Source organism: Furipterus horrens, unplaced genomic scaffold (genome assembly GCF_987537825.1).
Source record: "Furipterus horrens unplaced genomic scaffold, mFurHor1.1.pri manual_scaffold_11, whole genome shotgun sequence".
NCBI classification, from domain to species: Eukaryota; Metazoa; Chordata; class Mammalia; order Chiroptera; family Furipteridae; genus Furipterus; species Furipterus horrens.
The window spans coordinates 87,469,768-87,541,856 of NW_028327181.1; the positions used below are offsets into that span (position 1 = coordinate 87,469,768).

The window sequence follows — 72,089 nt, forward strand, 5'->3', positions numbered from 1 at the left end:
AGGATTTCAGGATAGCACAATTAATATCCTCAGAGAGCTGTAAGCAGTCAGCACATCCACTGAAAAGAATGAACTCAGCCTTATACAAATGGAGTGTTGTCATTCATAAAAACAATGCTCAGTATATGCGCAGCAGAAATGACAGTTGAATAAATTAGAAAACTGAGCGATCTGGCCAGAATTCTCCATAATGAAAGAGGAAGGGAACGGGAACGATCCACAGACAAGCCTGACACCTGGTCTGCCCAAGGAATGTGAAGGCCTTTGCTTTATCTAGTCTCTCAGTACCGACGAGGGACATGCTTGGGGTTAGGGGTGGGAGTGAGGGGAGTTTCACTCATTTCCTACATGTGAGGAGCAGAAAGGCACAGGGCCAGTGCCTCCAAGAACGGAGCGAGGGAGTGGTAGAGAGCCAGTTTGGAAGCAGCTCTGCCGAACGTCAACGTGGGTGTCTCTTGCAGGAGACTCCGCGCTCCTTGCACATGACATTAGGTGGTGCCCTCTTCAGGAGCCTTGGAGACTGGAGAACATGCTGTGTCGCCTTGTGAAGCTATTTCCATCAAGTTCAGCGTTTGAAACATTCTGCTTTCCCTCAGTGTCTGTTGGCTACATATTTTTATAACCGCATCTTGTAGCATCATTCTACCCCAAAGCTTAATTCTTTACTCATAGCATATGGCAAAATATTATGGCCCAGAAACTCAACAACTAAGATCAGGGACTGTTCTCAGTTATAAGGTAGTTCAGATGACACAGATATAGTTACATTTTTAAAAAAAACATGAAAATAAAAACACAAAGACTTTAATTCCAACAAACAAGTCTTGGAGTCCTAAAAAGGCATCAAAGACCTTGGCCTCAACTTGAAATTCACCACATTATAAGGAACAGCAGTGATGGTCAGAATGTGTATGCAGGGGGAATGGTCAGGGGTGGTGCTCTGATTCACTGTTTTCTCACCTCCCTTAGGTAACGCTTTCATATTTCCATAGAAATGGTCCAAAAAGAAAAAGCAAAAAAGCTGCCATGTCCAACAATGTTTATAGTAAACCTTTTCATAAATATAAAACATTGGAAAAAATGGTACCTCCCTAAATCACTTAAAACTGTATGCGTATTTTCAAATCACACATTTGTTGCAGATGTCATTCACATCACTACTTAGAAACTATAACCAGTTATTAGATCTACCACTATAGCTCGTTTCTTAGTATGTTAAGAGAAGCAGATCTATGACTATATCGATAGCTTTAAAAAATATTTGAAAACTTTTTTCAGTAATAGTTTTCCTTTATTTTCTTATATATTTTTTAAATTTATTTTTTATTGTTTTTCTATTTCATTTAAAAACATAGTCCCCAAGAACAGAGGCTTCTGCCAATCACCAAAGAGACTAAAGGAAAAAACAAGAAGGCAAAGAAATCCTGCTCTGGGGGGTCTATTGACCCTAAGTTAGAGACCTCTCCCTCATAAGGTAGAGATCTCAAGCTGACTTAGAAATCTTCAACACTTCCCAGATTCATGCTATTGTCTATCAGATCCCAAACACATGTTATTTAAAAAAACGAATGTTTAATTTTTAACTTAAAAAATGTGCAATGTATATTTCTTATGGCTCAAAATTCCATACATAGGTATATAGTTACACAATCCAAAGTTTTTTCTCCTACACCATCTTTCAGACTACTCCGTTCTCTCTACTCCTTAAAGAAAACTAATCTTATTTATTTCTTGTGCTAAATGACTTTCATTTTTCTTACAAGTTTGGGAAATAAAATTTCCAATTCAGACTCTATCATGGAAAATATAAACTATATATAATTTCAAAGAAATTCGTAAGTTAAAAAAAAGAAAAACACCTGCTTGGTTCTAGCATTTTTCGTTACCAATAAGATATCTTAGAGGGTGATCGTAAACCCTGTTTTTAGATTACTATGGCTATTTGGTCTCTTATTATTAACTCAGAGGTTGTTTATGACATCTGTTCGAGTTGACCTAATAATATGACACACAAACTTGTCATAAAAAATGCCAGTTAATTACTTTGAATGTAAATATTTTTTCCCAAACTACCTGTGTAGCCAAACTGACTTTTCTACAAATTGATTTAAAAAAGATAAAAGAGAAATAGGCAAAAAAGGACAGGGCAAAGTCAGAGAAGAAATATAAATGTTCAATATTTAAAGATTTCTTAAAATTGTTGTTCTCTTACAATTGTCCCCATTTTTCCCCTCATTGCTCTCCCCTGCCCTGCCCACCCCCAGCCCTCTCCCACAGACAACCCCCTCCCTCTTGTCCATGTCCATGGGTCATTTACACTAGTTTCGTCACTAGACCCTTCCCCTTCTTTCCCCCCTTTTCCCCTCTCCCCTCTCCTCTGGTCACTGTCAGCCTGTTCCTTGTTTCCATGTCTCTGGTCCTACTTTGCTCATTGGTTTGTTTTCTCATTAGATTCCTGTATGAAGTGAGATAATATGGTATTCTTCTTTCACCACCTGGTTTATTTCACAAAGCATGATACTCTCCAGTTAAATTTACAAGTAACCAGAAAAATTCAAATTCAGATGGGACCCCTTTTATTCACTCATTACATCAGCCAAAAAATGGAGACTATCAGTGCTGGAAATGAATGTTGTCGTGGCCTACTACTGCCTGGAGCATAAGTTGGCACAACTTCTTTGAGGGCAGTCAAAATGTTATATCAGTATACTCTTCGCCCCAACAACTCCATTCCTAAATGTCTATTCTGCAGAAAGCCTGTCCATGTTCACAAAGATGCATGTACAAGAATGTTCGTTGCAGCAATACATGCAACAGGAAAACTAGACATAATCTAAACATCCACCAATAGGGGGATTTTTAACTGTAACACACCCATCCTGTAGAATATTATGCAGGAGTTTAAATGAATTGGTTAACCAGGAAGGAAACAAATCTAAGACATAGCAAGAGGTGGAAGGACCGAGTTGTTACCATTTATGTAAAAAAAAAAAAAAAAGAAAAAGAAAATCACACAACATGCCTATTGTGCTATCAGTATGTAGGCAAAGGCCCGGGGAAAGGTCTGCAAGGGCACACAGTAAACAGCTCAGAACAGCCTCACCTTAAGGGTGGGGGACGAGGGCAGAAGCGAAGGTTTCACTATGCCTGTATTTCATTTTTATATACTGAGAATATAAACATGTATTACTTGTTACAGTGAAGAATAAGGTTAAATTGACTCATTTTAAAGAGAGCCTGCCAATTTAATTTTTTAAATAAACACAGACTTGGAATCAATAGAGGTTGATTTATGATATGGAGGTGAATACCTTTTCTCAGAGCTAATGACCTCAAAATTGGGGACCAAGAAGGACCTTACAATGCAGTCAGGTTTGCTTGTTTGTTTGTTTGTTTGTTTGTATACATTTTTGGAGAGAATATACTCACAGTTTCTCAGTTACATGGAAGAACCTCCATGAGTCCTTATCAAGGTGAGAAATAGAGTTGCCTTTTAAATCGCTGCAAAGAAACACAGTTAGTATCTTTAAATAGGCAGGAAAAGAACAAACAGAGTAATTAAAACAGTCATGGCAACCTTGTGGGGATTAATCAAATGAAGAAAATACCAGCTTTCTAATTTCCACAGCTATCAGCTTTCCCAGTCTGCACAAATTAATAAAGACATAATGTGGGGCCCCTGGCACAAACCATGAGGCATCTCCTCAGAACCTCAATTTCTTATTTGGCTAGGTGTTGCCAGTTGATTACTTTGAATGCATTTTCTCCAAAACCACCTGTGTCTAAAATGACTCCTTGTACAAACGAATACAAAAATAATAATTCCACAGAAAAATACCAAAAATGTATCATTATCAGCAAATTAACACAAAGAAACCTTGCGTCAGCCAGGCCACAGCAAAACTTTGGGTCAGTGCCCTCTGTGGGAATCTTTCCAGGTGTTAGAAAGATAAGGGCAATTAGAAATGAGAAGGACTGATATGGAAAGATCTGACAGACATATGTGACAAGGGAAAGCACAAATCACTGAGCAAGGAGTAAAGTATTACCTCTTTAGGGGGGAAACTGCAAAAGAAAAGGAAAAGAAGAAAAAGAGAGAGAGATTGCAAGAACAGACACATGCCAAAGTGGTAACAGGAGTGGCGGGAAGTGCTGCGTGGGATTTTCACATTTATCCTGTGTGTTTCTGTGACTTTAACACCAACACCAACAACACAGGGAGGCTGTTCCCATGAATTACAAGCGTTTAAAAGAATCTGTGAAATTCCCGAGGTTCAGTCTCAATCACTAACTCAGTGGGTAACTTTGAATCTTCACCTTTAGCTTTGTCCTCATCCCTCAGCGACAACTTACCTGTCCAGTTTATATGCGCGTTTCCCAGGAAGGTGAGAAAAGTCAAACAGGTCCCTGTCTGTCCCTCTGCACAGTGGACACTTCCACCCAACCAGAATCCTTTGGTTGCTTTCGGCTCCCCAATAAAAACTGCCCAGTCTGAACTCATCGCCTTCAATCTGGCTTCTCCTCTCCAAATGCTCTTTGTCCACCTCGTACACCACTGTGGTTCTCCTCATCACCCAGGACAGAAACTTTACAGGGTCGTATTTGATTTTTATCTTTCCTGTACACCCCATTCCCCAACTCCAGCCAGTTACTACAGCCTGTCAGTTTTTCTTTACACTGTTCCCAGGATGTTCTTTCTCCTCCTATCACAACCACTCTTCTTGCTTTACTGCTAGATTTTGCTCAAGTATTCTACTGGTCTCCCTGAATCAAGCTTTCCTCTTGAGATCACTCTACATATGGAATTTAAAATAACCCTCTTATTTTAACCACCTGTCTCTCTCACTTGAAAACATTCAGGGGCTCTCCCAGTCTCAGTGCAACTTCCAAACTCCTAGAGCCAAAGTTTTTCATAATCATATTTTTCACCGCTTCCTAAACCAATTCTTGACAGCAAGACTAGCCTAATAAGTCCTGGTCGTTCCTGCAGCCATGCTGTTGCCAAGACTGTACGCATTATTTTTCCTCTATGTAACAAACCACAGGCACCTTTTAGTCCCAGTTAAAGTTATAGCTTAACCATGCAGTCTTCCGACTTCCATAGGCCAGTGACTACCGATTCTGCTGAATTATACCACCTCTGGTCTGTATCTTTTTTAGTACTTAACTATATATCATCTCCCTTTTTAGTCATATTCCCTTTCTTCCCACCTGTCATTGTCATGTTTCATAGACAATGTCATACTTCTGTGGCTCCCATAGTACTTAGCCCTGGCTGGACACAGAATGGGTGATATATTTAGAAAGCCAGGTGGCAAATGTGAGTTCTGGGTATAACTGGATATATGATAGGCACTGACATAGGTGAACTCATCTAAATCTCACAACAATCCTAAGAGATGGTAACTATCATAATCTTGACTTTACAGATGATGAAATTGAACCCAAACACTAATATATGGCATAACTACATTCAAACTCGGGCACTCTGGCTCTAGAGTCTCTTCTCTTAACCAATTTGTTGTATCACCACCAATGAGATTCGGAGAGGGCCATGAAGCTGTAAAGAGGATGACATAGAAGTGGGAGGAGAGTAGAGGGTTAAGGAATGAAGTGATGGGGCTAAAGAAAAACCAGTAAGGAAACATGCGGAGGAGGAAACAATGGTGAGAAGGAGAATGAAGATAAGGACTAGATGACAAACAAAATATAAAAGCAGGAAGTAGTCAGTGTGGGTTTGAGAAGCTGAGGAAGGCCCAGGGAGACCAGGAGGAGAAGGCTGGCAGGTCAGGCAGGTTGCGGAGAACAAAGGAAGAAAGGCAGTTCTTACAAGGTGGTGAAGATGTCCTTGTACGTGTCGGAGTCTGGCACAGGCACTCTGTGGAGCGCCTGCGTTGGGCCGAGACCAGAACAAGACAGCGTCTCATTTCGGCAGGAACAGATCTCACATATATGGATGACGGCCTTCTGTTCAGGCATTGGAGGACCGACCTCAGATGACACTGCTTGATGGGCCCTGAGAAACTGCTCAGACCAGGGTGGCTGCTGGGGCTGAACAGTCTCTGGACCTGGAAGAATCGCCTCAGGGTGTTTCGGAGGAGCGGTGGTCTGCTGCAGCGGTGTCGGTGTCGGACGTTCAGCCTCCACAGTAGCCTCTGGCTGCACAGTTAGCTCCAGGTCCAAAGGCCGACCTGTCACTCTAAAATAGGTATTTGGCTTGGGAGGCTGAGATGGAGACTTCTGCAGGCCTGTGGAAGGTTCTGCATTGTCTCCTGGGTAAAGAGGCCATTGGAGCAGAGCTGAGCTCTCTTGCTCCACCTCAGGAGGGTCTCTCGTCTCAGGGGCTTCTGGCTCCTGAGCTCGGATCTCCGTTGGCGATGGTTCGGCCAGCAGCCACAATAGCTGCCAAAAAATCAATGGGGCCCAGAGGTGCAGCCCGGACATGCTAACAGAGGTCCGGGAGACACAATGAGCAACCCAGGAAAGCTGGGGCACAAGGAGTGACCCGGAGGGGCTGGGGCACAGTGAGTGACCTGGGGGCCCAGGGCACAGTGAGCGATCTGGAGTGGGGGTCAGGGGGTCTGGGGCAACGCAATGAGACCCAGACAAATGAGGTGCAGGCACACGCACTGAGCAGGAGCCTACAATTTGCAGCCGTGTCACAATTGGCAGCGGTGTCACAGTTGGCAGCTGTGTCACAGTTGGCAGCCATATCATGCACGTGCCCCTTAGCACAAAGCACCCCTCCCCCGCCTCAGGTTCCAACCTTCACTTAGGCAGTTATATTAGTCTGGGGTGAGAGTACTACAGGAGAGCGAGCCTTTTTCTCCAGAATCAGGGTCCTTTTCCCTGCAGAGGGGACAGCTCCCTCCTGACGGACCTCCCCTTGCCCCTCACAGTGAGGCGGGATTGGGCTGCACACCTGGGTGGCCACGGACGCCAGCAGCCAGGGGTGGTGGGACGCGGGCGGTAAAGAGGGTGGGAAGTTGCGGGGCAGGCGTGCGTGCTGCATGCAGAGCTTCCCAAGGAAGCCACAGGGCCTGGCACCCCAGGAAATGCCCAGGTGCCGGTCAAGCTCCTGCAACCTGAACTCCCCCTTAAAGCTGAAATCTGAGTGACATTCGTCCTCCCTTTGGCTACACTGCTCTCAGAAAAGTAGCTGGCCTACAGAATAAACACCAGTGTGGGTGGCTGGGAAGGGGACACACTTTATAGCTCTAAAATGTTGTCACTTCCTGGAAATTCTCAGAATCCACGTCTGGTTCTTCACTTGCCACTCTGTTAGGTGGGGGCTACCACTGAGTCAGGGATGACTCCAAAATTTCTGCAGATGGGGTTTGACAGTGAGCAATGCACTCTGGGAAACAGGGTCTGAAACCCAGTAAACAATGCTTTACAATGGTTGGGGAAAGGTGCCCCTCCCACTTGGCTCAACACAGCCATTGATCTAGCAAAGTAAGGACGGCCTTTTCAGAGGTCTGCCCTGTGCGCACACGTGGAGAAGACACTCCGGTGTGAAAGCCGGCACGTTAAGTCATTTTCTTCAGACACTGTAACTAGCACCCAGTTTGCTTCCCTCACAGCCCTTTTATATTCTATTTTACTTCACTCCTTGTTTACTGCCTGGCACAACCTCTGGCACATAAATTCAAGAGAGAAGGAGCAGCATCTTATTCCCAGTGTCTAGCACATAGTACTGGTTTCAAAGTGGAACTGATTCCAGGATTGCCCTCATATAGCAATGGCTCTCATGCTAGAATCAGGTTTCTGAAAATTTAGCATCAGTATGGAATCCCTTCCTCACATAATTCAAAGGAAGACAGGCTTCTTCAAGCCCAGGACAGGACGACAACAGAGCTTTTGTTTCTGTAGCCATCAGAGGTTCCAAATTCAAAATTCCACATAAGTATTCCCATCAGGCTCACACAAGGTAAATGCAAGAACTATTCTATTTCAACTACAAGTTAATTTTTCTTTAATTAGCAAATGCTTGATTTCAAGGTGCTGACAGTACTTTACTAAATACCTATTCTAAATAGGTTTTCTAGACCAGCCTTCTCAAGATATTGGCAAAGTATATCATAAAACCTATAGGCTGAAATAACTTTGAATTTTAACAAGAAAAATAAATAAAAGCCTTATTCAGCCAAGTACCTCTAGCTTAAGCAAGGCTAGATGATTTTGATTTTGTATTAACAAGTTGGCAGCCCTGCAAAATCAGTGAACTTTTGTGCAGTCATTTTAATACTAAAGATAGAAAATACACAACATTTTGAGCACATATGCTTTATTACTGCAAAATAGGTAAAAAAATGCAACTGAAATATTTTTTAAATTGCGTAGTGTGTGGAGAAGGGGCTGTGACTGATCGAACATGTCAAAAGTGGTTTGCAAAGTTTCTTGGTACTGTTGACATTTGAGCCAAAGAATTCTTGGCTGTGGGGTTATCTTATGCATTGAAAGAAGTTTAGCAGCACCCCTGGCCTCTACCCTATAGAAGTCAATAGCAGGAGGTAGTTCACATACTCAAATATCCAAGTCAACAAAATTACTGGTGAAAGTTAAAAATGTGTCTTTTATTTTATGGAAAAATCTAAATAGACTTTTTGACCAACCCAATAGTACTGAACAATGACATGGTTGAATCTTAAAAAATAAATGTTGATTGAAAGAAGACAGAAGAATATATAATGTATGGTTTTATTAATGTAGAGTTCAGAAGCAAACAAAACAAACCATAGCATTTAGGGATGCATTCTTAGAGGGCAAAAGCAAGAACTATGTATTGTAACAAGTATATCAATAATTAGTTTAGAGGAAAGGTTATAATAGGGGAGGGAGACAGGGCTTCTAAAGACATTTATAATGCCTCTTTCTTGATGGTTAAATGGGTGTTTGCTTTATGCTTCATTAATTTATATATTTGTATTATATACCTTTCTGGATGTGCTATAGTTGTAGTGAAAACATTAAAAAAGAAAAAAAATCAAGGGTTTTTTATTATTGCTCTTTATCTAAAAACATAACCAGATACACCTTGGTAGTTTATGTTCTCTGGTTGTCATTTAGTCTCAGGATAAACAATGGGAGCATATGATCAGCAACAGTTTAATGAAGCCATAGCATTTACAGGATTCTCAAATAGGTACAATATAAAATATGTCATAAAAATTATTAAGTGATCCAAGGTAGAATACATTTTAATACTGGCACAATGGCAATAGCAGCTTTACAAATATTTATCTACAGTATTTCTATAACATTTTTAATGAACCTTTATTCCACAAGAATGACCAAATCATTTAAATTAAATTGATATAATACACAGTGGTTTACTAACATTAGAAACACTATGAATGCCTCATAAAATAGTTTGTACAAATATTCAACTGCTTTATTCTCGGTAATCATTCTTTTTACTCACATGTAATATAAATGCAGCTAGCAGGTTTTAAAAAACTTACTGGAAGCACATGTTTCTTAACTTTATTATCTGTTGAATTTTTATCTATAAGTGTGTTGTAGACATAAATGTGGGTGTCATAAAAACAAAAGTGTCCCCAGGTCTGCTTCCCAGTCTGGTAACTTTTATAACACTATTTGGCACCTCAAAGCAACATTCATCTGGGAAATTGCTAAAATAACTTTTTAGCCTCAGCTAACCAGAGATATTTCATGGATATCATGTATGTAGCTGCTTCCTCGCAGGCTAAAAAGTGCAGTGAATATGTGAAATCCCTTGGTGACTATCCATGAAAAACTGTTGGCCTTATTCCCGGAACTGCAGTGGGGGTTACAGCATTAAAGCTGGTCCGGCCCATCCAGGCACATTCACGCTAACGAGCGCTCCCCTCCCTCCAAGGCACTGAGAGCATCGGTGCTGGGCCTGGTTGAAGCTACAATGACGCCCACTGCTAAGCAGGTGAGTCTGACACGCTGAGGGCTCCCAGAAATACTTGGCAACTTTGCAGGGGACTGACCGACAGGGTCGCCAAATAAAATGTAGAATTTCCAGTCAAATTTGAATTTCAGGAAACAATACATTTTGTTACATGTCCCATGTAATATTTGGGACACAATTATACAAAAAAAGAGGTTTGTTCATTGTTTAATGGAACATATTATATTCAAAATTCATTGTTATTTATCTAAATTTCATATTTGATTGGGTGTTACATTTTTGTGTTTACTAAATCTGGCAACCCTGGACTGGCAGGAAAGAAAACAAATACAGTTAGGTATGCATTACTACTGTTATTGTAACAACAGGGTATTGAGGACAGGGTATCAGGCCTTATAGTGAACCTTCTATAGGACTTGAAGAATCCTTCACGGGGTACTGTGGAAAATACAAGGTTCGTGTTGAGTCATCATGAAATTTATATTTAGCTGTATGAATGTGGACAGCAGACATCAAAATAACAAATATCTCAGAATTCAGTGAGTCAGATATTACTACCTATCTAATATACTAAAAGTTACACATTCTAGTCAAAAAAATGGGGCGACAGAGAAACAACCTCCCATCAAAAGGAAAGGTAGAATCCCCAGAAAGAGTGCTAAATGAAATAGAGGGGAGCGAACTATCAGATATGGAATTCAAAACATGGATTATGGAGAAGTTGAATGAGCTCAGCGGAAACTTCAAAGAACTCCAGAAAAACTACAAGGAACTCACAGAAAATTACGTGACCATGAAAAAGGACATAGAAGCTATCAATAAGAGCCAGGAGGAAATGAAAAATACGATCTCTGAATTGAAGAACACAGTAGAAGGAATTAAAAGCAGGCTAGAGGAAGCAGAAGATCGGATCAGCGAGCTGGAGGACAACCTACACAAAAACTCCCAGACAATGCAACAAAATGAAAAAAGACTGAACAAGACTGAAGAGGTTCTAAGACAGCTGCAGGACAACATGAAACGTAATAATATCCGTATCATAGGAATTCCAGAAGGAGAAGAAGAAGAGCAAGGGATAGAAAACCTCTTTGAAAAACTAATGACAGAAAACTTTCCTAACATGACGAGAGAAAGAGTCACGCAAGTCCAGGAAGCACAGAGGGTCCCAATGAAGATGAACCCCAACAGGCCCACCTCAAGACACATCATAATTAAAATGGCAACATTCAAAGACAAAGAGAGGATCCTAAAAGCAGCAAGAGAAAAACAACTAATAACATACAAGGGTACTCCAATAAGGCTATCATCAGATTTCTCAGCAGAAACACTACAAGCCAGAAGGGAATGGCAAAAAGTATTCCAAGCAATGAAAAACAAAGGCCTACAACCTAGAATACTATACCCAGCAAAGCTCTCATTCAAAATGGAGGGTGAAATAAGGAGCTTCCAAGACAAAAGAAGGCTAAAAGAATACATCTCCACCAAACCAGCAATGCAAGAGATGCTAAAAGGTCTGCTCTAAGAAGATAAAGAAACAGAGAGAGACAGAGAAGAACACGAGTACAAAGGGGAAAAATGACAATGAATAAGTACTTATCGGTAATAACCTTAAATGTAAATGGATTAAATGCTCCAATTAAAAGACATAGGGTAGCTGAATGGATTAGAAAGAATGACCCACATATATGCTGTCTACAAGAGACCCACCTTAGAACAAAAGATCTACACAGACTGAAAGTAAAGGGATGGAAAAATGTATTCCAAGCAAATGGACATGAAAAAAAAGCCGGGGTAGCAATACTTATATCAGACAAAACAGATTTCACAGCAAAGTCCATAAAAAGAGACAAAGAAGGGCATTTCATAATACTTAAGGGAAAAATCCATCAAGAAGATATAACCCTTATAAATATATATGCACCAAACTTAGGAGCACCCAAATATGTAAGGAAATTTTTGAAAGACTCCAAGAAAGATATAGACAACAACACACTCATAGTAGGGGACTTTAACACCCCATTGTCAACAATGGACAGATCTTCGAAGCAAAGAAACACCAAAGATATGGAGGCACTGAACAACACTCTAGATCAAATGGACTTAGTCGATATATATAGAAGTTTTCACCCCAAAGAAGCAAAATATACATACTTCTCAAGTGCACATGGAACATTTTCAAAGATAGACCACATGGTAGGACACAAAACAAGCCTTAACAAATTCAAGAAAATTGAAATTATATCAAGCATCTTCTCAGATCACAATGGCTTAAAATTGGAAATCAACCTCAAGGAAAAAACTCAAAAACATTCAAACTCATGGAGAATGAATAACATGCTATTAAATAATGAATGGGTTAACAATGACATCAAGGAAGAAATCAAAAAGTTTCTGGAAACTAATGATAATGAACACACAACAACCCAAAACCTATGGGATACAGCGAAAGCAGTCCTAAGAGGAAAGTTCATAGCAATACAGGCCTACCTAAAAAAGCTAGAGGAATATCTAATAAAAAATTTAACTCTACAGCTACAAGATCTAGAGGAAGAACAACAAGCAAAGCCCAGATCAAGTAGAAGGAAGGAAATCATCAAGATCAGAGCAGAATTAAATGACATAGAGTCTAAACTAACAATTCAAAAGATCAACAAAAGTAGGAGCTGGTTCTTTGAAAAAATAAACAAAATTGACAAGCCTTTAAGCAGGCTCATCAAGAAAAAAAGAGAGAGGACCCAAATAAATAAAATCAGAAATGAAAGAGGAGAAATCACAACTGATACCACAGAAATACAAAGGATTATAAGAAATTATTATGAACAACTGTATGGCAAGAAATTTGACAACCTAGAGGAAATGGACAGATTCCTGGAAACCTATAGTCTTCCCAAACTGATTCAAGAAGAAGCAGAAAGTCTGAATAGACCAATAACAGCTAGTGAAATTGAAGCAGTAATCAAAAAACTCCCAGCACACAAAAGCCCTGGACCGGATGGCTTCACAAGTGAATTCTACAAAACATTTAGGAAAGAACTAACTCCTATCCTTCTCAGACTATTCCAAAAGATACAAGAAGAGGGAAGACTGCCAAACTCATTCTATGAAGCCAGTATAACCCTAATTCCAAAACCAGGTCAAGACACAACAAAGAAAGAAAACTACAGGCCAATATCGCTGATGAACATAGATGCTAAAATCCTCAACAAAATATTGGCAAACCGGATCCAGCAACACATTAGAAAGATCATACACCATGACCAAGTAGGATTCATCCCAGGGATGCAAGGATGGTTTAACATTCGTAAATCAATAAACGTAATACACCACATAAACAAAATGAAAGACAAAAACCACATGATAATATCAATAGATGCAGAAAAAGCATTTGATAAAGTACAACACCCATTTATGATAAAAACTCTCAGCAAAATGGGAATAGAGGGAGCATACCTCAACATAATAAAGGCCATATATGAGAAACCTGAAGCCAACATCATACTCAATGGGCAAAAACTGAGAGCATTCCCCCTGAGATCAGGAACAAGACAAGGATGTCCGCTCTCCCCACTCCTATTCAACATAGTCTTGGAAGTTCTAGCCACCGCAATCAGACAAGAAAGAGAAATAAAAGGCATCCAAATTGGAAAAGAGGAAGTAAAACTGTCATTATTTGCAGATGACATGATAGTGTACATAGAAAACCCTATAGACTCCACAAAAAAACTACTCGACCTAATAAGTGAATTCGGCAAAATAGCAGGATACAAAGTCAATATTAAGAAATCAAAGGCATTTTTATACACCAACAATAAAAACTCAGAGATAGAAACTGAAAGAAAAATTCAATTTACCATAGCAACAAGAAAAATAAAATACCTAGGAATAAACTTAACCAAGGAGGTAAAAGACCTGTACTCAGAAAACTACATAACATTGAAGAAAGAAATTAAAGAAGATACAAATAAATGGAAGCATATACCATGCTCATGGATGGGAAGAATCAACATCATTAAAATGTCCATACTACCCAAAGCAATTTATAGATTCAATGCAATCCCTATTAAAATACCAGCAACATATTTCACAGACCTAGAACAAATACTTCAAAAATTTATATGGAACCAAAAAAGAGCCCGAATAGCCACAGCAATTTTGAGGAAGAAGAACACAGTAGGAGGAATCACAATACCTGATATCAAACTATACTACAAGGCCACGGTAATCAAAACAGTCTGGTACTGGCATAAAAACAGACATATAGATCAATGGAACAGAATAGAGAGCCCAGAAATAAACCCAGGTTCATATGGTCAACTAATATTTGACAAAGGGGGAAAGAACATCAAATGGAGTGAAAAGAGCCTCTTCAACAAATGGTGTTGGAAGAACTGGACAGGGACATGAAAAAAAATGAAACTAGACCACCAACTTACACCATACACCAGAATAAACTCAAAATGGATCAAAGACTTAAATGTAAGCCGTGATACCATAAAAGTCCTAGAGGAAAAAATAGGCAGGAAAATTTCAGATATCCCACGTAGCAACATTTTCACTGATATATCTCCTAAGGCAAGGGAAATAAAGGAAAGAATAAACAAATGGGACTACATCAAACTAAAAAGTTTCTGCTCAGCTAAAGAAAACATCAGCAAGATGAAAAGGAAACCAACCATATGGGAAAATATAATCGCCAATGACATCTCAGACAAGGGATTGATCTCCAAAATATATAAAGAACTCATACGACTCAACACCAAGAAGACAGACAACCCAATTAAAAAATGGGCAAAGGACCTGAACAAACACTTCTCCAAAGAAGACATACAGAGGGCCCATAGACATATGAAAATATGCTCAACATCACTAGCGATCAGAGAGATGCAAATAAAAACCACAATGAGATACCACCTCACACCAGTCAGAATAGCCATAATCAACAAATCAACAAACAACTTGTGCTGGAGAGGATGCGGAGAAACGGGAACCCTGGTGCATTGCTGGTGGGAATGCAGACTGGTGCAGCCACTATGGAAAACAGTTTGGAATTTCCTCAAAAAACTAAAAATGGAACTGCCTTTTGAACCAGCAATTCCATTACTGGGATTATATCCGAAAAATCCTGAAACACCAATTCAAAAGAACCTATGCACTCCAATGTTCATAGCAGCACTATTTACAATAGCCAAGTGCTGGAAACAACCTAAATGCCCATCTGTAGATGAGTGGATCAAAAAACTGTGGTACATTTACACAATGGAGTTCTATGTAGCAGAAAGAAAGAAGGAACTTCTACCATTTGCAACAACATGGATGGAACTAGAGAGAATTATGCTTAGCGAAATAAGCCAGGCAACGAAAGAAAAATACGTTATGCTGTCACCTATTACAGGAAACTAATGAACAACACAAACAAATGAGCAAAATTGAACCAGAGGTATGTAAACAAGGAGTAGACTAACAGTAACAAGGGGGGAGGGGGGCGGGAGAAAAGGGGGTAAGAAGGGGAAGTGTAAAATCAAAGAACATGTATAAATGACCCACAGACATGGGCAACTGAGTGGGGACTGAATGTGGGGGAAGGGAGGGGCAGGATACAGGGAAGCAAGAGGGGAAAAAAAAAAAAAAAAGAGAGACAACTGTAATGGAAAAACAAACAAAAAAATTTTTTTTAGTGGGGGAAAATGAAAATATGAAGAATCGAAATGCCAGTTCAGTGAATATTAGGACAAAGATTTTCCTTCACGTTGTATATTTTTCTCCCTATTTGATCTCTCCAGAGTTTGGCATTCTAAACAAGTAAGTAATGACTTAAGTTTCTTTGCATAGACCTAATAAGACCAGTTGTTAATAGAGGTTCCTTTTTCTGAACAAGCCTTTGACTGGAATGTCAAGCCTAAAGGAGACATGCTTGGGCTCATGTTGTTACCAAAAAGCCCTAAGGAACTGGGAATGACTTTCAAAGGTAATAAAAGCCCGCGAAATAAAAGGCCTGCTGCCATGGTTGGTTGTGCGGTCCACAGCAATCTCTAAAAAAAAATAAAATAAAAGTTACACATTCTAATTTTTAAGGTCACATTAGATCTTTTGCTTCCAAATCTCCTGGAAAATAGTTGGGTTTCGATGGAGGATGGTCTCACCTCTTAACTGTTTATAATGAACAGAAATCAAATCCAGCAGGTCTTTTTAATTGATCAAGTTCATAGTACTTAATGAATGCATGAGCTTTACAGGGTAAAAATACCCAAGATGAATGAGAACTAGCTTATTATCTGAAGGTTATAACTGCACCTACAGAATACAAATTAGAATTATAGTTAAATTTGAACAACCTCTCTAGCCTCAATTGAGTAGTTCCAGGATAAACACTGCTTTGGAGATTGTATTTTCCATTCTGTTCTCTTCCTGATCATGCAAACTAGAAAATATCCAAACACCCACTTTATACCACAGTATACATGGGCTCCATACATACTGTAATTCTTTAAATGGAATTATATATTAGAATAATTACACGTACTACATTTCTTAAAAAGGAGTGAGGTGATTTTATCAGCATATTTTACGGATGATCACAGGGAGTCGGACAGCGTTGGCATCAGTTTTGTTCATCAAAGCTGCTTGTAGAAAGGGGCAGAATTTGAGTTGGGCTTCTAGGGTGAGCCAGCTATGAACAAAAAAGAGGGGTCTCAGTTATAATGTGGACTATGTTCCTGTAGCCTGCACAGCTCTCCTTCTTCCTCACTAACAGAACCCAGGCTTTGTGCGAGGAGCGATGCATCCAGATTCCAAAAACCAATTTTCCCAGTTTCCCTCACAGCCTTTTTATATTTTATTTTATAAATTACTGTCTGGCACAACGTCTGGCCCATAAACTCCAAGAGAGAAGAGCTGCATCTTATTCCCAGTGTCTAGCACATAGTACTGGTTTCTAAAGGAAACTGATTCCAGGATTGGCCTCATGCAGCGATGACTCTCTTGCTAGAATTAGGTTTCTGAAAATTTAGCATCAGTATGGAATCCCTTCCTCACATAATTCAAAGGAAGACAGGCTTCTTCAAGCCCAGGACAGGACGACAACAGAGCTTTTGTTTCTGTAGCCATCAGAGGTTCCAAATTCAAAAGTCCACATAAGTATTCTCAGCAGGCTCACACAAGTGAAATGCAAGAACTATTCTATTTCAACTATGAGTTAATTTTTCTTTAATTAGCAAATGCTTGATTTCAGACTAAATAGCTATTCTAAATAGGTTTTCTAGACCAGCCTTCTCAAGGTACTGGAAAAATAGGTCATAAAACCTATAGGCTGAAATAACTTTGAATTTTAACAAGAAAAATAAATAAAAGCCTTATTCAGTCAAGTACCTCTAGCTTATGCAAAGCAAGATGACTCTGATTTTGTATTAACAAGGTGGCAGCCATACAGTAATGTCATCGGAGTACTTTACATACCCATTTAAAGTTTTCTCCAAAAAAGGAAAACACTTAATCTCCAGTGAATAAGCCTTTTTAAATATATAATTTTAGAAAATTAAGCTAGTGACATCAGCCAATGTCTTTGCACCATCAACAGCTATATTAGCTACAAAGTACTCAATAGATGACTAGAGGAATGAGTTATTTCTTATACTAGGAATTTAGTATGTTAGTACTTAAACCATCATTCTAGTCTATAGAATGAATATAAAGTACCAATAAAGGATATTAGTCTTTTAGCCTTGACACCATAGCAGGATTCCAATCCACCAACCACATTTGTTTATGTGCTTTTGGAGTATCTTAAACCAGCCCTAGAATGTTTTTACTTACAAAGCATACACACATATGCACATTTGCCTGACAGCCTTCTTCCCAGCCTTTATTGTCTGGAAATACACGTCACAAAAAAACAAAAACAAAAAACTAATGAAACTGCTGTTTAGCCTAGACAACTCACTGTCATGCACTGTTACTCAATTTGGCAAGTGGACATATTCTAAAAGTTGAGAACACGAAGTGTATTATCCCTTTATTTTAATCTTGAGGAATACTATGTCTCACAAAGGTAGACATCCAACAAGTTAACACCACATCCAATGAACAAAAATGCCTGGCAAGCAACATGAAATAGCAACTCAAAGTATATTAAGTCTGCTACTCAAAACATTCACTGGTCGAATTGCCTATAAAATCTAATTAGATAAAGTTTTAGTTTCTCAAATCCAAAATATTTAGAATTATGGCACTCACAGAAGAATGATCAAAACTTCATCTATTACAAGTTATCACCTACTAACAATCATTTATCCAACCAGTCTTTGATGAGCACCTGCTACTGCTACATGCAAAACATTTTGCTAAAAATGTAGGGGACATAAATTAACATAAGGATGTAGAACCCTTAATTTCATGTAAAGATAGGACAAGGTATATACAAGGTAGACTGAATGTCGTTAAGAAAAATAAAATGTCATGTGTGCTTTTTAAAGTAAACCCAACCACAAATTGTAATCTCAGTATATGCACAGCTAACAGTCCTAAATATTATTTGCTAGACCTTCAAAGGGAAGTAAATGTTAGCTTCACACTCATGATCTCGTCTAACCCTAATTACTTGCCAAAAGAAATAATACTATTGCATTGGGTGGTCAGGTTTCAACATATGAATTTGAGGGAGAGGGACACAAACACTGGACTGCAACATTTCAATTTTGGACTTCTATACGCCAAAACTGTGAGAGGATAAGTTTCTGTTGTTTAAGCCAAGTTTATGGTACTTTGTTACAGCAGTTTGAGGAAATTAATAGACTCCAACTACCCCTCAGGAATGGTTTTGAACTCCAGTGATGAGTGCACATGAGAAATCTTCTCTCATCTCTCGATTGATAAAAAGTTAGCTCACATGTCTGGCCAAAACGGAGGCATAGGTAGACACGCTTCACCTCCTTGCACAACCATAAGAAGGATCACAACTAACCTCAAAACAAAGAACAACCAGAACTGCCAGAAAATCAGACTGTATGGAAGTCTAACAACTAAGAATTTAAAGAGTAAATATTCATCCAGCTCGGTAGGAGCGGCAGAAATGGGAAGGTGGGGTGAAGAGGACACGGTGTGGCAGTGGCAAGGGAGCAGCAAGGCAGTGGTGGCGGCTGGTGGAACGGGTGGTCCCACACTCACATGTGGTGGATAGAAGCTGGGAGGGACACCTGGGGAGTGATCCCAGCCCCAGGCCAGACCCTGAAGTGCAGGTTCCCAGTTCTGGGAAAATAAAGCCTCATAGCTTCTGGCTGTGGAAACCAGTGAGTTTGGGGGTGTGAGGGAGAAGAAACCACCCATGTCTGTCTGTTCAGAGGGCCACCACAGTCCTAGAAAGCACTCAAACCCACCTGCTCAGGGAACCATCACCAGGGCAACAGCTAGAGGGGCACCAGTCATATATGGAAAGTGAGTGAAGTGACTGGAAACAGGGCGAGTGCTGAGCAAGTAGCATTGTTCCATCTCAGACCCCTGCCCAACATACAACGCCACAAAGCAGTGGAACAGGTTGCCCCGCCCTGGTCAATACCTAACACTCTGCCCCTTAAAATGTAACAGGTGCTCCAAGACAGGGAATTAAAGCAGCTCTACCTAATACACAGAAAAAAACACAGGGAGGCTGCCAAGTTGAGTAAACAAAGAAATATGGCCCAAATGAAAAAACAGAACAAAACTCCACGAAAAGAACAAAGTGAAACAAAGATAGCCAACCTATCAGATGCAGAATTCAAAACACTGGTGATAAGGATGCTCAGAGAATTCATTGAGCATGGCAAATAAATAAGGAAATAAATGAAGGCTACACTAAGTGAAATAAAGAAAAACCTACAGGGGACCAACAGTGAAGGGAAGGAAGCCAGGGTTCAAATCAATGATTTGGAACATAAGGAAGAAATAAACAGCCAATAGAGTCCCAAACAAGTTGGACCCAGAGAGGACAACACCAAGACACATCATAATTAAAATGCCAAAGGTGAAAGATAAAGAATCTTAAAAGCAGCAAAAGAGAAGATGAGAGTTCCCTACAAAGTAGTTCCCATAAGACTATCAGCTGCCTTCTCAAAAGAAACTTTGCAGGCAAGAAGAGACTGGTAAGAAGTATTCAAAGTGATGAAAAGCAAGGGCCTACAACCAAGATTCCTATATCCAGCAAAGCTATCATTTAGAATGGAAGGGCAGATGAAGTGCTCCCCAGAGAAGGTAAAGTCAAAGGAGTTCATCATCACCAAGCCCTTATTATATAAAATGTTAAAGGGACTTATTTAAGAAAAAGATCAAAACTATGAACAGTAAAATGACAACAAACTCACAACTATCAACAACTGAATCTAAAAAGAGAAAAACAAAAACAAACTAAGCAAGCAACTAGAACATGAATAGAATCATAGATAGGTGGTTCATATGGAGGGTTATCAGCAGGGAAGGGGAAGAGGGAGAATGGGGGAAAAGGCGCAGGGATTAAGAAGCATAATTGGTAGATACAAAATAGACAGTGGGATGTTAAGAATATTAAAGAAATGGAGAGGCTGAAGAACATAAGTGCATGACCTATGGACATGCACTAAGCGGGGTGATTGCTTGAGGGAAGGGGTGTACCAGGTGGAGGGGGGCAAAGGGAAAAAATTGGGACAACTCTAATAGCATAATTAAAATTGCTTTGAAATAATAATAAACGACTGAGCAACTTAAAAGAAAGTTAACCGAAAATGGTATATACTTTGGAACTTTTCTTAATCTTTAGCAGATGAAAGGATTACTTACTACCTTTACAAATAAAAATTTCTCAGCCAGAGCCCACAATTAACTCACAGTTTGGAGCTGGCAGAACAGAATCTGCATATTTTGAACCATGCCCCCAGGGAGTTGTGCTATCGGTAGATGATCCACAAACCACCAGAGAGGAGGAATTTGAAGAGCCCCGGATGAGGTCAGTTAATTTTAAAACATAAATAAAATTTATTACATATCATATACCACAAATGCAAAAATGATGCAATTAATCGAATCAATTATTTTCTAGGGATCTGTTTGGCAGGATAGCCAATCAAAGCAGGGAGTGGGAGGGAGACATGTCTCACCCATTAACTCAGCAGTCCTGAGTCTGGTGCAGTAAGATTGCCAGGTGTTCCAGAAATCACAAGGAAAAAAACATGAGAGCGCAGGAGGGGAGCCCTTGAAAATCTTTCAGTATCATTTCCACTATCTGGAAAAGGCTTTTAAACTGTATATTAATCCCAAGGTCTGAAGATGGGAGGAGGGGAAACCTAGAAACTGGCTACGAGCAGAAAACCCCTAAAACCCCAATAGGCAGTACACTCAGACTAGCTGGGTGCCCACTTGCAGCTTTGTGCTCAAGTGTATTTCATAAATAAACTTGCTATTTCCACTACACACGTTGTCTCTCGCCTGAATTCTTGAGAGTGAGACAAGAACAGAGGAGGGGGACCCCCCCAAAAAACTATATTCCCTATACTGTACTTTATAACATCATGACTATTTTTATAACTGCCAATTTGCACTTTTTAAACGATTATTTATTTATTAATTGATTGATTGATTTTTAGGGAGAGAGGAAGAGAGGAAGAAAGAGAGAGAAACATCAAAGTGTGGTTGCCTCTCGTACACCCACAACTGTGCACCTGGCCTGCAACCCAGGCATATGCCCTGACTGCAAATCGAACTGACAACCCTTTGGTTCACAGGCTGGCACTCAATCCACTGAGCCACACCAGCCAGGGCTAATTTGCACTTATTAATCAAAACTTACATAACTGCCTTAAACTATTAGTAAGACATTATGCGAATGTTATATTTCATATATTTTAAGACTAAAATCTCTAATTTTATTTGCCCAGCATTTCAGAATCAATGTGTTTAGGAAAATATAAACAATTACACTAAAACTTTGGTATGTTAACTCATTTTGCACATTTATCTAACTGGTGATATACCAGTGTTACCAGGTTGATGCTCGTGAGTCATCATAGATTAATAAGATCTGTATCACTTAAAAATTGTTTCACGGTATTGAAATTTTTAAAGAATAAAGTGTGTAATATTTTGGATTGAAAAGATTTAACTCAGATAGCACTCATTTAAAATAAGGTATTTCAGCAGTCCAAGAATAAAATGGTAAAAAGAATAAAGAATCTAACTCAGGTAACAAAATTGTAAACCAAACAACAGGGCTTGTTTCAAGATAATTTCAACATCAGCAAGATGAAAAGGAAACCAACCATATGGGAAAACATATTTGCCAATGACATCACAGACAGGGGACTGATTTCCAAAATATATAAAGAGCTGATACGACTAAACATCAAGAAAACAAACAACCCAATTAAAAAATGGGCAAGGGACCTGAACAAACACTTCTCCGAAGAGGACATACAGAAGGTCCATAGACACATGAAAAAACGCTCAACATCATTAGCCATCAGGGAGATGCAAATAAAAACCACAATGAGATACCATTTTACACCAGTCAGAATGGCCATCATCAACAAATCAACAAGCAACAAGTGCTGGCGAGGATGTGGAGAAACGGGAACCCTACTGCACTGTTGGTGGGAATGCAGACTGGTGCAGCCACTATGGAGAACAGTATGGAATTACCTCAAAAGGTTAAAAATGGAACTGCCTTTTGAACCAGCGACTCCACTGCTAGGATTATACCCGAAGAATCTTGAAACACCAATTCAAAAGAACTTATGCACTCCTATGTTCATTGCAGCACTGTTTACAATAGCTAAGTGCTGGAAACAACCTAAGTGCCCATCTGTAGATGAGTGGATCAAAAAACTGTTGTACATTTACACAATGGAATACTATGCAGCAGAAAGAAAGAAGGAACTCCTGCCATTTGCAACAACATGGATGGAACTAGAGAGAATTATGCTTAGTGAAATAAGCCAGGCAAAGAAAGAAAAATACCATATGATATCACCTAATACAGGAAACTGAAGAACAACACAAACAAAGGAACTAAATAGAACAAAGAGCAGAATAGCAGTCAATAGTGGGGAGGGGAGAGGGAGAGAAGGGGAAGAAGTAAGGGAAGGGATTAGTCAAAGAACCCGTATAAAAGACTCATGGACATGGACAACGGGGAGGGATATGTTTGCGGGAGAGGGGGTGGGTTGGGTGGGGGAGAGAAATTAGGGGGAAAGGGGACAACTGTAATTGAAAAACCAAAATAAAAAAAAAAAAATAAATAAATAAAAAAGATAATTTCAGGAGCAGCATCTTAAGGAAAATCCCAGATAAAACATAATTTTAGCAGTAACAAAGTTTTGGCTCAACATGATTATGCAACATTTAGTTTTGATAGAAACATGTTTTATTATGGACAGTGGCACAGACACAAGAGAAAACAGAGGTATCAACCATATATTTTAAGTCCTTTTCTAGAATGACCGATGTTTATTAGAGAGTTGTAGCCCCACTGACAATAAATATCAATGTTATCACGGAACAGTAGAACAATTATTGTCCGAATACTGAGCTTCTGTAAACAAAACCCGCTGTGGGTTCAAGAAAACACTGTATACACATACCAAATCAATAACTCCGTATACACCAGAAACAAAAACCAGCTCAAGTCTAGAAATGAACTGGCTGGAACGCACTTACTGTGCTACTGCTTTAAGAATCCCACGGAGCACCTTGTAACTCATTAACTGCACGTTTTCCTTCGGGGGCAAACATGGCTCTCTCTCTGTCACATATGTTTAAGGAAATCTCAAAACCCAGAGGCCATCTGGTGGGAAAGTGATTTCTTGTTTTCCTGGGTAGAATACTGGACATGGTGGTGGGCCTGGTTATACCCGAAAAACAGATAATAGAATTATTTTTTTCATTTTTCAATAAGAAACACCTGAAAGGTAAACGCCTAAACAAACAATAGATTTGTAGGTAATGGGTACACTCCTAATTTTAATCATATCTAATACGTCATTATTTAGGCTCAAATATTACCCTGCTTTTCTACAAATTTTAACTTCAAGTTCTGCCTCAGTCAATTGATGTGAATTGATGGCATGAACTGATTAACACATAATTTATTTTTCAAGAAAAAGAATATTAGGTATAAAAAGTATTTAAAATTAAGGCCTGCTCAATTAAATAATTACTTTGCTATTATCCTGTACTTCTTAAAAACAATCAAAACAAGCATCAGGCCCTGGCCAGGTGGCTCAGTTAGTGTTGTCCCAATGTGCCAAGGTTGCAGGTTTGATCTCCGGTCAGGACACACAAGAGGCAAATAATCAATTAATACACAAATAAGTGGAACAACAAATCAACATTCCTCCTCCTCTAAAATCAATAAATAAAATTAAGGAAAAAAAGTAACCCAAACACTGGCAACAGCATTTTTGTTTCTGAATACGGAAAGGGCCAATTTCTCACCTGAGGCATTAGTAATATCTGCAAAGGAGCATCAGGAACCACAACAAAAAGCCCCATAAGTTGAGCATAATGTGGTTTTAGCCCTCCGCCCTGAGACAATGACAGCATATATAAGGGCATATCACTATTCAGGGCTTTTACAGCTGATTCCTTTGGTCCACTTCCTAGTACTTTCACTACTTTGTCAGGCCCTGAGCACATAAACCTCTGACCTCAAGAGTCTTCATATTCAAAGCCAACAGATGCTTGAGCTGTGTCATCTCCCCGTCCTTCTCTTCCCATTATAACTGCACTTCTCTTTCCAGGAATAGCTTTATTTGGTGCATAAGGCAGAGTTGCCTCCAACGCCCTAGGCTTGGATGGAAACTATTCTGTCCAGCAGAGGTCTCACAACCACGGCGGAACAAATCTATCCAGGACACTGTATTTTGTCTGGGGGATAAGGGAGGCAGCTGTTCCCTCTGGTGGAGAATAGCACAAGACCTCTGTCCTTCATGTTTTTCATTGAGAAGGGTATGCATGGGAGATACAAGGTCAAAATTTATGAATCATCGATAGCTTTTAGGCACTCGGATTACAGTTGACAATAACAGATTACAAGTACCAGTACACAGGGCACAGTGACCAGTCTGTTTCAGGGTCTATTAAACATCTTGATGCCACACTAGCATTAGTGCAAATATTGGGAAATTGATACAATCCAATTTTCCATAACCTTTTTCTTCCAGAAGCTATAAAGGAAGAAGTGAGCGGGGCGGGGTTGGGTGGGGGCTATAGAGTTTTTCATTTAATATAACACAAAAAAAGTCTTCATTCAGAAAAGATCAACAATTAATGAGTAAGCAAATAAGTACATGTCAATAACTTTCCCTTGTTTACATACCACACAGCAGTCACATTTATTTTTCTAGATATTTTACTTCTGAAAATATGATTTTACTCAATTGGTAGTTAACAGGAAAAAAAGGAAAAAAAAAGAAACAAGAAAAAAATCCAGTCCACCTGATAAAAGTTAGCTGCCTTGATATCAGAGGGATCATCTCGAGGTGCTTGTTTCCTTCCACAGTTACAGGCACCAGTGGGTCGAGCGTGGCTGTTGTGATATAGCACAGGAGGATTTCTTTCAGCCTCTGGTTTTCTCCTGGAAAATGTAAGTCACTAATAATTTCACACACACAATGGAGAGTCAAATTTATTTTGCATTCTTAAGCTTCTAACCCCCAAATTTCTCTAAATAATATTTTGGAAATAAGAAGGAAAAACAAAACAAACAAACAAAAACCCAAACACCGAACCTTGACTAAATACACATAAGAGAAACAAGTGACAATACATTAGGCTTCCTAAATAAATTTTATCGTTATGGTGACCTTACACTTCATTATATTCATTTTAGTTCAACAAAAACTACATTATAAAAATCTTAATATGAAATTTCTGGAACTGTATTTTTTAACAGTTCTCATTTACTAATCCCTTAGGGTTCACTCTTTATTTTATTTTATTTTCTCTTTTCTCTCCTTTTTTTATTTTTCTCTCCTCTTTTTTTTATTTTATTTTTTAAATGTTTTTTATTGATTATATTGTTACAACAGTTCCAATTTTCTCCCCTTTGGGTTCACTCTTTAAATGCTCTTGTAATGCTCTCATGAAAGAGCCTTCTGCATTTGTTAAATATACTACATCTGTCAAAAAAGAAGAGACCATTTTTGATTATGAAGGACTCATGGGACAGCTTTTTGTCAGTCCAAAGCCCTACATGCCAGTCAAATAAGTTGGGAACCAGCAAATATCGGAATGTTGTTCAGAGAGGAGAAAAATAAACCCCAACTTAAACCCGATTGGCAACACAACAAAAGGAGAAAAGGTAAGTTTTTAAAGGGCGTTATTGACTCAGGACATTCCACAGCGTGAAATAGAGTAACTATATTTAGGATGATTCCCTTGATCCCCAAGGGCCAGTTGCCAGGTACTGAAGAAAAACCAAGGCTGGAAGACCCCACTCAGTTACACTCGCTGCAGATCTACTGCGATTCCTCACGTTCATGGTCCCCACCATGTCCTGCTCAGATGCAGAGGGAGCACGAGGCTTCCCCTCTCTATTTTTTTTTTTAATGTGTTTTTTTTGATTATAATGTTACATTTGTCCCAATTTCCCTTCCCTCTTCTCCCCTCCACCCGGTGGCCCCCCTCCCTCCAGTTGTCCCCCCCTTTTAGACCATGTCCATTAGTTGTGCATATAGTTCTTCTCAACCTCTGTCTATTCCATTCCCTCCTACCATGCTCCTTAATTCCTATATCATCTCCCTCCCTCTCCCCCTTCCCCCTCCCTGCTGACCTCCCCCCAATATGCTCCCCATACCTATAGTTCTTTATCCACTCTTGTTGCCTGTTTAGTTTGCCTTTGTTTCAATTCCCTAGCTTCTGTTGTTGTTTCTTGTGATGCAGTTTTCATTTTAGTATTCATAGTTTTGATCCTCCTTTTTCTAAACCAGTCCCTTTAACATCTCATATAACAGTGGTTTGGATCTAATGAGCTCTTTCAGTTTTATTTTGCCCTGGAAACACCTTCTCTGCCCTTCTATTCTGAATGACAATTTCGCTGGATAGAGTATTCGTGGTTGTAGGTTTTGGATTTTCATTACTTTGAATATTTCTTGCCAGTCCCTTCTTGCCTGCAGGGTCTCCCTTGAGAAGTCAGCTGGTAGTCTAATTGGGACCCCTTTGTACATGATTCTTTTCTTCTCTCTTGCTGCTTTTAAGATTCTCTCTTTAACTTTTGACATTTTGATTATAATGTGTCTTGGAGTGGTTCTCCCTGGGTCCAGTTGTTTTGGAACTCTCTGTGCTTCCTGGACCTGTAAGTCTGTTTCCTTCCCCAAGTTAGGGAAGTTCTGCTTTATTATATTTTCACTTAATTTTTCAATTTCTAGTTCATCTTCTTCGCCCTCTGGCAAACCAATGATTCTTATGTTGGGCCTTTTATAGCTGTCCCAGAGGTTTCTGATCCTCTCATCACTTTCCTTGCTTCCTGTTTTTTCTCTCTGCACTGGTTGACTGTTTGTTCCTTCTTTGTGTTCTGGTTTGTTGATTTGAACTCTGGATTTTATTTCCTCACCATCTGTCTCGTATGTGGTTTTGTTCCTTTCAGTATGCGTGTTTTTCGATTCTTTCTCATCTTTTTCCAGATCTTTTGTGAATTCTGTAAGCCACCTGATAACAATGGCCCTGAACTGAGCCGCTGACAGGTTTCTTATTTGTTCATCTGTCAGATTCCTCATCTGTTGCCTGGTGAGCTGCGCCACCGGGATTTCTATAGTTGTCTGCCTCATTTTGACAGATGCGTTTTGTTTTCTTGGGCCGGCTATAGGGGGCAGTGCCTGCGTACTCGTCACAACCCAGCGACCTGCGCCGATCCGCAACCTTTCTCGCCGGCGCTTTGTCGTCACTGCCCAGCGTCCACTGGCGATCCGCAACCTATTTCGCAGCCCTGTGGCGGTTTGTGTGGGGGCGGGGGTCCAAGATGGATTCACACAGTTATTCCGCTAGGAGACGGGGGATCTGTCCTCCTGCCCCCTGGGCCTCACTGTTCGAGGCGATGTGGTGGCTGCTTCTTCCAGCGTTGGGGTCGCGAGCCGCCGGGGTTTGACTGCAGCCGGGATTGTCCTCCCTGCCGCTGGGATTGCTCTCCCTGCCGCTGTCCCTGGTGCGGCCGCAAACAGCACCGCCCACTTTTGCTCTTACCTGCCCAAAGAGCGCCGCTGGTTTATAACTTCATACGTTGGGCTTCCGTGTAGTTTTATTTTCTGGAATTTCTAGTTATCTTTTGTTTTAAAGTAGTTGTATTCCTCTCTAGTTGTAGAGGGAGGCCGAGCATGTCCGTCTAAGCCTCCATCTTGGCCGGAAGTCCCCCTCTCTACCTCTTTGTGTGCTCGTGGTCTTGCTACCATCACAGGTGAGCGTGATTAAAACCCACGGCTAACAGGTCTTCATCGGGACATGCCCTTCTCCACTTACCCACCAAAGCATTAGCTTGGTCACTGCTTCCACACATCCCCGCCCCCAGAACAAAAGGCCCTATACAGAAAAATAATTCTTGCTCTGTGCTTAAATTTAGGCAGGCACCTGGAATGCAGGTGGGTTAAGAGACTTGGCAGGTTGTGTGCCAATGTGGAACGTTCAATACATCTATGGAATAATACTTTCAGATAAATTTAAAAAGCAAAATCAAGCCTAAAAACATTAAGAGTAGAAACCCTATGACATCCGCAGGAGTCCCATTTTGAAGCTGGGATGCGGAAAGGTAAAAGAACAGAAACGCAGTTACCGAACCTCTTACCTGCTGATGTGCTCCTTCGACATAATACGTAGCTATAAGCACAGCGAGCAGCAGTAAACAAGACACCACAGTGTTTTGACGATGCCATAATCTTAAAAACATATTTTAAAAAATTAATGAAATAGCTCAGTTTCATTTTCAGGATTCATCATTCTCAAAAACAATATCCTGTCAAAGCAGTTCGGTTTTTTTAGCTCAGCTACAGGATCAGTTCTTTCTGGGATGAGCTCTTTTGTCCTTAATCACTATGGTCTCTTGGGGTATAGAAGGGGTCCAGGGAAGATACATGGGTACAGAACTCAATTTTATTCCCTTATCCAAAGACTAATCTTATTTACACCAAACTTCTAATTAGGAGAAGCACTGTAATACACTGGAGAGCACTGGCCTTCAAGTCAGAAGACTTGGGTCAGAATCCCAAGTTCCTTAAATACTGCACTTGGAGTAAGACACTTAACCAGTCTGATTCTGTTTCTTGTTTTAAAAATCATGATAATCATATACTTGTTTTAGCTTCTTTATGGAGTTGCTTTAAAGATCAAATGAACTGAAAAATGTTACAAAATGTTTTATTAATTGTAAGTATAATAAAAATGCAAGATATTATAGGTAATAACTTGGAAAGGCAAGCCAAAAATGATAAGGCAAGTAAAAGTTCCACTTCCTCTTTATGATGTCTGAAATAGGGCTTACAAGTACTAAATTCAAGATAGAACACATTTTCTTGGCAGTCTTTTCTCATTGGCTCAAACTGTCAGTAACAGTGCCACGTATCCTGAACCTTGTCCTACTAAAGAATCAGTGTATTCAATATACACAGGTCTTCCTCCTTAAAGCAAAGCCAGAAAAAAAAATCTCGTTTTCAGTATTCTGTTTTGCATAAAAGATTCAACATGAGATAGCGGTCAACTGTCAATAGTATGTTCCCTTAACCTATTTTTCTGCAAACTATAGGAAAGGAAAATAAATATATTCCCATAACATTCTAAATTCAATCCATTTCATAAAGCAGGTGGCAGGGAGTAGGAGCTTGCTGAAGATTTCTAAAATTAGTAAATAAGAGTTATATAAAAGATTATGGAAGACTCTTTACTTTGAGGTCCATCCTTCAAGATTACTAGGATTTCCAGAGAAAAATACTGCAAGGTAATGAGTGGCTGTCTCCACAGGACAATATTCTGCCTTTCTTCCCGATCCCTCTTCTTCTTTTCATTCATTGAAGAGGGATCTGAAAAACATTAGTGCGGAAATTAAAACAAAATGCTCGCTTTTTCCAATCACTTTCATAATTCGTCTACTTTCCCATCCCACATTTGAATGACGGCATATGAACCTCAAAAAAACAATGTGGTTCACACTAGGACAACTCTTAACATTTTTTATGCAATTATCTTACTGTTAGGACACAAGTTTCTCTTTTGTACATTACTGGAATACTACATTATCCCACCTCTACGGAGTGCAATTTAGCTTATATCGTAGAGCAAAGTGATTTAGAGCTCAAAATGTGAAGGCAAATTACTTCGTTCCAAATCCTGGTCTTGGCGCTTAACTAGTCCTGTGACCTTGGGCAAGTTGGTTAACCTGTCTATGCCTCAGTTATCTCTCTCTGAAATGAAGACGAAAATAGTACTTACTTTATAGGGTCATGATAAAGATTAAATTAATTCATATAGTAAAGCTCTCAGAAGTTTGACCCTTAGTTAAGGGCACAATTAAGGTTAGTTATTATTGTCATCATCTATCAAAATTGCAATACACATAGAGTAGCCCCACCTTATACATGGTTCCACTTTCAGTACCCATGGTCAGCCTTGGTCTGATTCCAGAGATCAGCAATTCATAGGTTTTAAATTGCGCACTGTTGTGAGTAATGCGATGAAATCTGGCGCTGACCGTGCTGTCTCTGCTACCTGCTCACTAGTCACTTCGTAGCTGTCTCGGTCACCAGATGGACTACTGCAGTTACCACAGTGCTGGTGTTCAAGTAATTCTTATTTAACTTGATAATAGCTTCAAAGCACAAGACTAGTGATGCTGATAATTCGGATACGCCAAAGAGAAGCCATAAAGCATATGAATGCATGAAAGAAAAACAGCATATTTAGGGTTTGGTACTACCCATGGTTTCAGGCATCCTCTTGGAATGTTTCCCCCATAAATAAGGGGACCTACTGTACCCTGTAATCCAATAATTCTATTTTTAAGAATGATTAGGTGTAAGGAGAAATAAGTTTTGTACAAGCTTATTCAATGAGGCATTATTTGTCCTAGCAAAAGATTATAAACAACTGAAATGTTATCAACAGAGGACAGAGGGATGATTCTAGTATGGTATACTCATACAATGGAGTACTAAGCATCCTGAATAAAGAACAAGGTCTTCATGTACAGTTATAGCACAACCTCTGGCAAATATTTAGTAAAAAATAAAACCTGTGGTAAAGAAGAGTATGTCATAGAAACATTAATTTTAAATTTCTGGGGGTGAGGCAGTAGGGGGAGCATATATAAATGTGCTAGTTGAAAAGACAAAAAAACATGTAAAAGCTACTAATGGGAGAGACCGTGACATATACGATGCCTATCTCTTAATCCTGAAACGCCTAGTGAAACAATGTAAAATTTATTGGCAAAGTAACCCAGAAGTCAGATCAGTGCTACAAAATGTGTTCTGCAAGGCCATTCAGTGATCAAAGCAAACATATGGCAACTGTTTCAGATAGCTTACACCTCTTCCAATAGAAGAAAATATCTGCTATAATAATATTACCATACTGGAGTATAATTTGTGATGTGTTTGAGATGCTAAACAATCTAGAAGTTAAAAGGAAATCCATTACAATGAACAGAAAAGGAAAACCTTTCATTTTCCTTTAATATGCAAAGGAAAGATTTTTGTTAAATCATCTATATAAATAAATTCTGTAATTTTCAGGGTATATGTATGAATAAGAGTCAAACATACTGCAATTTACCCCACAAATTTCAAATTTGGTTAAAATATAAATTTGTCTCAAGATTTTGAAATAAATCCACAATAATCATATTCTGACTTTTTTGATAATTATATAATTTAGGGTTCCTGTAATAAGTAAATTTATAATCTATCTCTAAAGTTACAAAATAGCATCATGAAATTGGGCACCAAATACTTTTCATACAATAAAATTAACAATAATCATCTTGTACCTAGAATACTAAATGTGACGGTGGCCAGGCTGCCTCGACTATCACTGTGAAAAAAAATCACCTTACAGGCCCGGACTCATAATTTAATTTACTCTGAAGAGTAAACAAAATATAATTAATCTTATATAAGAACCTTGTATTATTACATAGAATATTATTTTACTATAAAAATAACAAATAATAGATATATTTCTATTTTATTCCAGTGAAAAGCATATAATTTAAACCCATAGATCTTCTCCCTCCAAACTGCCATACTTTACCTGTGAATTTTCCATTATATTGTTCCTTGTTCATTGCTACACGTCTCTGGTCACAATTTTTTCCATTCTCTGCCATTTCATAGATCAATAACTCTTGAGGAGCTAATAAAGCAAAATAAAATCCAGTGATACATTACAGTATTCCCTCACTTATCACGGGCATTACATTCTAGATCCCCCCGTGACAGGTGAAAATCCACGAAGTAGGAACCTTACACTTATTTTAGTATTTATATATATTTTAAGGCTTTATAAACCCTTCCCACACACTATAAAGCTTTCCCAGTCCCTTATTAACCTTTCCCACTCCCTTATTAACCTTTTCCACACTTTTATAAACACTACTTATGTTCTTAAACACATTCTATACTCTTAAACCTACATAACTTTAACAACATATGTATACAGTACCGCAAAATCCCACAATACAGTGAAAAATCCACGATAAATATAATATTCTTAAAAATCCTGCAATACAGTGAGGCCACGATAAGTGAACAGCCATATAGAGAGGGACTACTGTACATAATTCTGCTTTGCACCCGTGACTAAATAAAACTGCATACAGACACAACATGGCAGCACTACCATATCTTTACCTGAACAATGTGTTTACTTTATTTGTAGTTGGAGTAGTTAAGGTTAAATGAGATCGTAAGGGTGGGGCCCTAATCCAATAGAACCAGTGTCACCAGAAGATGAAAAGAGACACCAGACACCTCTCTCTCTGCAAGCACATAGAGGAAAGTCCATGTGAGGACACAAGAAAGCAGCTGTCTGCAAGCCAGAAAGAGAGGCCTCATCAGAACCCAACCCTGTCAGCTCCCCAATTTCATATGTCCAGACTCTGAAACGGGGAGAAAATAAATGTCTGTTGTTTAAGTCAACTAGTCTATGGCATTGTTATGGTAGCCCTAGCAGACTAATCCAACACTGATTAGTATAAACAAGGGGAACCAGATCACAGTACAGTAATATTTTTCTTGGTAATAGTAATAAATTGGTATTCTGGTTTGTGAACTTGGTTAGAATAATTCCATCCTCTGGTGTCCATTCAGATATACACTTACTACTTCAAATTTACAAGCTAAAAAGCTGAGAAGCAGACACTAAAATGTGGCATCTATACCAAGATCCAGATGCCCTGAGTGGACTAAACTGCGTAAGCCAGACCGTCTTTTATCCCAGATATACCCTAAGTATTTTGCAGCCCGTGTCTTCAAATCACAACAGTGACTACTCAGGCTAGCATTAACATACCCTGTTAATCTTACTCATTATCATTTTCAACATCATAAAAGGACCAATTTTATAGGGGAACAGAAAAACTTGGTTCCCCAAAGCTGCCAATACATCTTGATGGACTTCAGGTCATATCAGAGCAAGCAGCCCTTGGACTTGGTATGTCACCTGTCTGTATTCCACACCCTAGGCCGAATGCATTCTACCCTATTCTAATTCTATTCTCCTTAACTGAAAGTTGCTTTATTTACTGGAGCTAAAAGAATCCTTCCAGCATCATGTATTTATTAGCTGCACGACTTGAGTAACTAATTTAAGCCTTTGCATTTGAGTTCATTTGTAAAATATCCCCATTTCTATATTCATGTCATCTTTAATTTTTGTGTGTGTGTTGGTTTGGAGTATTCTCAGTAATTTAGTCTCTCTACTTCAAGAGAAATTATAGATAACTGTCATGCACAGTGACAGGTACACAGCAGGCACTTAATGTTAGTTTCTCCAAGCCCATTTCACGAATGTCACAATTTCCCAAAATAATCATAGTGAATTCTTCCCTGAGTAGTCACTTACAGACACTTGTTTTCCACATACTACACATGAACTTGCAAAACTGGTTTCCAGAGAAGCAGCCAAAGAATCAGAAAAATCTTACTTTGTTATGTTGGATAACAAAAATGAATTATCATCAATCTAAACATTTTGAAAAGTACTAAAAGGACAATTTGTTAAAAATCATTATGGAGTAAAGGGCTCTAGCCTACCTATGCAGCTAGGTAGGGTAAGAGGAAGTACTAATTTTTAAGGAGAGCCACTTTTCACGGTGGAACGCAGAAGCATAAATTTTGGAAATCTATGATGGAATAGTGTGTGGGAATAAATCCAAAAGGACTGAACTCTCCTCAAACAGGAACCTAGAATATCTTCCTGATATCCAACGGAGCTTACTGTGCAGTGGAAGTGTTGTAATATCAATTTTAACAGCATGTATTGAGAATTAAGTTGTTGAAATAAACTCTATAGGTCTGTGGATGAGATGAGAAGGTAGAAACAGGAAAGCATAATTCAGACATCCAATATAATTTTCATTGTGAAGACATATCTAGATACAAGAAATGCTTTAAAAGGCTGTAAACTTGCAGATTTTAAACACAGCTGAAGCATTCAAAATAAAAGGTTGACCTTAAGATATATGGGTTTTTTTGTTTGTTTCTGGCAGAAGTCCTTAGAAAATACTGCTAAAATCAGCTCACAAAGGTTCTTTGTAGGCTGTACATCGGTGCTAAGACTATAATAATCCATTCATTTTAAACATTAGCTGCATTTGTAATGCAAAAACACTGTGAAACTAAATTATTGTGAGTTCTTCAAAGAAACACAGAAACATTTAAGGAGAAAATGAAAACAGCAACTCCCTGAGTAATAGAAGAGCTACTGGGGAATTTAACAAGATGAAAAGGAAAAGCAAGTAAGATGAGTGAAACCACTGATTCTAATTTTCTTAGCCACTGTGTTGCAAAATAAAATGAGCACACTTCCACTTCAGAAAATAATCTATCCAAATGATCCCACTTTCTCACATACAAAAAAACTAATAAAACAGATTTTCCCATATAAAGCATATAAGGCAGCCAACTTGATTAGTATACCTTTCTTGCTTTCAGAAGTGTGTATCCTTAACTGGATTATTTAGTAAATTCGGTCATAGACTACTCCAAAATAGCTGTAGATTTTCCTAAAATTATTAAGATTAAGAAATTGCAATTTATTCCTGGAAACTTAATAAATAAGTGAAGAGTAACATATCTTGACTAGTGAGGCTTTGATACAGCATAAAGCCAAAGAAAACTCAAACACCACGCGCAATATCAGAGTGACTATCAGATCATCTGACTCAGAGTCAGACAGTATCTAACACATGCTTGTGGCAGTTCAAGAATGTGTTCTCAGAAGATGCATTATTTGAATGAGAACATATGAGATAAATTCTCTGAATCTTTTTGAACTTTCTAAGTCTTGGGGAATTCAACAAATTAAAACTCCAAGTTAGGATAGAATTTAAGTGTTCAAAATCTCAATAAATCTCCCAAAAATGGCTTAGTAGGTTATGAGGGTATACATTTCCAGCCTAAACTGTTCCCCATATTGGTGAAGCATGAAGTACACTAACCTATGGGAAGGGGAACCACCAGGTGCTGAGAGGCTCTGGCGCCAGAGCCGGTAGGAGACATACCCCGGAGCTTCGGGGCCAGAAGCACAGCACAGAGTTCCTGTGCGCACGGTGGGGGGAGGGGGGGGTGGTCACAGATGGCAGATCAGCTTCCGCTGAAGTCAGCTCTGTGCGCACAGGCTTGAAAAGCACTTGCCCTGGGACCTGTCTGTTTTCTCTGACTGCTCTTTGGAACCCCCGGCCCGTGTGAAAAAGGCCCCGGCTAACCTGCTGAGGCAGAGGGGACCATGTGGAGCAAAGGCATCCCAGCCAAGACCGGCCTAGCTAAAGAGCCACGCTAGCCCGGACCAGGACTGCCCAACCTAACTCACAGAATCACGAGAAATATCAAATGAATTTTTAAATCACGAAATTCTGGAGCTAAGTTGTTACACAGCAAAATACTCAATAGTGATAACTGCTACAGTGAAAAGTAAGGAAATTTGGGAGTGTGTATATGCGTGTGGATCGTGCACAATTTTTCACAAGGTGGGTAAAAGAAGCTTTCTCTGAGAACTTAACATTAGAGAAAAGCCACGGAAAAACACGGGGAAGAGCACTGTAGGGAAAGAGGAAAAGAAGTACAAAGCCTTTGAGGTGGGAGCCTGCGGGCATGTTTCACCTCCCAACAGCTACTAAGGTTACTGATTGATTCAGATACTTAAATTTATAAAAATTATAGAGTTTTGCAGGTACAGAGATTCTAGCGATATCTGTAATTAGTATAAACTGAAGAAATTCCTCTACCCACAGAAGCAGCGCTAAAATCTCCTAAAAATTAGATCTTAAAAACTTACAAGGGGCAGGAGAACCTTGTATGCTCTCCTGATTACACAGCTTTTGCAATGTGGAGACTTCAAAGTTTCTGGAAGGAAACAGACTCAAAAATGAGGAAAGAAGAGGTCAGTCAGATCCACCAATTCAACTTTACTGGACTTTATTCTGTCTTCTAGACCACAGAGCAGCATCTGACAGAGCTGAACATTTCTTAAAAGAATTCTGAGTAAATCACATGCTTGATACCCAGCCCCCTAAAAAAAATGACAAACCTCGCTCACCCCTCTGCCTCATCTGTGTAGCTGTAACCACTTTTTATTAGTGTTGGATTATCTGATCATTCTTTCTTCAAACACTCATTTATCAGTGTCCTTTGCTGGCTCTCATTTACCTGACCTGACCCATTGCCAGGTTTCTCCAAGTGACTTATCTGGTTCCATAGTTTAAAATACTAGCATGGATTTGTACTTCCGGTCCTGAGCTCTAGATTAGTATTCCTAATAAAGTACCACCTGGACGATTCCCAAGCATCTCAAATTTAACATGTTCTTTTTAACCCAGCCTCATCCCTCTTCCTCTTCTGGTAACACATCCAGTCCTCCCCAAACCCTCCCTCTCCCGGTGCTTGGCACAACCATCCACCCAGTTACCACACAGAGAAGCACAGCTATCCCTGACTCCTCACATCTAATTCAGGCCCCAGTACTCTTCCAAATATATTTAGCATCCACCCACTCACGGCTCTCCACTTTTGCTACCATCTGGATCAGGCCATCTTCATGTCTCCATTTCTATTCTTGCCCCTTCAATTCATCCTTCACATATGAGCAAGAGTGAACTTCATATAAATCATATTACTCCCTACCTGAAACTGGAGAATGACTTCCTATTGCTCTCAGATAAAATTCAAACTAATTTACATAGCCTGGAAAACTACATAACCTCAACCACACATGTGTTTCCTACCTAACCTCGTATCACGGTATTACAGGTGTACCGTGCCAGAGTCTCAAACAGGCAGACAGCCACATTCATTCTCTCTCAGACCCTTTGTTGTTTCCTTTTTAAGATTTATTATACTGTGTTTATTCTTTCACTTCTGTGTTTATGTTTCTATCAGGCTTCTGACAAGAGTATCTGTTTGTCTTTGTTTCCCACTGTTTTCCCCAGAACCTAGGACACAGGTATTTTGTTCAATGATTGGATGAATGAACAGATGTCAATGCAAAATGATCTTTCCATACAAAGACGTAAGCACTAGAAGACATCCCTAAAAAGCAAACCCCCAGATTTTAATTCTCAAATTCCGTGTTATGGCTTACCCAGATAATGCTGTGGAGAAAGGGAAAAATCCTTCCTCCCTCCGGTTCCTTTTGGCTGGCTGAGGAATCAAATCAATGAGACAGATAGACGAGAGAAAATCAAATTTAACTCCCCAGGCACGGGAAGCCCAACTACATCACAGAGTTCCCGCGCACACGAGGGATCCAGAGACAGAAAGGGAAAATGCCGTATGTACGTCATTGTGAGCTTAGCATGAGACTGTCTGAGAGACTTTGAGACGGAGGTGACCCGTTAAGCTGTGCCCAGATATGTGATTCATGCTTACTGTTTTTTAAAGCCACCATGTTTCAGGGTAATTTGGTACACAGCAATAGGCAACATATATAAAGGACTTGACTTAGCAATGCTGTTGCGCTGTGCTCTTCACAACAGCCAGATTATCAAGTCTCTCGATCAAAATGTGTATACCTCTTAAGCAGAAGTTTTGAGGCAGGCAGGGCTAACACAAAGCACATTGGACTTGGAGTCAAGGTTCACAATTGACTCTCGGCTTTCACATCTGCCTTAAATAACATCATTAAGTCTCTTCAAATTTTGAACTTCGGTTTGCTCATCAGTGAAATAAGGATTTTTGACTCCACAATGTTCTCATATTGTACTAAAAGCCTTTTCTTACATCCACTATACTCTCATTGTCTTATCTCCTGAAATACCGATGAAACAAAAGTCAAAGTTCTTACTGTGAAGAATGTTGTCGAGTGGGGAAACCTGAGTAAGAATAAGACATTCAGCTAAAATATGCGACCCTATGTCAATGTTTGTTTGTGAAGTTTGATGGAATACGTTACTAAAGGAAGAATTTAAATAGGATTTAGCATCATAACAAGAATGTTAAATGCCGAAAGAGAAAGAGGCAAGTCAGCTGACAGGATGGCAGTAATAAAGGCACAGAAGTGAGATGTTGTATGAGGTTATTTACAGAGCACTGAGATGATGTGATGGGCGAGAGTGAGTCTCGGTTAATAATGAGAAATGAAGAAAATACTGGAGAAAGATTATTCAGCTTTGCCAAAAATTTTACTGGATGTGGCATTGCTGCTACATATTCATAAGTCAGAAGAAAATCCATTAGCCACAGAATGGGATGGGACAACGTAAATTGAAGTACGAACTGGCATTTTGAAAATACATAATGAAATGTAATAACTGGCTGTGTCAAAGTCTGTCTAGAGTCAACAGTGAAAAATACAGAAATATCAGAGTAATATTGTAATTTTTGCAGTATTCTATCATTTTACTTCCTTTTTAAAGAATTACCCTAAATGCTGAGGCAATATGAAGCATACCTGGCTATTTGCCTTCATTTTAGTTATTACAAAGCATTAAAGGGCATACTCATCACCATTTTATTTGTGCTTTGGAAATCATGATATCCTCATCCCATCCTGTCACATCAGGACTTCCCTGAAGGATACCAGGACAGAAGAAAGTTACTTCTTAGTCACATTCTTCTTGTATAGTGGTAATTCCTTAATTTTTCTCACTCTTTTTGTTATTGTTGTTGATGTTGTTCATGCCATTATATCTTCTCTTCCTGACTAAGCTGACAGACTGTGTGTAGTACTGGTCATCGGTCACATGTTTCCAGCTCATTGCCACTTTATCTGAGTTCCCTCTTCCAGGAGCAGTATTTCCACAGACGTGCCTAACGGCGGTGATGCTCAGTTATAAATCCCCCACTCTGTGTTCTCCCTGCAGTGGATATCTCCATCCATTACAACCAGTTTCAGGGTTTGGACCTGAGCATGGGTATTCCTAGTGGCATTTCGGTATTTCTTTTCCATGCAGAAATATGAGCATTTCCTTTCTCTTTAAATAAAAAGATTACAAATAAGCAATGAATAACTATCTCCACATCCTCCACCAGGGTAAAGGAACCAGAGGGCCAGAGCTAATAAATAACTCATCATGTTGGTTTCTGACTTGGTCTCCACACTACTAGGCAATTTCCCCAACCTGGCAGATGGAAATAATTCAACATTGTGTTTAATAAGATAAACACCAGAGGAAGAAATCTTTTTTTTTTTAATAAAGGGGAAATAAGGATGAAAATAAAAATTAGAATAATTATGCATTTTTTTTTTTTTTTTAGAAATAAGGTGATAAATACTCATATTCCTTCCCATGACATGAGACACATGCAGGAACCACTGCCAATTAGCCTGGAGTGAAGGGAGATTAAAAGTATCAATATGTATCAGAAAGGCATGTGCAAAGCCCACTTTCCTGTTGAGCAGGGTCCCTGGTGAATGGTTTTCTTCCTTTGGGGGCCTTGCTTTGCCCAAATCATTTATTTCACCGTTTACTTGGTTACTGAATTGAATGCATTCCATTAGATTGCTATAAAAAGCATGCCTAGGATTAAATACCCTTTCTTAGCAGCTGAGACTTTCACATTGTTTACTGGAATAGGGTGGCAAAAACTGCTCAATTAAAATTCTCTGCATACTCAGACGAATACCCCTTGTTAAAAAGGATTTTACCAGTCCCCCTCAGGAAATGTGAAAGAAAGCAATCAAAAAGGTTTACAGCAACCACATTAGGGGAAGATAAAATCAGAGCTGAGAGGCAAATCACCCTTTCCAACCTAAAATATGGGAGCATATTTTGAAATACTACCTGATGTGTCATCCACATAAACTGGAGGGAGGAAGAGGTCTATGAGGTATAATGACATAATGTTCCATAAATAACCACGTTTTGGGGAAAAGAGAAGGCAAGAGTGGCTATTTCCCCCAAAGCCTACGATTGAGCCCAGATACAAGGTGCAGATGTAAAAAACTGAAAAACGAACAAAATAAACTTTACTTGCCTTATGTGAATACATATTTGTATCCCTCACATAAAGGAAATTAAAAGCAATCTTTCCTCATGAGAGCCATGGAAGGAGAGAGAGATATCATGCAGACGAGATACAGATGAAGATTTTGTTTTTCATAGGACAAGTCTGGTGATGTGACTTCAGCTATTTTTGCTCTCAATTCTTTTCTGCCTAAGTGGGAAAAGTGGGGTAATTTGATTATGTTTTGGCTTGCATGTTTCTGTTTGCAGCATGAGAGGTTAAAGGAAACACCCTCCACCCCTGCCGGTTAGAACCTCCATTTTTGGAAAGCCTATGGCACTGAAAAAAACGCTAAGGAGGTTGCATCTGCAATCTTGCCAAGAATGGAGAAGTGTTTGCAAGTGTCTATGAGGTGGCAGAGAAGGTAGGAGAGAGGAGCTGAGCCAAACATAACATGCTTGATATATTAGAATTTAACTTTTAGTTTAAATTATTAAATTAGCCTTTCTTAAGAGTCATAGTGTTACTGTTAGCCTGGCCAGACTGCTGGGAGCAGGTGGAGGGCAGCGAACTGAGGGGATGCTGGAGGACATCCTAAACTGCCCACAGCGGCCAGATAACCAAGCTCTGCCGCATGCATGCTCCACCCGCCGGGGAATAGTGGCTTGCACCTGGTGGCATATCCCTGCCCCTGGGCGAGGTGGAACAGGAGGAAGTATTACAGTGAGCACACAGAAGGCTAGCAAGATCCTTGGATAGGCAACAAAGTCCTCCTACCCCCTTCTAGTACCTGACTGGGGATGGGACCAGGGCAAGGCAGGCACATGTGCCACAGAGGTCAGAATGGCAGCAAGGGAAGGAAGGGATGCACTGACCCACCTTGCGAATGTACTGACTGGTGTGTTCGTGAGACCGTCTGGCTCTGGAAGCCGCATAGCTGGTGGTGGCATTGGCCCCACACATGGGCTCCAGGAGGGAGCCTGAGGACTGACGGTGGCTGGGGAAACAGACGAGCTGACTCGGCGGCCACTCAGTGGCTGCCTGCGGTTCCCAAAGGGCAGTACTTTCAATGGGAGAAGGAAGTCTGGATGCTGCCTTTGCTTTTGGTCTGGCTGAGGTCTGCTGTATTTTCCTCTGGGTTTCCTGGAGTGAATGGGCTTTGAGAAAAGTCTACCATTCTCCCAGATCGTGCAACATTGACTAAAAACCTTGTTCCTTTCTCACCACCCTGTCCCTAGAATTTGTCTATTGGTGGTGGCAGGCAGCAGAACCCCCGCTTTGGTTCGGAAACAATAGCTGCAACTGGAACATAGTTATGTCTTGGGGCCTGCAGGCCTGCCAGTAAAGCGAGCTTCAAAAAGTATACCCTGCTTAAGATAACAGAAGAATATAGCCCGTTAAGCATGACATGTATAGCTCTGTTCTGTTGGCTGTCAAGACTATGTCACTGACTCACAATCCCAAGATGTCTTACAGACCTCTCTTTCTGTTCAAGACCACCTGGCCATAGTCACACATACCCAAGAGTGGATAAATCAGATTGCTAAAGCTTGCATAAAATATGATCAATCAACACAGCCCATGACCCTGAACACCTTACTCATAGTCAGGCACAATTTTTGCTCTGTGAAACCTCTTGTCTGTAAACCATTGGAGAACTCAAGCTTCTGAGCAGTAGCTTTCCATTCTCCTGGACGGCACCATTTATAATAAAATAGCTTGTCTTTCCCCACTGCAAAGCCAGGTATCAGTTCTCATTGACTCACTGGGCACACAGTTGGCCATGGGCTCTCCTCTGAGTTGCTTGGTTTCAAGAGCAAAAACTGTTTCTAAGTTGGGAGAGGCAAAACACATCTTTTCCATGTCCAGTGAAGTTTATAACTATGGAGCAGAATGCAGGATTAGTATATGATTAGAATTCAGATAAGTAACCAAAAGGAGTGTGTATGTTTGGATCAAAGTAATCAATGTCACATCAATTAAAAACTTCTCTTGTTTTCAGACTAACCCTGTTTACAGAGATTTGCATGTTTGGATACTGGAAGTAGGAGCGTTGTTATAAATTTTATATCAAAATATGATACATTACCATTGAAAATAATGTGACTCTGCAAGCAGCTAAGAACAAAAGAAATTATTGGCCATAGTTTTCTCTTGGAAGTTAAGTTCCTTTGCTCTCTATTTTCTTTTGCTTTCCACTAGTACAATATCTCACACTGCCTGGAGGGCAGCTTGCATTAGAACCCCGGGAACCTGAAACTGAATTTCCAGAAACCCTAGATCACAAAGACAAGGGACATTCTTTAGATAGGGTTCCCCACCGTGAACCTTTATTAACTCAGACATGATGCTGGCTTTGACTGGCTCCCTTTCACCAAAGGATCCCTGTAACTTGACTTCCAATGCATTTCGCTTACAAACCCTGCCCTTTCGGCTGCCCTGCTACTGACAAACGAAGCAGTTCAGGAAGTGCAGACATTCTCTGTGTCTTTGCCTGGATGCCTCTGAGCTGGCAGCAGATGTCAGCCGAGCAAACAAGTCTTGAGGATATCCTGGCCATTCCTAAATCTTTCCAAACGATGTGGAGGTCTGGTTCCTCTCCGGGAAATCAGGCTTCTATCATGAGCCAGGCAGGGTCTTAAGAACCTCAGAATTCAATGGATTCTGCATGGGAAGGCCATTTCTGTCTTAAAATATTCTGTAATATGTGTTACACAATTAACTTTTTAGAAATGATGGTGCTCTTGAAGTAAGACCATGCATAATTCTACCAAACTAACTCATCCACTTTTTCTTTTTCCCATTTACTTTCAATGTTCCATAAGTTTACTCCATTTTAAGGGACCATTATAATGTAGACACAGTGGTTTATCTAGCTCATTTTATCTCAACTTATATCTTAATTATATAGCATATACTTTACTAAAACAATCTTCCATGAAATGGAATTTAGGTTGTTTCTAATCTTTTATTACTAATAAAGAATTTTGCATATGAGTATCTTTCTGGCTATAAATCTCTACTTACTTCCTTAAATTAAATCTAAAGGACCACATAACCTTGATAAAATTGAGAAATTGCTTTCTAAAAAAATGTACCTGGTTGCTAGTAATATATGATCTTATCAATTTCAAGACAAAGACATATTTCTTATACCCTTCTCATAGATTCCTCCCAACAATATTATTTTCTGATAATTAACTATTCTGCTATCAAGTGACTATGTTATGTTATAGTTTATTAGGAAAGTATACAATATATCTGGTACACGGTAGGAACTCAACAATTTTTAAGTAAAATTAATTTGAGTCCCACTGGTAGTATATAAAATTCTGCCTAAAATAATAAGTTTATCAAAGTGTTTAACTTAAAAGAATAAAATAAATTACTTTTTATCGTTGGAGTTAATATTTATATATGTCAAACCCCCGGAACAAATGCTTCTGCTCTCTATCCCCTGGTCTAAGGAAAATAGTAACTATACTACAACCTTTGTTATTATTAAGGAAGACCTCTCATGTAGCAGTCGGGATAGACCTGGTCCTAGAAAGAGCACTCAGAAAATGGCAAGGGAACAATACTAGGTCCACCTGCTCATTATCAATAAACAGCATGGGCTATAGCAGAGGAAACTAAAATTAATCAAAGTTACAGAGAGATTCAGACCCATTTATAGAGGCAATATAGTTTACATAACTCTGTCCATCGAAACTTTCAAATTAACTGCAGCACAAGCTACTCAGGTATCAATATATGAAAGAAGTCCTTGTGTTTTCCAGGCAATATCTACAAAATAAAAACAGCAGAACAACTCCTGAGGCTGTGGGAGGGTGATGGAGGTGGAAACAAGCCCATCAAATCAGATCGTAGCTGGGTAAACAAACCTTTGGTTTAATGGTCAGCTCTGTGCCTTGTTTTTCACCTGTTTTGGCAACAGGTTAAGGTAGTCTGGGTTGTTTCACCTGCTTCTGATACTCTGCATACATGATCACCCTCTGAAGTCAAGCGGGTACGCTTTCAAATGCCATAATTAAAGGTCTAATTTATCAAGAAATGGCAAAGATAGAATTTGTTTCTGCTTACTTTTCATTATAGCATTCCTAAGTTACCTTTCTAACACCATTGCTTTTATTATGCACATATAAATATGAGTGTAGAGATAGATAGGTATTTAGATGTAGAGATGTAATATTTGTGGCTCTGGATTTTATTACCTGTTACTATTTCATTAGGTAACTCCACCCACCCCAACCACCAAGGGAAGTGGATGTGTTCTCCATTGACCAAGAGGCTGAAGGATTAATTTTCCAGCACCTGAAGGTCTTCAAAGCCAATAGGCAACATTTCCAGTCGGGTAGTTAATTGTAACCCGCTCTAACTAGACTCTCCTAACTGAAGGTTGCTGATTTTGCAGTGCAAAAAAATACTTTCAGCTGTGGACAATTAACAAGCTCAGTAGACCAAGCAAAAGTGCAGCCCTCTTCTGCACAATTCTGCTGCCAGCAGTACTTTGACAGCTATATAATTACATGGACCATAAATTATGCTCAGTAATCACCTTGTTTATAATTCCATTCCCTGTAAATTAGTAGTGTAATGAAATGAGATTTCATAACCACCAGATGCATAGTGAGCTGCTCACCAGAGACTCTGGCAATAGCTAGGAGGCAACCCCTTCCCAAGGAGTGAGATTTTGGTGGGCTGCTATTTGCTGGTCATGCCATTGGCAAGTGACCCAGTGCAACAGGCTTGGGGCTGCCGATGACATTCAGGCAGTTCCAGGATGGAACCTGTATGAAACACCAGTAAGTATCAGGTACATGGTACCCTGTCTGAAAGAAAACCTTTGCTTGCTTTTACCAGCTCCATTTACCCATGTTGCATGTTATGTAATATGTGCACGTAGAGATTCCTCAAGAGTCCATCTTAAAACTAATGATAATGGGCAAATGTTCCATAAAGAAACTATTTGTTTCACTGGGTAAATGAGTGGTCTGTTTTTATAACATGGGAATATGGTAAATGAGCAAGAAATATAACCACATTCCCCAAGGTTATTTTTCCCTCTATGTGGAAATTATTTTTTTCAAAATCCTTTGTATCATTCTCAGTTACTGTGAAAAAGAAATAAGAATGGAAGTAATAAAAATGCTGATTGTCTTTGTTCTAGGTTTTCACAAGTAACCCAACTTTTGAGACATGACTCCCTACTATTTCATAATAAAACAATGACAAATTATAATTTTTAGAGTCGATAGCATGCGACTGGGAATTATACATTTTTATAGAAAAGAAGAACAAATGAACACCTGATAATTTCTCTCTTATATTCCAAAGCCCAGACAAGTTATTTGCAAGAGATTTATTAGAATTTGAGCCATTACTGCTACAAGAATTGTGCTGCAAGGAAAAATACAAATTATCTGCCACTGCTTCTAACAGAACTGGGAGGGGAAAAGGCATGAATCTAGAAGCTTTAATTACTTGCAGAAATGTAAGTTGGTTATGCAGTACCTATTTTAATTACCATCTGATTAAAATTAATCCTAGGTAGAAAAGGAGAAAGTAGAATAAGGACACTGTAGTCTAAAGGTTAATGTTCCAAATGCAGACATGAAATGGACAAAATATCTGCTTGAAGGACATGTACTGCAAGTGACTATCTGAATTGTGAAATAGGTTTTTAGATATTTGTTGTTTTGACACATACTTTTGTATTTTCTGAATTTCTAGGAAAGTTGCATCCTTCATCCCTCTACCAGAGGTATCTAAACAAGGCAACATTTCCCCCAGGTAGAAGCATTTCAGGTGAAATAAAATTATTCCAATGTTATTAGAGACATGGCTGGGACTTCCACACCAGTTCTCAAAGGTTATTTCCTTGAATGACAAACCTAGGATGTAAGTCAACAGCAGCTAATTTATTTTATAACATTTCTATAGTGTGGCATGTGTAATGACTTTTTCAGAGATGGAGGACCCTACTGAGATCATTAGATATTATAGAAATTGACTATTAGTGACTTCTTAGAAAGTCATGTCCGAAAAAGCTGAGGTTTATGTGTAGGGTGTGTGTGTGTGTGTGTGTGTGTGTGTGTGTGTGTGTGTGTGTGTGTGTGTGTGTGTGTGTGTGTGTGTGTGTGTGTGTGTGTGTGTGTGTGTGTGTGTGTGTGTGTGTGTGTGTGTGTGTGTGTGTGTGTGTGTGTTCACACACATCACCTGCCTTGATGGCAGGGATCAGGCAAACCTGGTAATATCATCAACACAACAGATTAAGTACTTCCTGGTCAACAAAGAGAGCTTAGAAACTATCTATCCTTTATGTAGACAGATAATTTATAATTGGTGTGCCATTATAAGATGTTGAACTTTGAGTTGGTTTTCCATTTGAAATAATGCATTTACTCTCAAACAATAGGGTATTAGCTAAGAAATAGAATAAATAAACTTGTTGATACATATTTTGAAATTGCATCTTTGGTTGCCATTGTTGCCATTAGACCTAAATGAGAGATATCTTAATATGATTTCTAACACTACCATAATAAGTAGCCTAAATCATAAGTTGTTAATTATATTTGGTGGCTGAAAAGATTGAATATTGAATAAAAATTCACAGAACCCACCTCAGCATACAGTTAAAGGAAATAAACACAAAAATTAAAATAGCAAATATAAACTAGCAGTATTCAATCTTGTGAAAGGGCTAAATTTTATATCACAAATAAAGGTACAGTATACTATAATAGCAAAAGAACAAGCAGATAAAAATTAAAAGCAGGCAGTAAGAATCCACAGAGACGTCTTCCTCCATCAGTCCAGCACCATGTACCCACCCCATGAACACCCCCACCAATCACCACTAGATATTGGCATTGTGGGGCAGAAGGAAAGTGAGGAATTAAGAGGAATTTTACTAACTTGGGACGTGCCTTTAATAAGTGATCTAAGAAGAAAGGGTGGTTAGGTGGTGGTGGGCCAGATGGGGAGTAAAGTTGGAAAAGAAGGGAAAAAAATCGAATGTACTCCTTTGTTAAAGTGACTTGCTAGAAACTAACATCATTAATAGAATGTGTCATTCAGTTCTCTTCTGACAGGAAGAAGGGTAACAATACTAATTATCCCCAACAATTAAATAATTAATAATTAAATAAATATTTAAAAATTTCAAAAAAATAATAAAATAATAAAATGAAAACCAATGTGAATCCCTAGAGGTATCTGTTGCTAAGGGGCAAGCTCAGTATCTCAAGTGAAGTCCATCTACTCAGTATGCAAAAGGAAAGATGTAGCAAGAGATGACATAGGTCATCTTTTATTCCCCATTGCACTGCTTGAAAAAAGGTAGGATTGGATGCTAGGTGAGCTCAAATATTAGAATTCTGTTAAACCAAGGAAATCATACAAACTGAAGCTCTTCCACTTGCAAAGCCCACAGTATTTTATATGACTCAAACAAGGTAATTTAAAATTTAAAAGATGAGAGAGCAGTATAAAACCCTTTACTGCCCCACCTCCACCATTAAGAGGTGATATAAAATCAGAACATAGAATACTAAACAGGATCTATAACCTTCAATCTTCTATCTGAAGCTCTGAAAGGAAAACACAAACAGACCATCTAATGTTTCAAGGGAGCCAAAAAATAATACTCTCAGGACATTCTGCCAAATGCAATGTCCAGATGAAACAGCCTGCTTACTTAGCAAATATTCTAGAAGGATATGATGGGACAACAATAAAAAATTACTAGAGCAAATAATAATAGGATGGAAATGGTAAAATGAAAAGAAGAGAAAGAGAAAAAAGGAGAATCCTTTCTGGGGAAAATTTATTCTAGAAAATAGAAGAAAAATTTCAACCATAACTTTATACTTTTCAAGGAATTAGGAAAACCACAAAATATGTGGAACTATATATAACAATAAATGTTAAGTTTTTAGTGTGATATTAGAATGCTAAGAAAACAATTTTTTCACAATAAAATATACCAGAGAAAATTGAAACATCAGAAACAGAAATCATGTGGTAGAAGGCCACATCAGTAACACAGGGTACAGGTATTAAAATATCGCTGCAGGTGAAGGTATAAGTCTGCGTTACCTACTAGGCCTCCATTGACACTTGATAGTCCTTGTTGGACAGAAGTGGGAGTTCTGATTCCTTTTATGGTCCCATGGATGCCATGGTGGTGATGCCTCCATGACACCAGCTTTCTGGGAAGGTGAGGGATTCTACATAATTATCAAGTGGAGTCTAGGCTCCCCAAGTGATTTCCACTGATACCAATTGATCAATGACTTGTTACTGGTCAGTAAGGTTGAAAGTGTCAGCTCCCTATGTGGTTTTCTGGAACCATCCTAGTGGGGATATGGAAGACTCTCATTATATCCCAGTACTGGTAAAGATCTAAGCTCCCCCACTTGGCCTTTGCTCACATGAGTGGGGTGGGTCCATAGTTTTTTTGAGGTGATTGCTTGGAGTGGAAAAGTTACTGTCGAAAGTTTTCTGGTTTTGCAAGGCTTCTCCTTTCCTGGTCCTCTTTTTGTCTCTACCTGTGCATGTTTCCAGCCATATGACTTCTTCAGCTGTAAGTCGGGGGTACAGGAGACAAAAATCACACTGTGTTGTTCCTTGGGCCCATGGTCCCTAGATAGTTTGCCTCCTCTCTCCAAATTTTGGAGTCTTCTTATGTTTGTTTTGTATATAATGTTGATAGTTTTTAGCTGGTTTTAGTACAAGGGATAAGAAAAAATAGATTTTCCCCATCTTTCTGGAAGAACTATGAACACATTTTTGAAAGATTGAAAGTGGATGGAAGAGTGGTAATTGACTTAGATTAGTAGGGAAAGCCAAAACTCAAGTGCTTGCAGAGGTTTCTAACAAAAAAATGAAATATCAAATCCTGGAAAGGGTGCAGACAAGAGCCCTTGTAAATCTCTTACATTGCAGGTGGGAATACAAAATGATGCAGGTGTTTGGACAAGCTTTGAAAGTTTCTTAAAAGTTAAACATGTACTTATGTCATATGACCCAACAATACTATTGCTACAGCATTTGCTCAAGAGTAATGGAAATACATTTTCATACAAAAAAACCTCTATTGAATGTGGAGGTCCCCTTACTGATTATAATAAAAGAAAACTCAAATATTCATCAAATAATAAATAGATTATAAAATTATAGTACATCCAGAAATAGCTGTTATTCACTGGTAAGAAGGGGTGAACATCTAATAAATTCAACAGCATGGGTGAATCTAAGAAGTATTATGCTATTGAAAAATGCAATACACAAAGATGGCCTACAAGTTGATTCTATTTGTGTAGCATTCTAGAAAAGGTAAAAATAAAGAAAGTAAAATCAGGTCAGTATGTGAGAATAAAAAGATTGACAAAAAAAGGGGGCACAAGAGAACTTCCTGCAATGATGGTAAAATACCCTATATTTTAATTGTGGTAGTAGAACTCCACATCTAAAAATGTAAATTTTAATGAATTTAATTTATAACTCAATGAATTTGACTTCAGTGAAGTTATAAATGGAGAATAAAATCCTTAATAAAAGATTTGACATAAAAAATAAATAAAAAGTTAACAAAAATTGATGTGATGGGCCTAGTAGAGAAAAAAATAATTAATGAGGTTCAAGCCACTACAATTAATTTCAGAAAGGTATAATAGGTTAAAGAAAAAGGAAGAAGAAATTAAGAAAGATAATAGAAGCATATTTTCAGAACGAAAGGAACTAACTTTTCATATTGAAAGATCTCACTGCAAAATGCATGCATACATACATACATACATACATACATGAAAAAAGAACCACAGGAAGGCAGACCATAGTAAAATTTTAGAACAAAAGAAATAAAGAGAATATCTAAGTTGTCTTGAAGAAAATTAAAATTTTAACATCTCCAATATATAACCTGTATCAAAACTGCACTGGTTTGCCAATATTTTGTTGAGGATTTTAGCATCTATGTTCATCAGCGATATTGGCCTGTAGTTTTCTTTCTTTGTTGTGTCCTGACCTTTTTTTGGAATTAGGATAATATTGGCCTCACAGAAAGAGTTTGGAAGTCTTCCTTCCTCTTGAATTTTTTGGAATAGTTTGAGAAGGATAAGAGTTAATTCTTCCCTAAATGTTTGGGAAAGTTCTCTCCTGTGAAGCCATCTGTCTGGGGCTTTTCTGTGCCATGAGTTTTTTGATTACTGCTTTAATTTCACTAGTTGTTATTGGTTTATTCAGGCTTCTTGATTCAGTTTTGGAAGATTATGTTTCCAGAAATTTGTCCATTTCATGCAGGTTGTCAAATTTCTTGTCATATAGTTGTTTGTAGTAATTTCTTACAACTCTGTATTTCCGTGGTATCGGTTGTGACTTCTCCTCTTCCATTTTTGATTTTATTTATTTGGGTATTCTCTTCTTTTTCTTGATGAGTCTGGTTAAAAGTTTATTGATTTTGTTTATTTTTCAGAGAATCAGCTCATGGTTTTAGTGATTCTTTCAATTGTTCTTTTAGTCTCTATGTCATTTAATTCTTCTCTGATCTTGATTACTTCCTTCCTTCTACTCACTGGGTTTTGATACCTGGGACAAGGGTTTGATATCCAAGATATTTAAAGAACTTATATGACTGAATACCAAGAAGACAGACAATCGAATTACAATGCAGGCGAAGGACCTGAACAGACACTTCTCCAAGGAGGACATACAGAGGGCCCATAGGCATATGAAAGAATGCTCAGCATCACTATCCATCAGAGAGATGTAAATTAAAACCACAATGAGATACCACTTCACATGGGTCAGAATGGCCATCATCAACAAATCAACAAACAAGTGTTGGTGAGGATGCGGAGAAAAGGGAACACTAGTGCACTGTTGGTGGGAATGCAGACTGGTAAAGCCACTACAGAAAAGAGTATGGAATTTCCTCAAAATAACTAAAAGTGGAACTTCCTTTTGAACCAGCAATTCCACTGCTAGGATTATACCCAAAGAACCCCGAAACACCAATGTAAAAGAACCTATGCACCCCTATGTTCATAGCAGAATTATTTACAATAGCCAAGTGCTGGAAACAGTGTAAGTGCTCATCAGTGGGTGAGTGGATCAAAAAACTGGTACATTTACACAATGGAATACTACGCAGCAGAAAGAAAGAATGCCTACCTTTTGCAACAACATAAATGGAACTGGAGAGTATTTTGCTTAGTGAAATAATCCAGGCAGTGAAAGACAAAAACCATACGATCTCATCTAATGCAGGAACCTAATGAATAAAACAAACAAATGAGCAAAATAGAACCATAGGTATGGAAATAAGGAACAGACTGACAGTGACCAGAGGGGAGTGAGGAGGAGGAAAAGGAGGGGAAAGAAGGGAAATAGTCTAGTCAAGGAACTAATATAAATGATCTGTGGACACGGTCAACATTGTGGGGACTGACTGTGTGAGAGGGGGGAGGTGGGTGGGGCAGGGGAGAGCAATTGAGGAAAAATGGGACAACTATAATAGGACAACAATAAACAACAACAAGGAAAAATTTCACTGGTCCTCTAAGAATAGCAAGTGACCTCATGGAAATGAACAATGACTTGACAGTTTTGAGAAAATGCTTTTGCTAACTTATAATTCTATATCTAGCTATATCATCGATCTAGGCAGACATTTTCATGAACGTAAAACTTGAAAAGAAGTTTACCATTCATTAATAAGAAGCTAAAGCATACAAGAAACAAGAACTCTAATAACACAGTTAAAGAGAATTCCAAGGATGACGTTAAATAGTCTCATATTATATAACTCTATATCCCTAGAGAGCAACCATTTCAGTTTAAAGCAAGAAGATGCAGAATTCCAGAAGAGAAGTATACAGGTAGTCTCTGGGAAAATTACATTATCTGATATATGAGGTCTATGCAGAAGGTATCCAGCCATGTAATATGAAAAAAAAAAAAGAAAGAAAAGACATTCATTGAAGAAGATACAAAATACAAGAAACATTGTACATATGACAATGATTCCTCAGTCTCCTTCAAAGTCGGCATCTTGAGACCTCACAAAGTTCTCCCAGTTGCCATCAGCTGATCTTTCATATTGTCCTGAATCTCACCAATGGTCTAAAATCTCTTGCCTTTCAAAGGTGATTTTAGTTTCTGGGAAAAGCCAAAAATGGCAGGGCACCAAATCTGAGCTGTATGGGAGCTGAGTCACCTGGGTAACTTAATGTTTCTCCAAAACTCTCTGCACGAGATGTGATGAATGAGTGGGCACATTGTCATGATGAATCTGCTAATCACCAGTTGCCCACAATTGTGACCTTCTGAATCATATGAATAGTTTCCAAGGAAGAATGTTCAAGCTTAATGCAAAACTTGATGCAGATTCTTTGCTCTACTCACTCAGACATTTTGAATGTGACAGCCACACAGTACACAGGCTTACTAAACAGTGTCTACCACCCCACTGAAGTAGTACAGTGAAGTTGTCATTCTTCATGCAGGTACATTCCAGTCCTGGCTGCCAGGTTGCATTGATGTCATGCAAACTATTCTCATTATTATTAACAATGGCTGGACTTTTTCCAGACAAGCCTTGATTTCACCCTTTGGAAAATGGTATTGGCATTCTGTTAGAGAGGTTAGAAAGAATTACCGATAGGTACATAGAAAGATAAACAAATTAAAACTCAAACAAGCACTAACTTCAGAGGGTAAAGATTTTTATTACATGTAATTTAATCTTAGTCCTAACATAACTCAGGAAAACAATGAAAAATAGTTGCATAGTCAAAAGTAATATATAAACTACATTCTTGTTTAATACTGGAATGTATTTTAAGGATGTGGGAAACCACAGCATTTAATGCAATAGTGCTCCCTATTTCATAATAGGCATCAATAGGATATTAACAAAATCAGTATAGTAATAATGCCTACATAAATATATTAGCTAGAAACAACAGAGTTAAATTTAAATATAACAAGTAGTATTTAAAAGAATTGGAAGAGGTCGTTTTTAAAGAACAAAATAAGGCATGAAAAAGAAGGCAGCAAAATATTTTTTATTATATGCTTTATAATTCTGTTCACTAAAATGTGTGGGTTTCTAAAGTTTCTTCTACCGCACTTCTCAGATACCTAAAACCAAAGTGCAAATGATTTGGAACCAGAACCAATTTAAACTCTTTGGTTTGCTACTTCTTACTAGCTTTGGGATTTTGAGCAAGTTATTTGAGTCCCAGTTTCTACTATTTAAAGTAGAGATAATATTAACTAATTAAATCAATTAGAATGATAATTAAGTGAAGAAAGTAAGCCTTGGCCCTGGCTGCTGTGGCTCAGTGGATTGAGCATCGGCCTGCGAGCCAAGTGTCGCTGGTTCGATTCCCAGTCAGGGCACATGACTAGGTTGCACATCAGGTCCCCAGTTGGGGGTGCAAGTGAGAGGCAACCACACATTGATGTTTCTCTCCCTCTCTTTCTCCTTTCCCCTCTCTCTAAAAATATATAAACAAACAAACAAATAAATTATTAAAAAAGAAAAGAAAAGAAAGTAAGCCTTCACTAAAGGGAAAGGCATATTAGAGCTACTTGTACAAGCTACTTTTACTTTTGAAGATTCCCTTCTTCTGGTCCCAGCATAACCCACCTTTATGACTGTATTTCTCTGGGAGAGATCTGTAAACTCATTTTAATTTTAGAACTTTATGCAACTAAATTCTCAATGAAATCTTAATATAAGTAAGTTAAACTTAAATTTTTATGATTGAAATACAACAAAGACAATTAAAATTTTTATGATTGAGGTACACTATTAAAATACTATATAAAATGAATGAGATTACATAGAAACAACTATGGTATTGACTTTTGATGCAAGATATTATACATGCACACAAAAATGTACAAAGGAAAGCATCACTGAAACAATATGAAGATGGTATCCAAATGCATTTGTCCTTTAATTTGGGAGGTAAAATATAAAGTATTTTTTATCATTTTATATGCATGCAGTTCTGTAATAAACATTATTAGATTGATAATCAAAAGAAAGTAAGCTTTGTAAGGATGGTGAATGATGTATTAAAATTACTTTTTCCTAAAGCTGAATGGTATCAATGCTGATAACATTAAGTAAATATTGATTTAATAAAAAATAAAAATTAAATAAGTTACTAATAAATACTGATTTTAAAATGTTAAGTTGGTTTCTGTGCTTGTATCTTAATTTTTCTCATGCTTTCAACATTAGTTTCTGATATGCCCAGAAGAATCAAGAAAGAATGAACATTTTAAACTGGAAGGGGTTGAGCTGAGATAGTCAACTTATATACCAAGGAGGAGACTTTAGTTAGCAATTAAGCAATAATAATCAAGGCAGATTAATGGCTGTCTCAGAAAGTTCATTGCTGTGGGCCATTAACCCTAGTACAGCAATTAATTCCCAAGGAAACGTCCTATGCTCAGAGGTCATTTTTGCAGTTGGAAACTACCAGCAGTAAAACTACACCAAAATGTCCATTTTCAGAAAGTAAGCATGCCATTTCTATTCCTGTGATGGTTCATTTATGTGTCAGCTTGCCATGGGGTGCCCAGATATTTTGATCAAATGTTATTCTGGGTGTGTCTATGAGGTATTTCGGGATGAGACTGACATTTCAATCAGGAGATTGAGTAGATTGCCTTCCTTAATGTGGGTGGGCCTTATCCACTGGTGAAAGGTCTGAATAGAACAAAAAGGTGCACTCTCCCCTGAGTAAGGGGGAACTCCCCCTGACGGACTGCCTTAAGGTAGGACATTGGTCTCTTTCCTGTTTAGGACTAGAACTGAAACGTCGACTGTCCTCAGGTCCTGCCAGCGTTCAGAGTAGGATTTATACTGTTGGCTCTCCTGGTTCTCAGGCCTTCAGATTGGGACTGACTTTACATCATTGGCTCTTCTGAGTCTCTAGTTGGCTGAATGAAGATCTTGGGACTTCCCAGCCTCCTTAATTGCATAAGCCAATTCCTTATTATCTATCATCTATTGATCTATCATCTATTGATCAATCTATCTATCTATCTACATACCTACCTACCTACCTATTTACCCTATTGGTACTATTTCTCTAGAGAACCCTGACTAATACATCCCCCCTTTTTTGTATATGTATAAAGGGAAATATTGAAAACATGCACACAAAATATTTAACAGTGAATAACTTCTTAAGCCCATGAGTTGCATGCATTATTTTCTTAAAGCTGTAATTCAAAACCCTTTTGAAAAAAATAAACTTATATTCAGTATTTATTATGTGACATGTGTCTTACATATATTACAAGTTAGTTCTCGAGACAAATGGTACAAATAAGGAGTATGAACCCCATTTTATTGATGAGAAAAAAATGAGATTCATAGTATTTAATCAACTTGCTCATAAGCACATATTAAGAGGAACCTAAAGAGCATTGATCCCAGGGTTTCATTGTTAAAAGTTCATAATCTTTCTACTGACTATACTGTAATCTTTCTAAAGATCCCCTCTTAGACTAACATTGGCAAAGAATTCTTGCCAGAATTATTTTTTTAAAGTTGCTTTTCTTGTTATGGGGTAAATGGATACCATGCTAATATATGGTATAGTAATTTAATATAGAAAAAGTAAATAATCAAAATACACAGTTAAGTTCAATATCAAGTAATGTGACAAGAGTATGACTAAGTATAATTTGAGGGGATATTGATATTACCACCTAAAATTTCATCTATTAAACTACATCAATCTTATAATAAAAATAAAAATGACTTTGGTATGCTTCTTAAGCTGTAAGTTCTAGTTATAGCAATACAGCATGAATATATATGAACATATATATATATATATAATTCAAAAGAAAGGAATTATAGATTCATTTTTTGTGTGTGCTTGAGCATTTTTATTTATTCCTCATTTTCACAAACAGCATACATTATTTTTATATTCTTAGAAAAAAAGTATTTAGAAAATGGTTTAAAATTAGGTATGTGTAAGGCTCATCCTATCCAAAGAATTTCATTTTATTTTATACTTTTTGATGCAATTGTAAATGGGATTGTTTTCTTAATTTAGTCTTCTGATTATTCCTTATTGGTATGTAGAAACACAAGAGATTTCTGTATATTGATTTTGTAATCCTGCAATTTTACTAAATTTACAAACAATTTTTTAAATCAAAAGTTTAGAGAAAATATAATATTTGTTAGAAGATCAACATATAGTGTATCTGTCTCTTAGGAAATGCAGTATTTAATTCGATATTTATTTACTTGTGGAAAGAGAAATGAGAGGTTAGAGGACATCACTACAGATCTGGGCTCAGTAACAGCTACGATTACCCTAGTGTGACCCTGTTAATTCTATATATTGGGCTAGGAACATCAGTAAGTAAGTAGTGTATATATTTTTATTTTTACTGCTGTGCAAGCTTTGTATTTATGTTTCAAAATTCATTTTAGAGGTCTTTTATGTCAACAAGTGTGCTTCTATCACAGTATTGTTAATGACTGTTTTCCATTGTTATCCCTATACCATGGTATATATAATCAATCCTCTTAATGGAGATTTTTTAAATATTTTATTTATTTATTTTTAGAGAAAGGGCATGGGGGAAGAAAGAGAGAGAGAGAGAGAAACACCATTGTGAGAGAGAAACATCGATCAGCTGCCTCTCATACACACCCCAACTGGGGACTGAACCCACAACCCAGGCTTGGAATCAAACTGGTGACCTTTCACTTTGTGGGAGACACCCAACCAATGGAGCCACAGTGGTCAGCACCTCTTATTGGACATTTTACAGAGTGCTGTGATAAATATCCTAATAGCTTACTTCTTACACTTTTAGATATATTGAAAACTGCTTGTCACATATTTTTAAATTTTTCTTTGCTTTTTCAGGCTCACTTCCTCTTTTAAACCATAAATGAAAAGCAGTATATTTTTGTATTTTGTAACTGAAGTCACTGGAGGGGTATTGGCGGAAATGGAAACAAAGGGAAAAAGCAATGTTCTTCATGGGGACAAGTGCTTGTCAACTGATTCTCATTTTACTGCTCAGACGTGTATGCCTCTCAAGAGAGATACTGTTTGAGAAATGAGAAATGCCTTAAGATAGGAATTTAATCCATTTAATATTTGTTTTATTTGCATATTTTCTATTTCTTTCCTTCATTCTTTAAGATATTGCAGTGTGAATGCTGAAGTTCTGTAAATTGTAGCTAGTGTCTAATAATAAGATGAATAGAAAAGAAATGGGCTTTTAAATTTACTCATCTCACATACCACATACAGATGATAACATTCATCTGCTTGTCTCAATTAGTGTAGCATCCCTTTTCCCTTGACATTGTACCATCAATACCTTAACCCACAGGCAGTCTTTAAAATGACCCACATTCTCTCCTTTTCATAATTTCATGCCTCCTAGCATCCCTCTGTCATGGACACTATCTGATCCTTATCATGATGGTTGGCGCTCCATCAAATGCCATGAAAATCTCTGAGCTGATGCACTGAGTTCTAGTTTTAATATTTATTGGGCATAAAGTTTATTCTCTCCCTTTTTCTTCTCTTTCTATTTTTTCTTTCTCTTATTTTTTGACAACATACCTTCTATTTATGAACCAATGCTTTCCCAATTTTATAATAACCCTATAAAACACCTTTATTTTGGAAGGGGCTAAAGTGATTCTTCATCTGCACCCTCCAGTACCAGCTTGGGTAATCAGGATCTTACTTCTGAAGAGAGTGACGGTTCAGGGATGGCCATAAATTAGCGTATCTCCTAGGACTTTTGTGAATAGTAGTGGAAAAATCGCTCCACTTTTGCTCAGAGTGTAAGCCATAGAAAGAATATAAACTGTAACCTACTGGCAGCACTGTTTCCCATTATTTATATAGGAAACACTCCCAGGGAATAAAGGCAAGGCAGAGAAGAGCAGAACACAGGGCTGAAATGGGACAGAGCATCGATTCTGTTTTGCCTGAAGAAAATCTGCCTCAGAACTTTGCAATCACTTCATCCAATTAAGTTCTATTTCACTAACTACGTTGAGTTAGATCTTTGTAAACTGAAATTTAATGACTCCTACTTTATTAAGTGATTACTACCTAGAAGTCATTCATTGCTTGTAATAGTTACAGAAACAAAACTGAAAACAAACAAACAAACAAAAAAAAGAACAAGCAAGAAAAGCAAACAAACAAAACTCATAGACACAGACAACAGCAGGATGGTTGGATGGTCACCAGAGGGCTGGGGTGTGTGGTGGGGGTAGGAAAGGGGGTGCACTATATAGTAATGAAAAAAGATCTGACCTTGGGTGGCAGGCACACAATGCAACATACAGCTCATGTATCATTTATTGTACACATGAAAACTATAGTCTTATTAACCAAGGTCACTTTAATAAATTTAATTTAAAAAGTGGCTAAACTGAGAAAGGGTGGTGCAGGGAGGAGTTCCCCGGACCAGATGAAGGATTTATTATTGTACTCAAGAAGCAGAGGTGAAAATGTTGCCTACTGTCTCTGTGAAAAAAAAGAGCATGTCCTCAACTAAAACAGGAGAGTTAACGGACTTAGTCAAATGTCTCAGAACACTGGCGTCTTTCTGTGATGTCCTTTTGTAAGTCCCATCAAAACAGGGAAACTTACAGTCTAAGATGAGCTGTTGGCAAGCCAAACGTAAACACACAGTGCATTGTTAGGAGAGGTCCTATGTTCCTTCAATCTGCATCAAGATCCAGTGAATCATAAAATCGTGCAGACTGCCAGAATGAAAAACAAACGAACAAAACAATAAGCTCTGCTTCTGAGCTAATGTAAATGAGAGGAAGATGTAGAAAACACAAAAAGATATTGTAACAGTGGGACCCAGGGGTTTTCAGCAACTCTCTTGCTAGGTACATCTTGCCATTTAAATTCAACCATTATCCAGACTTTAAAGAGCAATTCTGTTTGAGGCAGCCTGGGTTCAGGGAACATATGAGGCCTCCTATATTGAGTAATACATTTCAAAGGCTGAGGCCAAGATGGACCAGTTAGTTTAAAAGTCAGGAAAGCTGGGCTAAACACTGCAGCCCAATGCAAAGCAGCATAAATCATAATGGAGAAATCGATTCTCAAGATCTTTTGAAATTGGATTTGGGGCAATATTTTTCAACTTAGTTATTAGCCCACAATATTTTTAGGAGTTGGGTATAATTATGACCTATTTGCGCAACGCCTAAGATATTCTGCAGGGCCCTAAATTTATAGTAACAAGAAATAGGTTTCTGCCCTGGCCAGTGTGGCTCAGTTGGTTAGAGCATCATCCCGTGTACTGTCATAATTAAGGTCTTAGAAAAACTTGAGGAAAGACCCCAAGAAGGCATTAAGTGGCAGTTGCTCATCCTCAATTTGCTGACAATGTAACTTGTGACAAGCCTTTTTGTCCTTCTCTTAACAGATGAGGAAGTTGATGTTCAGAGAGTAGAGACTCATTGATTAATCTAACTACAACTGAAATGTGTTTTTTTTAAATCAATTTTACTCCCATGGTTGAATGAGAAAACATATATAGTGTCTGGTTCATAACAGGTGCCTACTAAATGAGAGGAGGGGATCAAGCAAAGTTAATGGAAAATTCTAGTGGTGGCAGCATGTTGTTCCAAACTAGCTGAAAATAGAACCCTACTAGTGAGGTTGAATTTCAAAGGTGGACCTTAAGGTATGCGTGAGTGATTGATGTTGTAATAAAAAAGACTGATGTTGCATTAAATCCCAGGTAAGAGAGATAGATAAAAGTATGTGTGTGAATTTTTTGATGTGGACAAAGGAAAATAATGATCTCTTAGAGTCCCTAAAGTGAAGTTGTTTTACTATTCTCCCACTAAACCATTAGTTACAAATATTGTATGTTTTGGCATCATGATATTGATTCTTAGTCCAGGTATCTTCAAAATTTCAAATACAAGTAGCACACTAAAGATTTGCTTTTCCAAGTGGCATCAGTCCATCTCTTATTCATAGTTACTTTATTTATTCTTTGCCATTTTTCTGTAATAACTTTCTATATTTTTCTGTGTGTTCTGTAACTACTGTAAAGTGTTAGTAATAGAAAATACCTTGTGTAGCTACTCTCAATAAGTCTATTAATAAAAACAATAATTTATAGAAATTGCTGTTGAGAAACACCTTTCGAAAAACCTAATTTCACCTTCAGGGAAATAATATATCAGATAGAGCAGCTAACATAACATTCATACTATGATGATAGACAGGATGTCTATAAAAATGAAAACAGGTGATGGGTCTATATCAGGCATAATTTGAACATATAAAAACCAGAGAAGAAAATAAAATGTTTTAGCTCTATACTTAGTGGATAAACAACAGTAAGTTATAAGAATTTAACATCATGGAATGTTTAATGCTAAAAAAAATTAATTGAGGCAAAACACATAGCCCTGTTCCCTAGTTTTACAAATTAAAATTAAAACATTTGAAAAATTACTTGACTACTTATACTTGCTCAAATAGTTACACTCAGTGTCTGGACAATTACTCAGATCTCTTTTAATCTTAAATCATAGTTCATAAGTGATGATAACAAATATAAAAGTGTTTATATTTGTCATAAGACATAAAAGGTATTCTGGAGAAAAAAATCTTTACTATCTATGTATATTCAAAGAAAGTATTAATATAAAAGTTAACAGAAGGGCTTTTGTCTTTACACACATGGGCCAGAATTAATTATTAACTAGAGAGACCAAGGTGGTCCAGTTATTGTTTTGTCATATGTAAACTTAGGGGGATTAGATATTACTTTTAAAACTCAGAAAATTAATTTTTAAATTTGTACAATAGGAAAAACAATGCTGATTTTAATTTGTTGTGAAAAATAAACTAGATATTTTAAAGAAGTACTTCAAGGTAATATCAACATTTTACATGCAATATTTCTTTTTATTTTCTTGCTTTTATGTGGGCTAACATTAGAATGGTCTACCAATCAAATATTTAAAACTCACTTGCCAAATAGCTTTTAGGTACTTTACCTCCCTAAGATTTCTATAGGCCATTCAATGGGATGGTGACAGAGTTTTTACTTAGGTCTGAAGAAGATAAAAGCAAAGCGCCCTTTCGTGAAAAAGGTCATGCGGTGTATGGCATGTGGGATGCACCATGGGGGTGAAGCCTTTGGGGACAACTGCATCCCACCATGGCTCTTTGCCCAATGGTACAACACCAACTGCTCCACTGGGACACCTACCAGAGACTTTTAATTAAAAACCCAGACTGTTGTGCAGGAGATTGTTACAAAACTGAAGGAAGTTAAACATAAAACCCTGTAGAGAAAACACAATTAAAAAAAAAAAAATCAAACTCCTCAAGGGAGCATTTAGAGTTGTCTGGTGAATCTCACTAGGATTGCCTGTGCATTTTCATCCTATGACTTTCAGGGGTTTGAAAAGCTCTGGCACAGGGCAGCGGGGGAGGGGGCCAGTCGTTTTTTCATCTCTATCTCTGTGGCACTACATATCCTGAAGAAAAAAGCCCAAATCCAGCCAATCATGTATGTAATTTGTGTGTGCACATGTGTGTGTGTTTTCAGGGATGTACAAATATTTTCTTCTAATTTATTACTATCAAATTCCACATCATTTCCCATAGGCCTTCACTGCTAGTTTTGATGTTTGCATCAATCACTTGGTATCTTAATTAACATCCCAGAATATGCATATATATAACTGAAATCACCATTGAAAGTGAAGAGATTTCAGACAGTTGATTAGATTCAGGAAAATACAACGGGGCAGCTGATGGGGACTGGAAGAACAGTGTGAGGTCCCAAGGTGCCCACTTTGAAGGGAACTGAGGCGTCATTGTCCTGTGTACAATATGTCTTGTATCTTGTATCTTCTTCAATAAATGTCTCTATTTTTCATATTACATGACTGGATACCTTCTGGATGGAGATATACAGTTATATATACATATATATATATATATATGTATATATAACTGTACTGTTTGTTCTGGAAAGATAAGTGAGAATGAACATGTGCTAAGCATATATACTCAAATACTCTGCTTGAATCTTTATGAGAATGTATCGAATCCCCTTGGCAACTCAATGACAGAGGTATTATCTTTCCTATTTTCTGGATGAGAAGGCAGAGTGAGGCTCAGTCTTTGGAGCACATATCCCAAGATAATAGAGGAAGTGTTTGACAGATCAGAGACCATAACTCCAGTGTGTCTGGCTTCAAAGACTGTGCATTCCTTAAGTTTATTGTAGGATTGTAAGCCCCATATCTCAGCAGTGTTCAAGATCCTGTTTTCAGCCACAGAGTCTGGGAGATGGAAAGACTCATACCTAAGAAAAAAACAGGAAGGGCATTGCCCATCTTCAGGGTTCTTTCATCTGTGTATGAGATCTGCGTTTAATTTTTGTGGTTGCTGTAACACAGTACTACCAACTGTGTAGCTTAAAACAACAAAATTTGTTATCTTACGGTAGTCCTAGAGGTCAGAGGTCTGAAATAGGTCTCACCGATCAGTGTCAGCCCGGGTACATAGTTCTGAGGCTCTAGAAAAGAATCTGCATCCTTGCCTTATCCAGCTTCCAAATGCTCTCACACTCCTTGGCTTGAGGATCTGTCCCCCATCTTGAAAGCCAGCACTGGTGGCGGAGTCTTCCTCATGTCTCATTCATCCAACCTCCCGTTCTGTAGTCAGATCTTGCTCTGCCTCTCTCTTCTCCTTTCCTCTTCCACCTTGATTACCCTAAGCATGCCTGGGTAAATAATCCAGAATAATTCCAAGAGTTTTAAATTAATTAAATTTGCCAAATCTCTTTTGCTCTGTAAGATAACACATTCACAGGTTCTGGAAATTAGAGTGGATGTCTTTGGGGGAAAAGAGGAGTCTTATTCTGCCTGTCAAAAGATTTTTCTCAACCATAATTTGCCAATATATTTCCATATATTGAAAGTATCAAACATTCTTCACTAAAAAGAGAATGGAAACCCTATGCTACAAGTCTGCATGTCTCTTCTCATGCCTACCCTTTCAATTCCATTTTCTTCAATGTTTTCACTTCTCACAAAATGCCTCTATTTCAGCAAATCAATGCCTTTGACCTTTCCCCACTCTCATACTCTTTCATATACCTGTGCCTTGAAAGGCTGGTTCCACTGCCTCAATGTACTTTTGCTTCTTCTCTCTCACTGCAAAATGCCTATTTATTAGTCAATTCAGTTAGAATGGTTTTCTTTTTCATCTGCAAAGTAGCTCTAGACTCACCCAGATGAGGTCAATTCTCGGAGCAAACATATGTTAAGTATGTTCCATATCGTGTTATGATGATCAAGTTTAGTGGCTGCATTTCTTACCTCACTGTGAGCTCTAGGAAGACAGAGTCTTATTCACCTTTTTATTCCCAGTGGCAAAAATGGAAGTTTGCACTTAAAATTTTGCTTTAGAGGGACAGGAAAATGAGATAGTCCTAAACTTACTGAAATGAATTCTCTCAGACAGCAGGTTGATACAACTCACATAACATTCTTCTCCAATTGGTAAGAGTCCATTCATGAAGCCAACTTTCTGTACCATTTCATTTATCTCTGCCTGAGCTGGTATAAGCTTTCTCTGATCTTGGACTTGTTAGGGTGAAGGTACATACAAATAACCGGGTATTTAGAATAGTTAGGTTATTCAACTTTTGGTTGTCATTAATCTTTTTTTATCACTTGGAAGAAATCTTCCTGAGGACCAAAGTTATTTCATAACTTTTCATTTGCTTATTGACATTTGTATATCATTTTTTGGAAGCATCTGCTTTAAGTCTTTTGCCCTTTTTAAAAATTGAATTGGTCATCTTTTTATTTATTTTTTAAAATTTGTGTAAACTTCCTATAAGTCTTCTCCAGACATATGTGTTCAGAATATTGTTTCCCAGTCTATATCTTGCATATTCAAAATATGTATATATATATATATATGTATATATAGAGAGATAGATAGATAGAAATACATATAAATGCAATATAACTACATCAAATTAAAATTACCAACAAAGGGATCATGTGAATATTTTACCCATGGAAAAGGAGAAAGAGATGGGATAGGCAGAGGCATGAACTATTTTTTAAAAAGAATTCTGATGTTATATTAGCAGCTAAATCAGTTTGAAGAATAGTGATTTTATAAATAACAACGAGTAGTGAGGCCTCAGTTCATTTGGTACTCGTCATCGTCGTCGGCAGCCGTCCGTCTCGAGAGACGATGGTGTAGCTTCTTAAGAGTCTATCTGCACCGCCGAGAATGGCTGTGCAGTCCGACTCGGGAATGACACGGTATCTGTCTCCTCCCATGTTGAATCGACATCTTGCGATGACACTGGAGTGTCCTCTCCAGTGAAGCTGAAGCTACAGAGCCTGGGCAGGGTGATATGGAGGGTCTGCTGTTGCCCATGCAAGGTACTTCCTTGAGCAAAAGTGGCTGCAGATGAAGGTGTTTAATATTGATATTTGGATGGAGGTGGGCAGCCTGTGTGTTCTTAATGCTCTGATGCTGCCTAGGAATTCTAAATCTAATCTTCCAAAGTCCATTCCTAGTTGTCTAGTAACACTACACATGCACTGTAATCAGGGAGAGCTCATGAAGTAAGCTGAAGTAAGCAAACAACCTAAACAAAGAACTTTGTGTCTGGTTTTCGGTGAGCATGGCCTGCTCTATACAGTAATAGAACACCGATGCCGCTGTCATATTATACAAATAATCAGAAGCAGCCATACAATTCTGTGAAAATGGCACTTGTCTCTCTTTCAGTGTCTTCTATAGGCCAAGTCTCTTAGAGGATCGCCTTCCAGTGATGTCTATGAAGAATTGTTTATGGGTTGCTAGTTTTTCTTCCCATAATACAGAAGACAATCTGCTTGTCTTTCACATAATCACCCCAAATTCTAAATAGCTCACACTTCCCTGAAGGTCTGTTTTTTATCACACTCTCCCGCATGTATTTATGTCTTAGTTAATGTTTGTTTAAAAGCACTCGAGTTTCTCTCTAGCTGAAGCAACAAAAAGGGGGAATGCATGGATATCAATGGGGCAAGACAACTGTGGTTTATCACAAGATCAAGGACAAAGAATAACAAGGGAAGGAACTAGCCCAGCTCTAAAGGTCTCAGCAGCAAGAACTAATATTCCTTCTTCCTTGAGCGTTTTCTTCTGACTTCATTCAGATCCAGTAGCTCCCAGGCTCTACGTCCTCACTTCTCTCAGTTACAGGTTTTTTAAGAGAGAGAATTTGACTCTCCCAGATCAAAGCCACAGGCCCGTCAGCTACCTCCAGGCACAATTTCAGATGGTACAGAGATGGGTGCTGGAAGATGACCTATGCGTCTTCTGAGCTGGTCTCACAGAAGAGAAATGGCTGGGGGAAGGGCCATTCAAAGAGCTGCCTGCCACTGCTCACTCCTGTTCCGAGAGCTTCCCTTATAACATTTCATCTGCACTATCAAATTATTGCACAACTTAAGAAACATGGCTACCAGCTTTACAACAACCTGTCCAGAAAGTGGCAGAGCCACCACTTAAACTTCACTCTCTTTGGCTCCAAAAGGGCTAAAGACAAGTTACAAAAACCGTTCTTAGTACACAGACATATTTTTTTAAATCACTAAAATAATATGGTTACTCAGGTGGACTGAATTACTATATATTCAGAATTGTGTAGAAAGAAAAATATTTTACCACCAGATATTTCTGAAACAGAAAACAGAAAATTTCCAAAACATAGGAAAGAGGAAATGATCAAATCAAACAATGTGTCCAAGAATTTAAAAATCTTGTTGTACTTTTAGGGAAAAAGTTGTATCATCAAAATTTTTAAAAGGGTTATTCTTGACAATCATAAATGACATAGTATTTGTTGAAATAAAAATAAAACTGTGTTTCCATGGATATCTTAGGGACAAGGGTCTCTGTGTTAGATTTGTGATTAAATATGTACTTACTGTTTCTAAAGATGCCTGAACCTTGGTATAATGTGGGGGCATTTTTGTCTTTTGCATATTTGTAATCATTTCATATTTCTGAAAGGTGAGGAATAGAGAGGCACAAGGAACAGACTGACAGTAACCAGGGAGGAGAGGGGAAGGGGGAGGGGATAAACAGGGGGGAGGGGAAGGGTCTAGTCAAGGAACTAGTATAAATGACCCATGGACGTGGACAACAGGGCGGGGACTGACTGTGGGATAAGGGGTGGGTGGGGTGTGGGGGAGTAATGGGGGAAAAAGTGGGATAACTGTAATAGAAAAACAACAAATAAATTTTTAAAAAGCATTAAAAAGAGATGCACAAGCTGATGACGGTACAAATAGTGAAAAAAGAAAGCGAAAGAGAGAGATTGAGAGAGAGAGAACAATTTTTCTTCATATTCCAATATTAGCTCTTGTTTGGTTTATTTTAAGAACTTGAATTTGGTCTCTCCTAAGTAGCTCAGCCTAACTGTTCCCAGGAGAGGACACTGAATTTCAGTTAACTTGACTCTCTCTCTCAAATTGGGATTACGGTGTGCTTGTAAGACATCTCTGAGGCCTAATTGGAATTCCATTTCTATGGAGATTAGATTGGAACCTGCAACAAGGAATAATAAAGCAAAATACTAATGCATTTCTCCTTCCAAGGACTGTTATAGGACATTTTCCTCCACTTGCTGTGAACTGTTATTTCGGGAACTTCCAAGTATATTGTGTTTTGCATGATAACACGTTGAGAACTAACTGCTTATTTGATTCACTGTCTTCATTAGTGCACCAGTAATTAAAAACTGATGTTATTTCTTCCCATTGAGTTTCTTTTTCCTTTTTTGGTGTTTCTACTATTTTTTTTTTTTCTATTTCATGAATTGGTTTGGGCATTACTAGTGATTTGTGCAAATCTGAGCAAAAATCCAATTAAGAATATGAGAAGTAGACCCCAGCAATTGTAAACAATGTTTTTTGTTTGTTTGTTTTAATGACTGGCTCTCTGAGAGAAATTTCTTTTGCTGTCTATCCTCCCTTCCCTTTGAGTTTTAGAGTTAAATTGGAGTTTCAAGAAGTGGGGAAAAGATGAAGATGACATTGTTCTACAACTGTAATTATATTCTGATGTTTTGTATAGGGAGGCGGTTTTGAGTAAAGATACTTCTGGTCATTGTGATGTGGACCTTTAGAGAGAGAGTAGATAGAATTTTGCTAAATACTTTGGTTGTTGATGTTGCCCTCTGTGTCTTTCCTACCTCTCTCTTCCCAATTCCTTAATAGAAAAATTAACTTACAAATCTCCTGCATTTAGTAACTAAAGTTCCTCCCAACACTTGGAGGGGGTGTTAGTACCTTCATTTTACAGATTATGAAAATAAGCCTTAAAGAGAAAATGACTTGACCAGGATCACCTGTCTAAGGAGACAGAGAGAGAGAAAGACAACAAGCCACGTATCACCCTGAGAGGGATGGATTCTAGGGGCTATGTCCCAAATAAGGTGAAAACAAAAAAAGAAAAAGAAAAAATAAAACAATTACACATACCAGGAAATAAAACAGGTCCAGGATCCAAAAGATGAACTGGTTTAAAGTTGAAAAATAAGTCTTATTGCAGGACCAGAATGACTAAAGTCAAGCCACATTAGAAATTAGGGGAGGCTACGGATTTGCAAAATATATTGGAAATGCCTAGAAGCAACAGAATACCACTGATAGGAAGAAACAAGAGATCAGGTGCCAGAATATTTGCTCCAAATTTCCTTTTTGTTCATATTATTATGACTTTTACAATGTAAAGCACAAATTATTTATTCAAATACAAAATACCAATTAATTTATATATTCATGGCCTATATATTTTGAATTACTGAAGTGATGCATGATTGCTGTAGAAAATGCAAACAATGCAAAAAATGTAGAGTAAAATAAAGTCTCTATCAACTTTCTACATAATTGTATATATGGTTATAGAGCTAGAGCTATAATTATAGCTGAATACGCATAGACATAAATAAATACATTGTTCCATGCAAGATCACTTGACTTGTATTTAAGCATTAAAATAACTTATAAAGTCATTTGCTATTTTATGAAAATTATTAGAAGGGCTTGTTCGTCCATGTACCACATGTTCTGGCGTATTTTACTTGTATGAAAAACAAGTCATAGTCCCCCCCCAACCTTTAGCACGGTTTCACAACTACTTTCTCCTCAGAGGAAGTATTAGAGGTTCATAGCCATCATCTCTGAATTGAGAAATAAGCTAAGGTGTATGCATAGCTATTGAATGTAGGCAAATAAACATTAGATAAAACGATCACATCTTAACTGAAAATTTTCTTTCTTTTCTCTATACTACTTCCTATATACCATGGCTCTGCATCTTCTCCTGCACTAGACACTATTAGTTTTTCACATATTAGTACTTTTCATGGATTTACAGTATAATTTCATTGGGGTTTTAATGTGGATTTTCTTGATGACTAACACTGATCATCTTTTCTACATATCTTTTACTCTTTGAGCATCTTCCTTCATGCATTGTTTATTTGATTCTTCTGCCCATTTTTATATTATGCCACCCTCTTATAAGTTGTGAGAATCTTTTATATATTCTGGTCACAAGTATTTTGTCAGATATGCATATCAAATATATGCTCCCAGTCTATGGTTTGACTTTACATTTTCTTAATTGTGTCTTTCAAAGAGAAAAGGTTGCATTTCTTATTTTTTTAATTTTTGTATTTTAATAACACATTACTTATCATGGTTTTTTTTTATGATTTGTGCTTTCTGTATCCTATTTTTTCTAGATATTTTACAGCATTAAGCTTTTACACTTTGACTTGATTTTTGTTCAGGTTCAGGATAAGAGCTGAGATTCAATCTTTGCCTATGGACATCCAACCAATGCTGCACCATTTGTTGAAAAGACTTTCATTCCTTCATTGAATTTCATTGGCAACTTTGTTGATCATCAATTGACCATGTATGTATGGAAATGGTTCTCAATTCCCAGTTCTGTTTCATCGAAAATTATTACACTCACCAAGGCCTTAGCTGCTGTAATTTTGTGGTAAATCTTAAAATCAGAAGGTGTTGCATTATCTAAGGTTACACATCTGGCTCTCTTTTCAGTCTCTACCTACATTGTCCAATATAGTGGCCATTAGACAAATGTAGTTATTTAAATTTAATTAAAATGAAATAAAAATTCAGTTCTTCAGTTGCACTTAGTCCCATTTCAAGTGCTCAATAGCTCAACGACTTAAAAGTGGCTAATGGTCGCTCTATCAGACAAAAATATAGAACATTTCCATGACCACAGAAAGTTCTATTGGGCAGTGCTGGCTTAAATACTCTCTTCCCATTCGATCAATGGTTCCTGAGGGCCTCTTGTGCACCAGGCCCTGTTCTGGACTCTGGAGCTGGAGCACTGAACAAAACAAATCCCACTCTTCATGGAACTGACATTCTAGTACAAGGAGGCGGACAATAAAGAGTTTGTCAGATGAACAGTCTCACTTCTTCCCAAATCATCACATCTGAGGATTCCTAATGCCTCTCTGGGGCTCCAGACTTCAAACCAGCTTCTGCTAGATTTCATCACTTAGAGAGATGTCTATGAAGTACTCTAAACCGGGTCCTAAATGGAACTCAGTTTTGTCCCTTTCCTCTCAGACTTCCTTTTTATGTATCATTGATTCCTGAGTAACCTTACACTTTTCCTCTTTTTGTCACCAAACTTGTTGAATTTATCTGTCTTAAACCATCTCCTTATCTCTGCTAGCAGTGCCCTAATTAACTTCACTGCCTCTAATCTTTCCACATTTGCTTCGCTAAGGCGCTCTACTCATTCCAGCCCATCTGCCATTATCATTATACTTCTATAACACAAATCTGATTCTCTCATTTCCCTGCTCAGAAATCACTGGATAAATGCCTAAAGAATAAAACATAAATCCCTTTGCACGAATTTACACAATCTGGTTACAATCTACTTCATCCTAGCCTACTCTCCTGCTACATACTGTGCCGTCCAGCCACAACAAATTAGTAGGTCCTTTCAAGCAGCCATCCTTCCCCGCAATTATTATTTTTATTTTCCTCCATTTAAACACACAACCACAAACAAGAACATCCTCTTCGCCGGCTCAGGCATAGTTCAAATGGCTGATTCTGAAATCTTGACCATTCCTGGCCTTAATTACTTATTCTTCAGAGCTGCCGTGGCACTTACACATAATCACTCTGGGTCAGAGTCTCAGGGTTTAGTACAGTGCCTGGCGTGCGGTAGTGAAGAATTTACTACTTCTCTAGGCATGACCTCGGGCAACAACTTGACACGCTGCGGGTATTCACAGTACCCGGCAGAGTGTGAGGCCTGCTCGGTGTTTTTTCACAATCGGGGCGAGCACATCGATGCTGCCTGAGCGGAGGCTTTGTCTGGGGACTGAAAACGCTGGGTCCTTGCACTCCCCAGCATCTCGGTCCCTTGTTCGAAAGGACGACTGGCAGAACAAGCAGTGGCCCCAGCGACCAGTGCGCGGAAGGCAATTTACAAAGACGAAGGGGTGGCAATGGGGGGTTTCGGAAAGAGGTGGGAAGAAACATTCCAAGTGCAGAGAGAATGGAGAACGACACCCTTCTCCGTCGCCCTGTGAGGGGCACTGGGCCTACTTACCTACAGCACCTCTCCCCACCGCACTCGCGTCTTTAGGGTCTTCACTTTCGAGGAGCGACCACGCTTCCAACGCGCTGGCTACCGCTTCCGTGGTCCCTTGACAAGTTCCGGATAAGGACTTACTAAGAGATCAGTCATTCTTCCTCTCGCCCCACCCACAGGTCCCTAGGCGAAATCCGGCGACCATCAGCGGAGGTTGCCGAAAAGAGGCGGGAACGTTTCTCTTTAGGAGGCAGGCTCCCGGGGGAACGAGGGCGGGAAGTGACGTAACGAGTTCCGGCTGGCTGGAGCCCAGAGGCGGGTGTGAGAGGCGGTCAGGTGCCGCTGCCAGGATCCGGAGATCCGGAGAAGCCGGAGTCAGAGCGGGTAGGTAAACGAGCGCGGGGGATTGCGGGCAGAAACCTGACACTGTCCTCCGAGCTTGGCTTCTTCTTGAGCTCGCCTGCTTAGACCGTGCAGATCTGGGGCACCACGATTTCGACTTCAAGCAGTGTTTTCGGGTGCTGCTGACTCTGGACGTCTCCGTCTGGCGGTAGCCAGGTTATTTGGGACACCTCGCCATGGTTGGCCACCAGGTTACTGAACACGTACACTAGACTCCCGACCTTTTGCTGTGAGCGCCACGCATATGGAACCTGTTCTGAGCTTCTGTGGAGTGCCTGTCTCCTCTTCCCTCCCGGGCGTCTAGGACTTGAGGGTAAATGGAGATCTCCCCTGCTGATGACCTAGCTGTTTCTCAGGAGCTGTCAGTTTGGGTTCTTGGCTTACCCAAGCAGTAGCGCGTGACGCTGAACACACCCGCTTCTGAACACAATTTAGATGTGTAGGTTCCTTCTAAAGCGTTGGTGTTAAAGGGAATGGGGCCTTCGCTGCGAGGATCGC

The 72,089-nt window shown here is 38.6% G+C and overlaps 1 protein-coding gene and 1 long non-coding RNA gene across 5 annotated transcripts in view; one reads left to right on the forward strand and one right to left on the reverse strand.

Annotated features, from left to right (window-relative positions):
• Window positions 1-16,131: 16,131 nt before the first annotated feature.
• Window positions 16,132-36,486, reverse strand: LOC149998745 (uncharacterized). Its single transcript, XR_016514087.1, has 7 exons — window positions 36,368-36,486; window positions 32,123-32,224; window positions 29,761-29,895; window positions 28,668-28,758; window positions 25,331-25,469; window positions 23,552-23,735; window positions 16,132-16,568 (listed from the first exon to the last, which is right to left on the reverse strand). It is a non-coding gene; the product is annotated as an uncharacterized LOC149998745 (long non-coding RNA).
• A 35,000-nt stretch (window positions 36,487-71,486) lies between these two features.
• Window positions 71,487-72,089, forward strand: part of LOC149998746 (microtubule-associated serine/threonine-protein kinase 4-like) — a 67,521-nt gene continuing 66,918 nt past the window's right edge. For 3 of the 4 annotated variants that reach the window (XR_016514019.1, XR_016514020.1, XM_090291284.1), the window contains exon 1: window positions 71,487-71,573. The gene's annotated coding sequence lies outside the window, so the exon portion shown is untranslated. The other variant, XM_090291285.1, reaches the window with a different exon arrangement.